This window comes from Colletes latitarsis, unplaced genomic scaffold, assembly GCF_051014445.1.
Source record: "Colletes latitarsis isolate SP2378_abdomen unplaced genomic scaffold, iyColLati1 scaffold0013, whole genome shotgun sequence".
Classification (NCBI taxonomy): domain Eukaryota; kingdom Metazoa; phylum Arthropoda; class Insecta; order Hymenoptera; family Colletidae; genus Colletes; species Colletes latitarsis.
In genome coordinates, this window is record NW_027488368.1 from 29,095,885 (window position 1) to 29,167,973 (window position 72,089).

The following is a 72,089-nucleotide window of genomic DNA, read 5'->3' on the forward strand; positions in this document are numbered from 1 at the left end:
CCGGGGTACCCGAGTCATACACACACCGTAAGCCTCCTGTTGGTCGTCACAACGACCCATTCACAATTCCCTATTGGTTTTGTGAATGGTACGTGACGGCAGGAGGAACGGGGGTCTTGGCTTAACCGCCTGGGCCACGAGTATGGCGACTCTATAAAATCGCCCTCCAATCCTAAGCTATGGTGCGCGGCGATGGGATGCATGGTTGGGGGAGAAGGCCCAATCCCAAGCGACCACCTCCGGGGAACCTGCCGAACCCCCGGAGTATATAGGCTTACCCGGGTAAGGCGGCTCTGCCCGGGCGGACCTTTTCTTCCGACCTGCTCGTGGGAATATTATGGAGTTCAATATTAAAACGGGGATGGGACGGGGTAAGTCAGAGGGGGAGGACGAAGGCGGTGTTGGGACTGGAGTGACGGCGCTCGCGCCGCCTCCAGCGCCTGGCCCGGCTTCGTGGAAGGTGGAGGAGGACGACGAGACTGCGTCAGTCTCGTCCTTCTCCTCCACCAGGAGCCTCATAGGCTCTAAGAGGAAGAGGGCGGGGCAGGCCGTCGTCGAGGTGGGCGGGGCGATGAGCCCGTCGGTGAGGCTGAGTTGCCTCAGGGACGAGGTGACCGAGGAGATATCGGAGAGGATCTCCTCGTCCCTGAGGCGGGTGGAGAAAGTCGCCGCTGCCTGCGCCTTTAAGGGGCAGAAAAGCGGTGGCGCGGAGGCCCTGAAGGCCGCGGCGGAGGAAATGAGGGAGGCGGCGCGGGAGCTCAGAGGGCGGAACGCCCGTCTGCAGCTCCTGTTGGAGGAGGAGCGACAGGGGAGGAGGAGGGCAGAGGCGCTGTGGAACAGCGCGGCCCTCCCTCCCATCCTCCCTCCTCCTCCACCGCCGCGTCCCTCGGCGGAGGTAAATAAGCGGAGTGCGGCGGCAGTGGTGCGGGGCACCGCGGGCCCCTCCACCCGCACTCCGCCCGTGAAGAAGTCCCCGTCCTCCTCAGAAGACGATCTTCTGAGGAGGATTGGGGACATGATTGATGGCAAGCTGGCCGCCTTCCGGGAGGAGCTCCTCGCCGGAAGAGCGGTCAGCAGGAAGGCGGTGCCTCCCCGACCTGTTCCGGTACAGTCGGGGAAGGCAAAGAAGGGCGGAGTGAAGGCTCCGCCCAGCGTTGCGGCACCAGGGCCCCGGGTCGCGACCCCCAAGGGGGGTGGTGTACCCGTGGTCGCGGTGGTCGCGTCCTCCACGGCACCCTCCCAAGGGGGGGTGGCGTGGAGTGAGGTGGTGGGGCGGAAGGCGAAGCGGGCGGCGAGGAAGGCCTCGCAACCGCGGCCTCCGCCTCCGCCGGCGGCGGCCAAGGTAAAGGCCGCGAAGGTCGGGAAGGCACGACCAGGTCGTCCCCCAAAAACGGCAGCGGTGACGCTGACCGTTGCGCAGGGGGGCGACCTGACCCTCGCGGAGGCGATGCGGCTCGCCAGGGAGAATATCTCCCTGGAAGAGCTGGGCATCGCCTCCGTGAGGGCGAAGAGGGCCGTGACCGGGGGTCTCTTGCTGGAGATCCCCGGTGAAGAAGGCGGCGCGAAGGCGGATCGTCTCGCCCAGAGGCTCCGGGAGCAGCTGGGCGAGCGAGGTGTCCGGGTCGCCCGGCCCACGAAGCGCACGGAGATGCGCGTTTGTGGGCTGGACGACTCGGTCAGCGCACAGGATGTGTCCCGTGCCCTTGCGAGGGCGGGGGACTGTCCTGTGGAGGACCTGCGGATCGGAGAGATCCGCAGGTCGCCCTCCGGTCTCGGGTCGGTGTGGGCCCGGTGCCCCCTCTCCGTCGCCCGTAAGGTGGCGGAATCCGGGAGGGTGTTGGTGGGGTGGGTTTCGGCGCGTGTGGAAATCCTCGCGCCGCGCCCGCTCCAGTGTCACCGCTGCCTCGAATTGGGGCACGTGAGGCAGTGGTGCACCTCGCCGGTGGACCGCAGCGGTCAGTGTTACCGCTGCGGTGCCAAAGAGCACCGTGCGAGCCAGTGCTCGGCGGCCCCCCACTGCCCGCTGTGTGCGGACATGGGGAGGCCAGCCGATCACAGGGTGGGGAGCAAGAAGTGCTCCCCCCCCTCCCGGAAGGAGAGGAAGAGGCGGGCTGCACCGGCTCCGGTGCCGAGGGCGGTGGCATCGTCCTCCATGGAGGTGGACGGTGCTACGGGGACGGACGGCCGGGAGGAGGCTGGCGCGGCCATTAATTAATGCCGCCCCGCCTCCTCCTCCAGGCCAACCTCAACCACTGCCGCGCGGCACAGGACTTGATGTCCCAAGTCCTCGCGGAGTGGGGGGTTGGCCTGGCGGTCGCCGCCGAGCCGTACCGCGTCCCTGATCACCCTCATTGGGTGGGCGACGCGGACGGCTTGGTGGCGACGGTATGGGGAGGGGGCGACGGGTCCCCACCGTTCTCCTTGTTGGAGCGCGGTCGGGGATTCGTCGCCGTGGACTGGGGGGGAGTCGCTGTGGTGGGGTGCTACATTTCGCCCCGTAGCGGTCACGCTGCGTTCGAGCTGTACTTGGCCGAGGTCGCGGCATGCGTGCAGCGCTACGCGGCCCGGCCGGTGCTGGTCCTGGGGGATTTTAATGCCAAGTCGGTGGCTTGGGGATCCCCCAGAACCTCCGTTCGCGGCGGGATCCTGGGCGATTGGGCGGCGGGGCTCGACCTCCGGGTATTGAACCGGGGGTCGGAGCACACATGCGTGCGGCGATATGGGGGGTCCATCGTGGATGTTGGATTCGCGACCCCCAACGCCGTGCGCATGGTGTCGGGCTGGCACGTGGTCGCGGGGGCAGAGACACTCTCCGATCACCGGTACATCCGGATGGAGGTCTCTGCCGCCGCGAGTGCATCCCGACACGGCCGCCTGCGTGGCACCCCACCACGCCGCTGGGCGCTTCGGCGCCTGGACAAGGACGCCCTGATGGCAGCTGCCCTCGCTGCAACTTGGCCGCAGGGAGCGGCCGAGTTGCTGAGCATAGAGGAGGGGGTCGCCCGGCTCGGAGCATTGGTCGCGGGTATTTGCGACGCGGCGATGCCTCGGGTCGGGCGGGCTACTCCTCGCCGGGCGGTGTACTGGTGGTCGGACGCGATCGCGGAGTTGCGAGTCGCGACTGTCCGCGCCCGACGCCAGTACACACGCGCGCGCCGTCGTCAACGTACAGGCGACGGCGTGGCGCGAGCGAGGGCAGCTGATGACCTGTATGGAGCATACCGCGTGGCGCGGGTTGCTCTGCAGGTCGCCATCAAACGGGCCAAGACCCGGGCATGGAAGGAGCTCCTCCAGACCCTTGATGACGATCCATGGGGGCGCCCATATAAGGTGGTGCTGAATAAGCTCCGCCCGTGGGCGCCCCCCGTCACCGAGGGTCTTGACCCCCGGCTGCTGGAGGACGTGGTCAATACACTTTTCCCAATTGGGGAGAGGGGACCGCGTCCTCCGGCGGCGGCGGCTGTCCCAGTGGAGTGGACGGCCGAGCTGGGGGTCACGCAGGAGGAGCTGGCAGCGGCCATCAGACGGCTCGGGGTTCGTAACACGGCCCCGGGTCCGGATGGTGTGCCCGGCCGGGTTTGGGTCTTGACCCAGGGCGTCCTTGGGGCCGACCTCAGGCGGTTGTTCGACCGCTGCCTGAGGGACGGGCGATTCCCCCCCAGTTGGAAGGTGGCGAGGATGGTCCTCCTCAGGAAGGAGGGTCGGCCCGCGGAGTCTCCCTCCGCATACCGGCCCATTTGTCTCCTCGACGAGGTGGGCAAGCTCTTCGAGCGGGTGATTGCTGCCCGCCTCGTCGAGCACCTGTCGCGGGGTGATCCCGGTCTGGCCGACTGCCAGTTCGGTTTCCGGGGGGGCCGATCGACTATCGACGCGATAGGTCGTGTGAGGGCCCTCTCGGGGGCGGCCGTCTCCCGGGGAGGGGTGGCATTGGCAATATCCTTGGATATTGCCAATGCCTTTAACACCCTCCCCTGGGAAGAGATAAGGAGGGGACTCGAATATCATCGGGTCCCCCCTTGTCTCAGGGCGGTCGTCGGGGATTATCTCCGCGGCAGGTGGATCGAGTATCCGGGCCGGGATGGTGATATGCGGAGGGAGGTGTACTGCGGTGTTCCGCAGGGGTCGGTCCTCGGGCCACTCCTGTGGAACATCGCGTACGACTCGGTGTTGCGGGCCGGCCTCCCCGACGGCGTCAGCACGGTGTGTTATGCGGATGACACACTGGTGCTGGCCGTCGGGTCGCACTGGGGGAGGGCCATGCGTCGCGCGGAGGAGGGGTCGCAACGCGTCGTCGACCGGATCAGGGGGATGGGGATGACGGTGGCGGTCCATAAGACCGAGGTGATTGCGTTTCATTCACCTCGGCAGGATCCGCCACCCCCTCTGATCCGGGTGGGTGGGGCTGACATCGAGGTGAAGCCCCAGATCAGGTATCTGGGGCTGATCCTCGATAGCCACTGGCGTTTCGAGGAGAATTTCCGCTGCCTGGTCCCCCGGTTGGAAAGGATGGTTGCGGCTCTGGGCCGGATCCTGCCCAACCTGGGGGGCCCGGCGGGCCGAGTTCGTCGGCTCTATGTGGCAATGGTCCAGTCGGTGGCCCTATACGGGGCCCCCGTCTGGGCGGACGACCTGGCTGCCTCCCGGCGCAGCATGACTATGCTGCGTCGGGTGCAGAGGCGCATGGCGCTCAGGGTCGTCCGCGGGTATCGGACCATGTCACATGAGGCGGCGACGGTTCTAGCGGGGATGCCGCCCATGGACCTGCTCGCGCGGTCGCACGCGGTGATGTACCGGCACCGCGTCGACCGTCGCGCGGGGGTGGGGGCGGTCCCGGGCGGGCAGGAACCTGCTTGGGGCGATTTGAAGCGCCAGGCCCGGCAGTCCGTGTTGCTCGCGTGGCAGCAGCGGCTCGCTTTGCCAACCGCGGGGCACCGGACTGTCGGGGCGGTTCGGCCACTCCTGAAGGAGTGGCTGGACAGAGGCCATGGCAGCCTCACCTACCGGATGGCACAGGTATTTTCCGGGCATGGCAGCTTCGGAAGATACCTGTGCCGGATAGGGAAGGAGCCGACGGCGCGTTGCTGCCACTGCGACGCTGAGCAGGACACGGCGGATCATACCCTGGAGGTATGCCCCGCGTGGGAGGGGGAGCGCCGTGTCCTGGTCGGCGTCGTCGGGCGAGATGTCTCGCTGCCGGGCGTGGTGCGCGCCATGCTCGGCAGCGAGGAGAAGTGGAGGGCCGTGGCCTCCTTCTGCGAGAACGTAATGTTGCAGAAGGAGGCCGCGGGGAGGGAGCGCGAGCTTCAGCGGCGCGCTGAAGCTCGCGCTCGTGCGGTGGCCCGAGGTCGTCGCCCGGTCGCGAGGCGTCGCGGGCGGCCGCCTCGGCGTGCCGGATGACCTAGGCTGGGAGGGGGGACCTGAGGGGACCTTCCTCCCGCCAGGAGGCGCCGGGTCGGACCGGTTGGGGGTAGGAGTGCCTCCCCCTACCGGTCCGACGCAAGGGGAGGCACCCTCGGCGGTCTGGTGCGGCCATGAACGCCCGGCCGCCGAGGGGTGGAAACGGGGTCGCGGGCGGTTGCGAGTTGGGGCTCGCAGCCGCCACTAAACGCGGCCCCGGGACGGATAGCGGCGGGATGGAGTGGCCCCGTCCCGCCGCTATGAGGCAGTGTGTCTACTGGGGGGACCGATTGTCCCCCCGGGGGATGGGCGCGAAAGCGCGGGCACGGTGAGGATACCGGAAGAATGCTTCGAGCGATTCCCGGTATCCTCCCAAAGCGTGCCGAAGGGTCACCGTGGGGTTTTTAGTGGGTAGGTCCCGCGCCTGTCGTTGTACGGGCGCGGGGAATCCCACACACCCCTCCCACCTCTCCCCAAGGAGGTGGGAGGGAGTCTTTCGAAGATTTTCCCCACGACAAAAAAAAAAAAAAAAAAAAAAAAAAAAAGATCCTGGGGTTTTTTCGTGTTTGAATCACGTAGTAATGTGGTAACACACTGAAGCAGTCAATTAAACCTGGTTTCGATCAATATTTCAGAGTATAACACAGGTTAGGTCTGGGTTAGGTCTGGGATTTGCGCGCATCTGGCTTATACTTTCGCCTTTTTCGCAAACTTGTTGGCCAGATCCTGGGTATTTTCCGTGTTTGAAACACGTAGTAATGTGGTAACACACTGAAGCAGTCAATTAAACCTGGTTTCGATCAATATTTCAGAGGATAACATCGGTTTGGTCTGGGTTAGGTCTGGGATATGCGCGCATCTGGCTTATACTTTCGCCTTTTTCGCAAACTTGTTGGCTAGATCCTGGGTTTTTTTCTGGTTTGAATAACGCAGTAATGTGGTACCACACTGAAGCAGTCAATTAAACCTGGTTTCGATCACTATTTTAGAGGATAACGCCGGTTAGGTCTGGGTTAGGTCTGGGAAATGCACGCATCTGGCTTATACTTTCGCCTTTTTCGCAAACTTGTTGGCCAGATCCTGGGTTTTTTTCTTGTTTGAATCACGTAGTAATGTGGTAATACACTGAAGCTATCAATTAAACCTGGTTTCGATCAATATTTTAGAGGATAACACCGGTTAGGTCTGGGTTAGGTATGGGTTATGCCCTCATCTGGCTCATGACTTTGCCTTCTTCGCATATTTGTTGGCCAGATCCTGGGTTTTTTTCGTGTTTGAATCACGCAGTGATGTGGTAATACACTGAAGCAGTCAATAAAACCTGGTTTCGATCAATATTTTAGAGGATAACACCGGTTAGGTCTGGGATAGGTCCGGGATATGCCCGCATCTGGCTCATGATTTTGCCTTCTTCGCATACTTGTTGGCCATATCCTGGGTTTTTTTAGTGTTTGAATCACGTAGTAATGTGGTAATACACTGAAGCAGTCAATAAAACCTGGTTTCGATCAATATTTTAGAGGATAACACCGGTTAGGTCTGGGATAGGTCCGGGATATGCCCGCATCTGGCTCATGATTTTGCCTTCTTCGCAAACTTGTTGGCCAGATCCTGGGTATTTTCCGTGTTTGAAACACGTAGTAATGTGGTAACACACTGAAGCAGTCAATAAAACCTGGTTTCGATCAATATTTTAGAGGATAACACCGGTTAGGCCTGGGTTAGGTCTGGGATATGCGCGCATCTGGCTTATACTTTCGCCTTTTTCGCAAACTTGTTGGCTAGATCCTGGGTTTTTTTCTGGTTTGAATAACGCAGTAATGTGGTACCACACTGAAGCAGTCAATTAAACCTGGTTTCGATCACTATTTTAGAGGATAACGCCGGTTAGGTCTGGGTTAGGTCTGGGAAATGCGCGCATCTGGCTTATACTTTCGCCTTTTTCGCAAACTTGTTGGCCAGATCCTGGGTTTTTTTCGTGTTTGAATCACGCAGTAATGTGGTAATACACTGAAGCAGTCAATAAAACCTGGTTTCGATCAATATTTTAGAGGATAACACCGGTTAGGTCTGGGATAGGTCCGGGATATGCCCGCATCTGGCTCATGATTTTGCCTTCTTCGCATACTTGTTGGCCAGATCCTGGGCTTTTTTCATGTTTGAATCACGTAGTAATGTGGTAATACACTGAAGCAGTCAATAAAACCTGGTTTCGATCAATATTTTAGAGGATAACACCGGTTAGGTCTGGGATAGGTCCGGGATATGCCCGCATCTGGCTCATGATTTTGCCTTCTTCGCATACTTGTTGGCCAGATCCTGGGGCTTTTTCGTGTTTGAATCACGTAGTAATGTGGTAACAAACTGAAGCAGTCAATTAAACCTGGTTTCGATCACTATTTTAGAGGATAACGGCGGTTAGGTCTGGGTTAGGTCTGGAAAATGCGCGCATCTGGCTTATACTTTCGCCTTTTTCGCAAACTTGTTGGCCAGATCCTGGGTTTTTTTCGTGTTTGAATCACGTAGTAATGTGGTAATACACTGAAGCTGTCAATCAAACCTGGTTTCGATCAATATTTCAGAGGATAACATCGGTTAGGTCTGGGTTAGGTCTGGGATATGCGCGCATCTGGCTTATACTTTCGCCTTTTTCGCAAACTTGTTGGCTAGATCCTGGGTTTTTTTCTGGTTTGAATAACGCAGTAATGTGGTACCACACTGAAGCAGTCAATTAAACCTGGTTTCGATCACTATTTTAGAGGATAACGCCGGTTAGGTCTGGGTTAGGTCTGGGAAATGCACGCATCTGGCTTATACTTTCGCCTTTTTCGCAAACTTGTTGGCCAGATCCTGGGTTTTTTTCGCGTTTGAATCACGTAGTAATGTGGTAATACACTGAAGCTATCAATTAAACCTGGTTTCGATCAATATTTTAGAGGATAACACCGGTTAGGTCTGGGTTAGGTATGGGTAATGCCCTCATCTGGCTCATGACTTTGCCTTCTTCGCATACTTGTTGGCCAGATCCTGGGTTTTTTTCGTGTTTGAATCACGCAGTAATGTGGTAATACACTGAAGCAGTCAATAAAACCTGGTTTCGATCAATATTTTAGAGGATAACACCGGTTAGGTCTGGGATAGGTCCGGGATATGCCCGCATCTGGCTCATGATTTTGCCTTCTTCGCATACTTGTTGGCCAGATCCTGGGTTTTTTTCGTGTTTGAATCACGTAGTAATGTGGCAATACACTGAAGCAGTCAATAAAACCTGGTTTCGATCAATATTTTAGAGGATAACACCGGTTAGGTCTGGGATAGGTCCGGGATATGCCCGCATCTGGCTCATGATTTTGCCTTCTTCGCATACTTGTTGGCCAGATCCTGGGGTTTTTTCGTGTTTGAATCACGTAGTAATGTGGTAACAAACTGAAGCAGTCAATAAAACCTGGTTTCGATCAATATTTTAGAGGATGACACCGGTTAGGTCTGGGTTAGGTCTGGGATATGCGCGCATCTGGCTTATACTTTCGCCTTTTTCGCAAACTTGCTGGCTAGATCCTGGGTTTTTTTCTGGTTTGAATAACGCAGTAATGTGGTAATACACTGAAGCAGTCAATTAAACCTGGTTTCGATCACTATTTTAGAGGATAACGCCGGTTAGGTCTGAGTTAGGTCTGGGAAATGCACGCATCTGGCTTATACTTTCGCCTTTTTCGCAAACTTGTTGGCCAGATCCTGGGTTTTTTTCGTGTTTGAATCACGTAGTAATGTGGTAATACACTGAAGCTATCAATTAAACCTGGTTTCGATCAATATTTTAGAGGATAACACCGGTTAGGTCTGGGTTGGGTATGGGTAATGCCCTCATCTGGCTCATGACTTTGCCTTCTTCGCATACTTGTTGGCCAGATCCTGGGTTTTTTTCGTGTTTGAATCACGCAGTAATGTGGTAATACACTGAAGCAGTCAATAAAACCTGGTTTCGATCAATATTTTAGAGGATAACACCGGTTAGGTCTGGGATAGGTCCGGGATATGCCCGCATCTGGCTCATGATTTTGCCTTCTTCGCATACTTGTTGGCCAGATCCTGGGTTTTTTTCGTGTTTGAATCACGTAGTAATGTGGCAATACACTGAAGCAGTCAATAAAACCTGGTTTCGATCAATATTTTAGAGGATAACACCGGTTAGGTCTGGGATAGGTCCGGGATATGCCCGCATCTGGCTCATGATTTTGCCTTCTTCGCATACTTGTTGGCCAGATCCTGGGGATTTTTCGTGTTTGAATCACGTAGTAATGTGGTAACAAACTGAAGCAGTCAATAAAACCTGGTTTCAATCAATATTTTAGAGGATGACACCGGTTAGGTCTGGGTTAGGTCTGGGAAATGCGCGCATCTGGCTTATACTTTCGCCTTTTTCGCAAACTTGTTGGCCAGATCCTGGGTTTTTTTCGTGTTTGAATCACGTAGTAATGTGGTAATACACTGAAGCTGTCAATTAAACCTGGTTTCGATCAATATTTTAGAGGATAACACCGGTTAGGTCTGGGTTAGGTATGGGTTATGCCCTCATCTGGCTCATGACTTTGCCTTCTTCGCATACTTGTTGGCCAGATCCTGGGTTTTTTTCGTGTTTGAATCACGCAGTAATGTGGTAATACACTGAAGCAGTCAATAAAACCTGGTTTCGATCAATATTTTAGGGGATAACACCGGTTAGGTCTGGGATAGGTCCGGGATATGCCCGCATCTGGCTCATGATTTTGCCTTCTTCGCATACTTGTTGGCCATATCCTGGGTTTTTTTCGTGTTTGAATCACGTAGTAATGTGGTAATACACTGAAGCAGTCAATAAAACCTGGTTTCGATCAATATTTTAGAGGATAACACCGGTTAGGTCTGGGATAGGTCCGGGATATGCCCGCATCTGGCTCATGATTTTGCCTTCTTCGCATACTTGTTGGCCAGATCCTGGGGTTTTTTCGTGTTTGAATCACGTAGTAATGTGGTAACAAACTGAAGCAGTCAATAAAACCTTGTTTCGATCAATATTTTAGAGGATAACACCGGTTAGGTCTGGGTTAGGTCTGGGATTTGCGCGCATCTGGCTTATACTTTCGCCTTTTTCGCAAACTTGTTGGCCAGATCCTGGGTTTTTTCCGTGTTTGAATCACGTAGTAATGTGGTAACACACTGAAGCAGTCAATAAAACCTGGTTTCGATCAATATTTTAGAGGATAACACCGGTTAGGTCTGGGTTAGGTCTGGGATTTGCGCGCATCTGGCTTATACTTTCGCCATTTTCGCATACTTGTTGGCCAGATCCTGGGTTTTTTCCGTGTTTGAATCACGTAGTAATGTGATAACACACTGAAGCAGTCAATTAAACCTGGTTTCGATCAATATTTTAGAGGATAACACCGGTTAGGTCTGGGATAGGTCCGGGAAATGCGCGCATGTGGCTTATACTTTCGCCTTCTTCGCATACTTGTTGGCCAGATCCTGGGGTTTTTTCGTGTTTGAATCACGTAGCAATGTGGTAACACACTGAAGCAGTCAATTAAACCTGGTTTCGATCAATATTTTAGAGGATAACACCGGTTAGGTCTGGGATAGGTCCGGGATATGCCCGCATCTGGCTCATGATTTTGCCTTCTTCGCATACTTGTTGGCCAGATCCTGGGTTTTTTTCGTGTTTGAATCACGTAGTAATGTGGTAATACACTGAAGCAGTCAATAAAACCTTGTTTCGATCAATATTTTAGAGGATAACACCGGTTAGGTCTGGGATAGGTCCGGGATATGCCCGCATCTGGCTCATGATTTTGTCTTCTTCGCTTACTTGTTGGCCAGATCCTGGGGTTTTTTCGTGTTTGAATCACGTAGTAATGTGGTAACAAACTAAAGCAGTCAATAAAACCTGGTTTCGATCAATATTTTAGAGGATAACACCGGTTAGGTCTGGGTTAGGTCTGGGATTTGCGCGCATCTGGCTTATACTTTCGCCTTTTTCGCATACTTGTTGGCCAGATCCTGGGTTTTTGCCGTGTTTGAATCACGTAGTAATGTGATAACACACTGAAGCAGTCAATTAAACCTGGTTTCGATCAATATTTTAGAGGATAACACCGGTTAGGTCTGGGATAGGTCCGGGAAATGCGCGCATCTGGCTTATACTTTCGCCTTCTTCGCATACTAGTTGGCCAGATCCTGGATTTTTTTCGTGTTTGAATCACGTAGTAATGTGGTAACACACTGAAACTGTCAATTAAACCTGGTTTTGATCAATATTTTAGAGGATAACACCGGTTAGGTCTGGGATAGGTCCGGGATATGCCCGCATCTGGCTCATGATTTTGCCTTCTTCGCATACTTGTTGGCCAGATCCTGGGGTTTTTTCGTGTTTGAATCACGTAGTAATGTGGTAACAAACTGAAGCAGTCAATAAAACCTGGTTTCGATCAATATTTTAGAGGATGACACCGGTTAGGTCTGGGTTAGGTCTGGGATTTGCGCGCATCTGGCTTATACTTTTTTTTTTTTTTTTTTTTTTTTTTGTCGTGGGGAAAATCTTCGAAAGACTCCCTCCCACCTCCTCGGGGAGAGGTGGGAGGGGTGTGTGGGATTCCCCGCGCCCGTACAACAACAGGCGCGGGACCTACCCACTAAAAATCCCACGGTGACCCTTCGGCACGCTTTGGGAGGATACCGGGAATCGCTCGAAGCATTCTTCCGGTATCCTCCCCGTGCCCACGCTTTCGCGCCCATCCCCCGGGGGGACAATCGGTCCCCCCAGTAGACACACTGCCTCATAGCGGCGGGACGGGGCCACTCCATCCCGCCGCTATCCGTCCCGGGGCCGCGTTTAGTGGCGGCTGCGAGCCCCAACTCGCAACCGCTCGCGACCCCGTTTCCACCCCTCGGCGGCCGGGCGTTCATGGCCGCACCAGACCGCCATCTGGCTTATACTTTCGCCTTTTTCGCAAACTTGTTGGCCAGATCCTGGGTATTTTCCGTGTTTGAAACACGTAGTAATGTGGTAACACACTGAAGCAGTCAATAAAACCTGGTTTCGATCAATATTTTAGAGGATAACACCGGTTAGGCCTGGGTTAGGTCTGGGATTTGCGCGCATCTGGCTTATACTTTCGCCTTTTTGGCAAACTTGTTGGCCAGATCCTGGGTATTTTCCGTGTTTGAAACACGTAGTAATGTGGTAACACACTGAAACAGTCAATTAAACCTGGTTTCGATCAATATTTTAGAGGATAACACCGGTAAGGTCTGGGATAGGTCCGGGATATGCCCGCATCTGGCTCATGATTTTGCCTTCTTCGCATACTTGTTGGCCAGATCCTGGGCTTTTTCGTGTTTGAATCACGTAGTAATGTGGTAATACACTGAAGCAGTCAATAAAACCTGGTTTCGATCAATATTTTAGAGGATAACACCGGTTAGGTCTGGGATAGGTCCGGGATATGCCCGCATCTGGCTCATGATTTTGCCTTCTTCGCATACTTGTTGGCCAGATCCTGGGGCTTTTTCGTGTTTGAATCACGTAGTAATGTGGTAATACACTGAAGCAGTCAATAAAACCTGGTTTCGATCAATATTTAAGAGGATAACGCCGGTTAGGTCTGGGTTAGGTCTGGGAAATGCGCGCATCTGGCTTATACTTTCGCCTTTTTCGCAAACTTGTTGGCCAGATCCTGGGTTTTTTTCGTGTTCGAATCACGTAGTAATGTGGTAATACACTGAAGCTGTCAATTAAACCTGGTTTCGATCATTATTTTAGAGGATAACATCGGTTAGGTCTGGGTTAGGTATGGGTTATGCCCGCATCTGGCTCATGATTTTGCCTTCTTCGCATACTTGTTGGCCAGATCCTGGGTTTTTTCCGTGTTTGAATCACGTAGTAATGTGGTAACACACTGAAGCAGTCAATAAAACCTGGTTTCGATCAATATTTTAGAGGATAACACCGGTTAGGTCTGGGTTATGTCTGGGATTTGCGCGCATCTGGCTTATACTTTCGCCTTTTTCGCATACTTGTTGGCCAGATCCTGGGTTTTTTCCGTGTTTGAATCACGTAGTAATGTGATAACACACTGAAGCAGTCAATTAAACCTGGTTTCGATTAATATTTTAGAGGATAACACCGGTTAGGTCTGGGATAGGTCCGGGAAATGCGCGCATCTGGCTTATACTTTCGCCTTCTTCGCATACTTGTTGGCCAGATCCTGGGGTTTTTTCGTGTTTGAATCACGTAGCAATGTGGTAACACACTGAAGCAGTCAATTAAACCTGGTTTCGATCAATATTTTAGAGGCTAACACCGGTTAGGTCTGGGATAGGTCCGAGATATGCCCGCATCTGGCTCATGATTTTGCCTTCTTCGCATACTTGTTGGCCAGATCCTGGGTTTTTTTCGTGTGTGAATCACGTAGTAATGTGGTAACACACTGAAACTGTCAATTAAACCTGGTTTTGATCAATATTTTAGAGGATAACACCGGTTAGGTCTGGGATAGGTCCGGGATATGCCCGCATCTGGCTCATGATTTTGCCTTCTTCGCATACTTGTCGGCCAGATCCTGGGGTTTTTTCGTGTTTGAATCACGTAGTAATGTGGTAACAAACTGAAGCAGTCAATAAAACCTGGTTTCGATCAATATTTTAGAGGATGACACCGGTTAGGTATGGGTTAGGTCTGGGATTTGCGCGCATCTGGCTTATACTTTCGCCTTTTTCGCAAACTTGTCGGCCAGATCCTGGGTATTTTCCGTGTTTAAAACACGTAGTAATGTGGTAACACACTGAAGCAGTCAATTAAACCTGGTTTCGATCAATATTTCAGAGTATAACACCGGTTAGGTCTGGGTTAGGTCTGGGATATGCGCGCATCTGGCTTATACTTTCGCCTTTTTCGCAAACTTGTTGGCCAGATCCTGGGTATTTTCCGTGTTTGAAACACGTAGTAATGTGGCTACACACTGAAGCAGTCAATTAAACCTGGTTTCGATCACTATTTCAGAGGATAACGCCGGTTAGGTCTGGGTTATGTCTGGGATTTGCGCGCATCTGGCTTATACTTTCGCCTTTTTCGCATACTTGTTGGCCAGATCCTGGGTTTTTTCCGTGTTTGAATCACGTAGTAGTGTGATAACACACTGAAGCAGTCAATTAAACTTGGTTTCGATTAATATTTTAGAGGATAACACCGGTTAGGTCTGGGATAGGTCCGGGAAATGCGCGCATCTGGCTTATACTTTCGCCTTCTTCGCATACTTGTTGGCCAGATCCTGGGGTTTTTTCGTGTTTGAATCACGTAGCAATGTGGTAACACACTGAAGCAGTCAATTAAACCTGGTTTCGATCAATATTTTAGAGGCTAACACCGGTTAGGTCTGGGATAGGTCCGTGATATGCCCGCATCTGGCTCATGATTTTGCCTTCTTCGCATACTTGTTGGCCAGATCCTGGGTTTTTTTCGTGTGTGAATCACGTAGTAATGTGGTAACACACTGAAACTGTCAATTAAACCTGGTTTTGATCAATATTTTAGAGGATAACACCGGTTACGTCTGGGATAGGTCCGGGATATGCCCGCATCTGGCTCATGATTTTGCCTTCTTCGCATACTTGTTGGCCAGATCCTGGGGTTTTTTCGTGTTTGAATCACGTAGTAATGTGGTAACAAACTGAAGCAGTCAATAAAACCTGGTTTCGATCAATATTTTAGAGGATGACACCGGTTAGGTCTGGGTTAGGTCTGGGATTTGCGCGCATCTGGATTATACTTTCGCCTTTTTCGCAAACTTGTCGGCCAGATCCTGGGTATTTTCCGTGTTTAAAACACGTAGTAATGTGGTAACACACTGAAGCAGTCAATTAAACCTGGTTTCGATCAATATTTCAGAGTATAACACCGGTTAGGTCTGGGTTAGGTCTGGGATATGCGCGCATCTGGCTTATACTTTCGCCTTTTTCGCAAACTTGTTGGCCAGATCCTGGGTATTTTCCGTGTTTGAAACACGTAGTAATGTGGCTACACACTGAAGCAGTCAATAAAACCAGGTTTCGATCAATATTTTAGAGGATAACACCGGTTAGGTCTGGGTTAGGTCTGGGAAATGCGCGCATCTGGCTTATACTTTCGCCTTTTTCGCAAACTTGTTGGCCAGATCCTGGGTTTTTTTCGTGTTTGAATCACGTAGTAATGTGGTAATACACTGAAGCTGTCAATTAAACCTGGTTTCGATCAATATTTTAGAGGATAACACCGGTTAGGTCTGGGTTAGGTATGGGTTATGCCCTCATCTGGCTCATGACTTTGCCTTCTTCGCATACTTCTTGGCCAGATCCTGGGCTTTTTTCGTGTTTGAATCACGCAGTAATGTGGTAATACACTGAAGCAGTCAATAAAACCAGGTTTCGATCAATATTTTAGAGGATAACACCGGTTAGGTCTGGGATAGGTCCGGGATATGCCCGCATCTGGCTCATGATTTTGCCTTCTTCGCATACTTGTTGGCCAGATCCTGGGTTTTTTTCGTGTTTGAATCACGTAGTAATGTGGCAATACACTGAAGCAGTCAATAAAACCTGGTTTCGATCAATATTTTAGAGGATAACACCGGTTAGGTCTGGGATAGGTCCGGGATATGCCCGCATCTGGCTCATGATTTTGACTTCTTCGCATACTTGTTGGCCAGATCCTGGGGTTTTTTCGTGTTTGAATCACGTAGTAATGTGGTAACAAACTGAAGCAGTCAATAAAACCTGGTTTCGATCAATATTTTAGAGGATAACACCGGTTAGGTCTGGGTTAGGTCTGGGATTTGCGCGCATCTGGCTTATACTTTCGCCTTTTTCGCAAACTTGTTGGCCAGATCCTGGGTTTTTTCCGTGTTTGAATCACGTAGTAATGTGGTAACACACTGAAGCAGTCAATAAAACCTGGTTTCGATCAATATTTTAGAGGATAACACCGGTTAGGTCTGGGTTAGGTCTGGGATTTGCGCGCATCTGGCTTATACTTTCGCCTTTTTCGCATACTTGTTAGCCAGATCCTGGGTTTTTTCCGTGTTTGAATCACGTAGTAATGTGGTAACACACTGAAGCAGTCAATAAAACCTGGTTTCGATCAATATTTTAGAGGATAACACCGGTTAGGTCTGGGTTAGGTCTGGGATTTGCGCGCATCTGGCTTATACTTTCGCCTTTTTCGCATACTTGTTAGCCAGATCCTGGGTTTTTTCCGTGTTTGAATCACGTAGTAATGTGATAAAAAACTGAAGCAGTCAATAAAACCTGGTTTCGATCAATATTTTAGAGGATAACACCGGTTAGGTCTGGGTTAGGTCTGGGATTTGCGCGCATCTGGCTTATACTTTCGCCTTTTTCGCAAACTTGTTGGCCAGATCCTGGGTTTTTTCCGTGTTTGAATCACGTAGTAATGTGGTAACACACTGAAGCAGTCAATAAAACCTGGTTTCGATCAATATTTTAGAGGATAACACCGGCTAGGTCTGGGTTAGGTCTGGGATTTGCGCGCATCTGGCTTATACTTTCGCCTTTTTCGCATACTTGTTGGCCAGATCCTGGGTTTTTGCCGTGTTTGAATCACGTAGTAATGTGATAACACACTGAAGCAGTCAATTAAACCTGGTTTCGATCAATATTTTTGAGGATAACACCGGTTAGGTCTGGGAGAGGTCCGGGAAATGCGCGCATCTGGCTTATACTTTCGCCTTCTTCGCATACTTGTTGGCCAGATCCTGGGGTTTTTTCGTGTTTGAATCACGTAGCAATGTGGTAACACACTGAAGCAGTCAATTAAACCTGGTTTCGATCAATATTTTAGAGGATAACACCGGTTAGGTCTGGGATAGGTCCGGGATATGCCCGCATCTGGCTCATGATTTTGCCTTCTTCGCATACTTGTTGGCCAGATCCTGGGGTTTTTTCGTGTTTGAATCACGTAGTAATGTGGTAACAAACTGAAGCAGTCAATAAAACCTGGTTTCGATCAATATTTTAGAGGATGACACCGGTTAGATCTGGGTTAGGTCAGGGATTTGCGCGCATCTGGCTTATACTTTCGCCTTTTTCGCAAACTTGTTGGCCAGATCCTGGGTTTTTTCCGTGTTTGAATCACGTAGTAATGTTGTACCACACTGAGGCAGTCAATTAAACCTGGATTCGGACAGTATTTTAGAGGATAACACCGGTTAGGTCTGGGTTAGGTCTGGGTTATGCCCGCATCTGGCTCATGATTTTGCCTTCTTCGCATACTTGTTGGCCAGATCCTGGGTTTTTTTCTGGTTTGAATAACGCAGTAATGTGGTACCACACTGAAGCAGTCAATTAAACCTGGTTTCGATCACTATTTTAGAGGATAACGCCGGTTAGGTCTGGGTTAGGTCTGGGAAATGCGCGCATCTGGATTATACTTTCGCCTTTTTCGCAAACTTGTTGGCCAGATCCTGGGTTTTTTTCGTGTTTGAATCACGTAGTAATGTGGTAATACACTGAAGCTGTCAATTAAACCTGGTTTCGATGAATATTTTAGAGGATACCACCGGTTAGGTCTGGGTTAGGTATGGGTTATGCCCGCATCTGGCTCATGATTTTGCCTTCTTCGCATACTTGTTGGCCAGATCCTGGGTTTTTTCCGTGTTTGAATCACGTAGTAATGTGGTAACACACTGAAGCGGTCAATAAAACCTGGTTTCGATCAATATTTTAGAGGATAACACCGGTTAGGTCTGGGTTATGTCTGGGATTTGCGCGCATCTGGCTTATACTTTCGCCTTTTTCGCATACTTGTTGGCCAGATCCTGGGGTTTTTTCGTGTTTGAATCACGTAGTAATGTGGTTACAAACTGAAGCAGTCAATAAAACCTGGTTTCGATCAATATTTTAGAGGATGACACCGGTTAGGTCTGGGTTAGGTCTGGGATTTGCGCGCATCTGGCTTATACTTTCGCCTTTTTCGCAAACTTGTTGGCCAGATCCTGGGTATTTTCCGTGTTTGAAACACGTAGTAATGTGGTAGCACACTGAAGCAGTCAATTAAACCTGGTTTCGATCAATATTTCAGAGGATAACACCGGTTAGGGCTGGGTTAGGTCTGGGATATGCGCGCCTCTGGCTTATACTTTCGCCTTTTTCGCAAACTTGTTGGCCAGATCCTGGGTATTTTCCGTGTTTGAAACACGTAGTAATGTGGTAACACACTGAAGCAGTCAATTAAACCTGGTTTCGATCAATATTTTAGAGGATAACGCCGGTTAGGTCTGGGTTAGGTCTGGGAAATGCGCGCATCTGGCTTATACTTTCGCCTTTTTCGCAAACTTGTTGGCCAGATCCTGGGTTTTTTTCGTGTTTGAATCACGTAGTAATGTGGTAACACATTGAAGCAGTCAATTAAACCTGGTTTCGATCAATATTTTAGAGGATAACACCGGTTAGGTCTGGGATAGGTCCGGGATATGCCCGCATCTGGCACATGATTTTGCCTTCTTCGCATACTTGTTGGCCAGATCCTGGGGTTTTTATGTGTTTGAATCACGTAGTAATGTGGTAACACACTGAAGCAGTCAATTAAACCTGGTTTCGATCAATATTTTAGAGGATAACACCGGTTAGGTCTGGGTTAGGTCTGGGATTTGCGCGCATCTGGCTTATACTTTCGCCTTTTTCGCAAACTTGTTGGCCAGATCCTGGGTATTCTCCGTGTTTGAAACACGTAGTAATGTGGTAACACACTGAAGCAGTCAATTAAACCTGGTTTCGATCAATATTTTAGAGGATAACACCGGTTAGGTCTGGGTTAGGTCTGGGTTATGCCCGCATCTGGCTCATGATTTTGCCTTCTTCGCATACTTGTTGGCCAGATCCTGGGTTTTTTCCGTGTTTGAATCACGTAGTAATGTGGTAACACACTGAAGCAGTCAATTAAACCTGGTTTCGATCAATATTTTAGAGGATAACGCCGGTTAGGTCTGGGTTAGGTCTGGGAAATGCGCGCATCTGGCTTATACTTTCGCCTTTTTCGCAAACTTGTTGGCCAGATCCTGGGTTTTTTTCGTGTTTGAATCACGTAGTAATGTGGTAACACATTGAAGCAGTCAATTAAACCTGGTTTCGATCAATATTTTAGAGGATAACACCGGTTAGGTCTGGGTTAGGTCTGGGTTATGCCCGCATCTGGCTCATGATTTTGCCTTCTTCGCATACTTGTTGGCCAGATCCTGGGTTTTTTCCGTGTTTGAATCACGTAGTAATGTGGTAACACACTGAAGCAGTCAATTAAACCTGGTTTCGATCAATATTTTAGAGGATAACACCGGTTAGGTCTGGGTTAGGTCTGGGATTTGCGCGCATCTGGCTTATACTTTCGCCTTTTTCGCAAACTTGTTGGCCAGATCCTGGGTATTTTCCGTGTTTGAAACACGTAGTAATGTGGTAGCACACTGAAGCAGTCAATTAAACCTGGTTTCGATCAATATTTCAGAGGATAACACCGGTTAGGGCTGGGTTAGGTCTGGGATATGCGCGCCTCTGGCTTATACTTTCGCCTTTTTCGCAAACTTGTTGGCCAGATCCTGGGTATTTTCCGTGTTTGAAACACGTAGTAATGTGGTAACACACTGAAGCAGTCAATTAAACCTGGTTTCGATCAATATTTTAGAGGATAACGCCGGTTAGGTCTGGGTTAGGTCTGGGAAATGCGCGCATCTGGCTTATACTTTCGCCTTTTTCGCAAACTTGTTGGCCAGATCCTGGGTTTTTTTCGTGTTTGAATCACGTAGTAATGTGGTAACACACTGAAGCAGTCAATTAAACCTGGTTTCGATCAATATTTTAGAGGATAACACCGGTTAGGTCTGGGTTAGGTCTGGGTTATGCCCGCATCTGGCTCATGATTTTGCCTTCTTCGCATACTTGTTGGCCAGATCCTGGGTTTTTTCCGTATTTGAATCACGTAGTAACGTGGTAACACACTGAAGCAGTCAATTAAACCTGGTTTCGATCAATATTTCAGAGGATAACACCGGTTAGGTCTGGGTTAGGTCCGGGATATGCCCGCATCTGGCTCATGATTATGCCTTCTTCGCATACTTGTTGGCCAGATCCTGGGTTTTTTTCGTGTTTGAATCACGTAGTAATGTGGTACCACACTGAGGCAGTCAATTAAACCTGGTTTCGATCAATATTTCAGAGGATAACGCCGGTTAGGTCTGGGTTAGGTCTGGGAAATGCGCGCATCTGGCTTATACTTTCGCCTTCTTCGCATACTTGTTGGCCAGATCCTGGGTTTTTTCCGTGTTTGAATCACGTAGTAATGTGGTACCACACTGAGGCAGTCAATTAAACCTGGTTTCGATCAATATTTTAGAGGATAACACCGGTTAGGTCTGGGTTAGGTCTGGGTTATGCCCGCATCTGGCTCATGATTTTGCCTTCTTCGCATACTTGTTGGCCAGATCCTGGGTTTTTTTCGTCTTTGAATCATGTAGTAATGTGGTACCACACTGAGGCAGTCAATTAAACCTGGTTTCGATCAATATTTCAGAGGATAACTCCGATTAGGTCTGGGTTAGGTCTGGGATATGCGCGCATCTGGCTCATGATTATGCCTTCTTCGCATACTTGTTGGCCAGATCCTGGGTTTTTTTCGTGTTTGAATCACGTAGTAATGTGGTACCACACTGAGGCAGTCAATTAAACCTGGTTTCGATCAATATTTCAGAGGATAACGCCGGTTAGGTCTGGGTTAGGTCTGGGAAATGCGCGCATCTGGCTTATACTTTCGCCTTCTTCGCAGACTTGTTGGCCAGATCCTGGGTTTTTTCCGTGTTTGAATCACGTAGTAATGTGGTACCACACTGAGGCAGTCAATTAAACCTGGTTTCGATCAATATTTTAGAGGATAACACCGGTTAGGTCTGGGTTAGGCCTGGGTTATGCCCGCATCTGGCTCATGATTTTGCCTTCTTCGCATACTTGTTGGCCAGATCCTGGGTTTTTTTCGTCTTTGAATCATGTAGTAATGTGGTACCACAGTGAGGCAGTCAATTAAACCTGGTTTCGATCAATATTTCAGAGGATAACGCCGGTTAGGTCTGGGTTAGGTCTGGGTTATGCCCGCATCTGGCTCATGATTTTGCCTTCTTCGCATACTTGTTGGCCAGATCCTGGGTTTTTTCCGTGATTGAATCACGTAGTAATGTGGTAACACACTGAAGCAGTCAATTAAACCTGGTTTCGATCAATATTTTAGAGGATAACGCCGGTTAGGTCTGGGTTAGGTCTGGGAAATGCGCGGATCTGGCTTATACTTTCGCCTTTTTCGCAAACTTGTTGGCCAGATCCTGGGTTTTTTTCGTGTTTGAATCACGTAGTAATGTGGTAACACACTGAAGCAGTCAATTAAACCTGGTTTCGATCAATATTTTAGAGGATAACACCGGTTAGGTCTGGGTTAGGTCTGGGTTATGCCCGCATCTGGCTCATGATTTTGCCTTCTTCGCATACTTGTTGGCCAGATCCTGGGTTTTTTCCGTATTTGAATCACGTAGTAACGTGGTAACACACTGAAGCAGTCAATTAAACCTGGTTTCGATCAATATTTCAGAGGATAACACCGGTTAGGTCTGGGTTAGGTCCGGGATATGCCCGCATCTGGCTCATGATTATGCCTTCTTCGCATACTTGTTGGCCAGATCCTGGGTTTTTTTCGTGTTTGAATCACGTAGTAATGTGGTACCACACTGAGGCAGTCAATTAAACCTGGTTTCGATCAATATTTCAGAGGATAACGCCGGTTAGGTCTGGGTTAGGTCTGGGAAATGCGCGCATCTGGCTTATACTTTCGCCTTCTTCGCATACTTGTTGGCCAGATCCTGGGTTTTTTCCGTGTTTGAATCACGTAGTAATGTGGTACCACACTGAGGCAGTCAATTAAACCTGGTTTCGATCAATACTTCAGAGGATAACGCCGGTTAGGTCTGGGTTAGGTCTGGGATATGCGCGCATCTGGCTTATACTTTCGCCTTTTTCGCAAACTTGTTGGCCAGATCCTGGGTATTTTCCGTGTTTCAAACACGTAGTAATGTGGTAACACACTGAAGCAGTCAATTAAACCTGGTTTCGACCAATATTTCAGAGGATAACACCGGTTAGGTCTGGGTAAGGTCTGGGATATGCGCGCATCTGGCTTATACTTTCGCCTTCTTCGCATACTTGTTGGCCAGATCCTGGGTTTTTTTCGTGTTTGAATCACGTAGTAATGTGGTACCACACTGAGGCAGTCAATTAAACCTGGTTTCGATCAATATTTTAGAGGATAACGCCGGTTAGGTCTGGGTTAGGTCTGGGAAATGCGCGCATCTGGCTTATACTTTCGCCTTCTTCGCGTACTTGTTGGCCAGATCCTGGGTTTTTTCCGTGTTTGAATCACGTAGTAATGTGGTACCACACTGAGGCAGTCAATTAAACCTGGTTTCGATCAATATTTTAGAGGATAACACCGGTTAGGTCTGGGTTAGGTCTGGGATATGCGCGCATCTGGCTTATACTTTCGCCTTTTTCGCAAACTTGTTGGACAGATCCTGGGTTTTTTCGTGTTTGAATCACGTAGTAATGTGGTAACACACTGAAGCAGTCAATTAAACCTGGTTTCGACGAATATTTTAGAGGATAATACCGGTTAGGTCTGGGTTAGGTCCGGGATATGCCCGCATCTGGCTCATGATTATGCCTTCTTCGCATACTTGTTGGCCAGATCCTGGGTTTTCTTCGTGTTTCAATCACGTAGTAATGTGGTAACACACTGAGGCAGTCTATTAAACCTGGATTTGGACAGTATTTTAGAGGATAACACCGGTTAGGTCTGGGTTAGGTCCGGGATATGCCCGCATCTGGCTCATGATTTTGCCTTCTTCGCATACTTGTTGGCCAGATCCTGGGTTTTTTCCGTGTTTGAATCACGTAGTAATGTGGTACCACACTGAGGCAGTCAATTAAACCTGGTTTCGATCAATATTTTAGAGGATAACACCGGTTAGGTCTGGGTAAGGTCTGGGATATGCGCGCATCTGGCTTATACTTTCGCCTTCTTCGCATACTTGTTGGCCAGATCCTGGGTATTTTCCGTGTTTGAAACACGTAGTAATGTGGTAGCACACTGAAGCAGTCAATTAAACCTGGTTTCGATCAATATTTCAGAGGATAACACCGGTTAGGGCTGGGTTAGGTCTGGGATATGCGCGCATCTGGCTTATACTTTCGCCTTTTTCGCAAACTTGTTGGCCAGATCCTGGGTATTTTCCGTGTTTGAAACACGTAGTAATGTGGTAACACACTGAAGCAGTCAATTAAACCTGGTTTCGATCAATATTTTAGAGGATAACGCCGGTTAGGTCTGGGTTAGGTCTGGGAAATGCGCGCATCTGGCTTATACTTTCGCCTTTTTCGCAAACTTGTTGGCCAGATCCTGGGTTTTTTTCGTGTTTGAATCACGTAGTAATGTGGTAACACACTGAAGCAGTCAATTAAACCTGGTTTCGATCAATATTTTAGAGGATAACACCGGTTAGGTCTGGGTTAGGTCTGGGTTATGCCCGCATCTGGCTCATGATTTTGCCTTCTTCGCATACTTGTTGGCCAGATCCTGGGTTTTTTCCGTGTTTGAATCGCGTAGTAATGTGGTAACACACTGAAGCAGTCAATTAAACCTGGTTTCGATCAATATTTCAGAGGATAACGCCGGTTAGGTCTGGGTTAGGTCTGGGAAATGCGCGCATCTGGCTTATACTTTCGCCTTCTTCGCATACTTGTTGGCCAGATCCTGGGTTTTTTCCGTGTTTGAATCACGTAGTAATGTGGTACCACACTGAGGCAGTCAATTAAACCTGGTTTCGACGAATATTTTAGAGGATAACACCGGTTAGGTCTGGGTTAGGTCTGGGTTATGCCCGCATCTGGCTCATGATTTTGCCTTCTTCGCATACTTGTTGGCCAGATCCTGGGTTTTTTCGTGTTTGAATCAGGTAGTAATGTGGTAACACACTGAAGCAGTCAATTAAACCTGGTTTCGATCAATATTTCAGAGGATAACGCCGGTTAGGTCTGGGTTAGGTCTGGGAAATGCGCGCATCTGGCTTATACTTTCGCCTTCTTCGCATACTTGTTGGCCAGATCCTGGGTTTTTTCCGTGTTTGAATCACGTAGTAATGTGGTACCACACTGAGGCAGTCAATTAAACCTGGTTTCGATCAATATTTTAGAGGATAACACCGGTTAGGTCTGGGTAAGGTCTGGGATATGCGCGCATCTGGCTTATACTTTCGCCTTCTTCGCATACTGGTTGGCCAGATCCTGGGTTTTTTTCGTGTTTGAATCACGTAGTAATGTGGTACCACACTGAGGCAGTCAATTAAACCTGGTTTCGATCAATATTTTAGAGGATAACGCCGGTTAGGTCTGGGTTAGGTCTGGGAAATGCGCGCATCTGGCTTATACTTTCGCCTTCTTCGCGTACTTGTTGGCCAGATCCTTGGTTTTTTCCGTGTTTGAATCACGTAGTAATGTGGTACCACACTGAGGCAGTCAATTAAACCTGGTTTCGATCAATATTTTAGAGGATAACACCGGTTAGGTCTGGGTTAGGTCTGGGATATGCGCGCATCTGGCTTATACTTTCGCCTTTTTCGCAAACTTGTTGGACAGATCCTGGGTTTTTTCGTGTTTGAATCACGTAGTAATGTGGTAACACACTGAAGCAGTCAATTAAACCTGGTTTCGACGAATATTTTAGAGGATAATACCGGTTAGGTCTGGGTTAGGTCCGGGATATGCCCGCATCTGGCTCATGATTTTGCCTTCTTCGCATACTTGTTGGCCAGATCCTGGGTTTTCTTCGTGTTTCAATCACGTAGTAATGTGGTAACACACTGAGGCAGTCTATTAAACCTGGATTTGGACAGTATTTTAGAGGATAACACCGGTTAGGTCTGGGTTAGGTCTGGGTTATGCCCGCATCTGGCTCATGATTTTGCCTTCTTCGCATACTTGTTGGCCAGATCCTGGGTTTTTTCCGTGTTTGAATCACGTAGTAATGTGGTAACACACTGAGGCAGTCTATTAAACCTGGATTTGGACAGTATTTTAGAGGATAACACCGGTTAGGTCTGGGTTACGTCCGGGATATGCCCGCATCTGGCTCATGATTTTGCCTTCTTCGCATACTTGTTGGCCAGATCCTGGGTTTTCTTCGTGTTTCAATCACGTAGTAATGTGGTAACACACTGAAGCAGTCAATTAAACCTGGTTTCGATCAATATTTCAGAGGATAACGCCGGTTAGGTCTGGGTTAGGTCTGGGAAATGCGCGCATCTGGCTTATACTTTCGCCTTCTTCGCATACTTGTTGGCCAGATCCTGGGTTTTTTCCGTGTTTGAATCACGTAGTAATGTGGTACCACACTGAGGCAGTCAATTAAACCTGGTTTCGACGAATATTTTAGAGGATAACACCGGTGAGGTCTGGGTTAGGTCTGGGTTATGCCCGCATCTGGCTCATGATTTTGCCTTCTTCGCATACTTGTTGGCCAGATCCTGGGTTTTTTTCGTGTTTGAATCAGGTAGTAATGTGGTAACACACTGAAGCAGTCAATTAAACCTGGTTTCGATCAATATTTCAGAGGATAACACCGGTTAGGTCTGGGTTAGGTCTGGGAAATGCGCGCATCTGGCTTATACTTTCGCCTTTTTCGCAAACTTGTTGGCCAGATCCTGGGTTTTTTTCGTGTTTGAATCACGTAGTAATGTGGTAACACACTGAAGCAGTCAATTAAACCTGGTTTCGATCAATATTTTAGAGGATAACACCGGTTAGGTCTGGGTTAGGTCTGGGTTATGCCCGCATGTGGCTCATGATTTTGCCTTCTTCGCATACTTGTTGGCCAGATCCTGGGTTTTTTTCGTGTTTGAATCACGTAGTAATGTGGTAATACACTGAAGCAGTCAATTAAACCTGGTTTCGATCAATATTTTAGAGGATAACACCGATTAGGTCTGGGTTAGGTCTGGGATTTGCGCGCATCTGGCTTATACTTTCGCCTTTTTCGCAAACTTGTTGGCCAGATCCTGGGTTTTTTCCGTGTTTGAATCACGTAGTAATGTTGTACCACACTGAGGCAGTCAATTAAACCTGGATTCGGACAGTATTTTAGAGGATAACACCGGTTAGGTCTGGGTTAGGTCTGGGTTATGCCCGCATCTGGCTCATGATTTTGCCTTCTTCGCATACTTGTTGGCCAGATCCTGGGTTTTCTTCGTGTTTCAATCACGTAGTAATGTGGTAACACACTGAGGCAATCTATTAAACCTGGATTTGGACAGTATTTTAGAGGATAACACCGGTTAGGTCTGGGTTAGGTCTGGGTTATGCCCGCATCTGGCTCATGATTTTGCCTTCTTCGCATACTTGTTGGCCAGATCCTGGGTTTTTTCCGTGTTTGAATCACGTAGTAATGTGGTAACACACTGAGGCAGTCTATTAAACCTGGATTTGGACAGTATTTTAGAGGATAACACCGGTTAGGTCTGGGTTACGTCCGGGATATGCCCGCATCTGGCTCATGATTTTGCCTTCTTCGCATACTTGTTGGCCAGATCCTGGGTTTTCTTCGTGTTTCAATCACGTAGTAATGTGGTAACACACTGAAGCAGTCAATTAAACCTGGTTTCGATCAATATTTCAGAGGATAACGCCGGTTAGGTCTGGGTTAGGTCTGGGAAATGCGCGCATCTGGCTTATACTTTCGCCTTCTTCGCATACTTGTTGGCCAGATCCTGGGTTTTTTCCGTGTTTGAATCACGTAGTAATGTGGTACCACACTGAGGCAGTCAATTAAACCTGGTTTCGACGAATATTTTAGAGGATAACACCGGTGAGGTCTGGGTTAGGTCTGGGTTATGCCCGCATCTGGCTCATGATTTTGCCTTCTTCGCATACTTGTTGGCCAGATCCTGGGTTTTTTTCGTGTTTGAATCAGGTAGTAATGTGGTAACACACTGAAGCAGTCAATTAAACCTGGTTTCGATCAATATTTCAGAGGATAACACCGGTTAGGTCTGGGTTAGGTCTGGGAAATGCGCGCATCTGGCTTATACTTTCGCCTTTTTCGCAAACTTGTTGGCCAGATCCTGGGTTTTTTTCGTGTTTGAATCACGTAGTAATGTGGTAACACACTGAAGCAGTCAATTAAACCTGGTTTCGATCAATATTTTAGAGGATAACACCGGTTAGGTCTGGGTTAGGTCTGGGTTATGCCCGCATGTGGCTCATGATTTTGCCTTCTTCGCATACTTGTTGGCCAGATCCTGGGTTTTTTTCGTGTTTGAATCACGTAGTAATGTGGTAATACACTGAAGCAGTCAATTAAACCTGGTTTCGATCAATATTTTAGAGGATAACACCGGTTAGGTCTGGGTTAGGTCTGGGATTTGCGCGCATCTGGCTTATACTTTCGCCTTTTTCGCAAACTTGTTGGCCAGATCCTGGGTTTTTTCCGTGTTTGAATCACGTAGTAATGTTGTACCACACTGAGGCAGTCAATTAAACCTGGATTCGGACAGTATTTTAGAGGATAACACCGGTTAGGTCTGGGTTAGGTCTGGGTTATGCCCGCATCTGGCTCATGATTTTGCCTTCTTCGCATACTTGTTGGCCAGATCCTGGGTTTTTTTCGTGTTTTTGAATCACGTAGTAATGTGGTAACACACTGAAGCAGTCAATTAAACCTGGTTTCGACGAATATTTTAGAGGATAACACCGGTTAGGTCTGGGTTAGGTCTGGGTTATGCCCGCATCTGGCTCATGATTTTGCCTTCTTCGCATACGTGTTGGCCACGTGTTGACGATAAAACTGTAAGATATAGGATGAATTAAGTTCCATGTCCCTAAAATTTTCCAAATCATAGATTTAAAAATGATTTAGATATTTAGATGATTTTAGTGTGGGTATTTATACAAGTATGTAAATCTCTATTTATGCATAACATGTTACCCCTAAATGGGCAAGTTAATGAATTATATACATGTTAATTGTATAATAATAACCCTTTGTTCCTCATAAAAATTCATAACTGAATTGCTATCATTCTAAAAAAATCCATCCCAAAATATATTGTCAAAACTAGTAATAAATTATTTGAACAAGGTGATAACAGATTTGAAATATTTAATAAAATTTAAATACCAGTAGTATTAATAAAAGATAATATTAATACTATTTTGACACTGCTATTTGATTTTAATATTAATTATAGATACTTTGATTATTGATTTATTAAAACATAAAGTTAATGAAGTCCCAGTAGATTATAAATATTTTAAAGAGCATGAATTAGCATAGAATTTCATAAAAAATTTGATGAGTGATAGAAGTAACTTGAATAATCTGAATTTTGTAGCTTTTACTATATCTTTGGATATGGAATCACAGATTCATTTTATTAATAAAAATATGTGGGAAGAATATTAAGATAGATGGATAGATATTGGTAAAAGTATTCTTCTTGTCCTTATATAGGAAATCTTTAATATTACAAATAAACTCTTTCTGTAAAATCTTGAACTTATCATTATAATTTATAGAATTAAAGTCAACGCATCTAATAATGAAAGTGAACTGAAGTATTTTATAGACTTGTCAAGAACGTTTTTTGGTATATTCCTAGCAAACGACCCGTTCAACGATCGGGATGAGTTATACGTAATTCGATTCGTCTAATTCAGTATATTATTTCATTAGTATATGCATTTCATTATCTGCGGAAATTCGGTATTTTTACAAAGTAACTAAGTATTTTAAATATATTCTGACAGGTTCACAGGTGGAAACAAGTGACTGTCGTTACCTGTGTTCAAAATGCCAGCTAGTCAAATGCTAATTTGTTAACAATAACATTTATTGAATGAAATTTCTGCTATTTCTGCAAATATCTCATTGAATAAATCACCATCTTTCTATTATATATACATTTACTAAATACATAATGGCTCAGGTATCCAATGAAGTTACTCTTATTGAAAATATAAAATATTGATAGTATTATATGTTAGAAAAAAGTGGTTTATTCGCTCTCGGGCAGTCAAACCGATCGGACGTGTTGACAATCGCTCGCGAGTTTCTGTGTGTATAATTCAGTCTACTGAGCCGTGTCGGTGCGCGGATCTCCACACAACAACGTCAGTGCTATCGGTGAGTCTTCTAAATACAGAAGACCCGCCATGGAAGCCATGGAATTCGGCAATACAACGAATCACATTCAAACCAATACAACAGTTCAGCCTACAAAATCGTACGCATCAGCCACGGTAAGCAGCGTTTTTCCAACCAAGGAACAGGCAGTAATAATCGACGTCATAGACGGAGTTACTATCAAAGAATATGCACAAGCTGTAGCAAAAATCACTGGACCCAACTCCATACGATTTATCTCCCGCATATCGAACAATAGAATCTGTGTTTTCCTCGATAGTAAAACAACAACAAAAGACCTCGTCACCAATTTCAAATCACTGCCCATCAACAATACATTCACCCCAATCAGACCCTTAATAAATCCATCACAACGAATTATTCTGTCCAATGTTTCTCCTACCATACCACATGACTACATCGAAAAAGTACTAACAAACCAGAACATCAAACTGACTTCGAAACTATCCTTCCTTAGAGCGGGACTACAAGACCCCGGTCTCTCCCACATAATGAGCTTCAGGAGACAAATTTATATAAACCCAGACGATATCCACAAACTCCCCGAATCGTTCCTAATCACGTACGACGACACACAATACAGAATTTTTGTTTCCACCGACAAAGTTACCTGTTTTTTGTGCAAACAAGAAGGTCACATCGCAAACCAATGCAATTTTCAAACCGTGACACCAACACCAAACCCAACAGGCAACAAGGAAATGAGAAATAATCTAACACTAAACGAAATGGAATCAACGACAAGCTTCAACAACTCACAGTATAACAGAGATCTCACAAACGAAAACCCAACCACAACCGAAACCAACGAGACAGGGAAAGATCCCAATGGTAATATTCCAGCCAACCCCCCTACGGCTAACTCCAGCGCAGACAACAACCCAATACTTGCCATTGTGAACTCTCAAGTTCAAATAAAAAAAAGACCACTATCAGACACCTCAGAAGAAGACCAACAGCCAACAAACAAGCCCATCTCAACACCCGCAAAACCATGTGCTAATGACTCTAATTCAAACGAAAAACCTGCTTCCACCACTATAAAAAAGAAACCTAAACGTAGCCAATCACTATCAAGAATTATCGAACAAATTGACGACATCCTAAAACCAGCAAAAATAGCTCTGGACGACCCCTCTAACCATTTTATCCTTAACTATTCCCAATTGAAAAGTTTCCTGGAAAATGCTATCGGCACAGAAAACCCAAACATTATCGCGATCGACTACACTTCTGACGTGAAAGCATTAGTACACATGCTTCTCCTAATCTACCCCCTAATACAAGACCAAAGAATGAAAAACAGACTACACCGATTAATTAAAAAACTAGAAACAGAAGTCGCAACAACAATCTCACTACAAACCATCCTCTCGAAAGAGGGGAACCCATCCTCCCTAGATCCAAAACCCCTATAAACCCAAGTTACCAACCAGGTTTTTCATGCCACTACAAATTATCCAATGGAACTTGAATGGTTTCTACAGCCGACTCGAGCACCTCCAACTACTAGTCGAAGAATTTCAGCCACAAATAATCTGTCTACAAGAAACCAACTTCAAAAATCACAATTCAGGTAAAATCAAAAACTATAAAACCTATTTCAAAAATCGCAACACTGCACACGCAAGCGGAGGAGTCGCCATCTTTGTCAGAAATAACATCCACAGTCAAGAAATAACAGTGACATCCAATCTAGAAGTTATCATCACTAAAGTAACATGCCCTAAAGATCTGTACATATGCAATATATACCTACCGAACAGTCAACACTTAGATGAATCCGAACTCACCCAACTAATAAACCAAATTCCAAAACCCTTCATTATACTTGGCGACTTTAATAGCCACAATACCCTCTGGGGATCACATAAAACCGATTCGCGAGGAAATTCCATTGAAAAAATAATAAACTCAACAAATCTCTGCTTACTAAACACTAACGAACCCACTCACTTCTGTTCGGCATCCGGTCGGTTCAGTGCAATTGACCTATCCCTATGCAGTCCAACAATCACTCAAGACATTACATGGAACACAGTACAAGACCTATACGACAGCGACCACTTCCCTATTAAGGTGACATGCAAACTAAACCGAATCACTGAAACAAATAAAGCCCCCAGATGGAAATTCCAGAAAGCTGACTGGGATATGTTTCGAAAAGTCATATCGGACTCATCCTCCCTGCTCATAGAAATAAATCCAACAAACCTAAACCCAGCACTCGAACACCTCTCAGAAGTCATCATCGCAGCAGCCAGTGCAGCCATCTCGAAGACAAAAAACAAAACCAACGCCAACGCCAAATATAATCCATGGTGGAATGAAAAATGCTCACAAGCTGTGAAAGACTGCAAACACGCTTTCAACCGGTACAAAAAACAAAAAACCGCAGAAAACCTTATCAACTTCAAAAAATACCATGCCATATCCCGTAAGATCACAAAGGACAGCAAAAGACGATCATGGATAAACTATACCTCAACTCTTAATGCACATACTCCTCCATCAGCAATTTGGAAAAAGATAAGAGCTATCAAAGGTTCTAACCAACATTCCTCAATACCAGCCTTAAATAAGGAAGACAACTCTATCTCCACCGACCCAAACGAAATATCCGAAATCCTGGTGACGACATTCCAGAAAAACTCCAGTGACTGCAACCATTCAAAACAGTTCCAGAACTACAAACAGAAAACCGATTCTAACGCGTCGAAGTCTCCAATCATAGACCAAGAATCACCCTACTCCTCCAACCTAAATTCACCTATCCAATTTGATGAACTGCTATACTTCCTAAACAAATGCTCGAATACCAGTCCCGGACCCGATGGAATACCCAACATCTTCCTTACCCATCTCCCGCAAGAGGCGCTCAACTACATGCTAGCAATATTCAACTGCATTTGGTCCCACAACATCTTCCCAACCAAATGGAGAGAAGCTGTCGTCATCCCAGTCCTGAAACCAGGCAAAACTCCAACAGACCCCAACAGTTATCGACCGATTGCTTTAACAAACACAATGTGTAAATTAATGGAAAAAATTATAAACTACAGACTCCGATGGTACTTAGAATCAAGACATCTCATAGCTAAACAACAAAGTGGCTTCCGACTATTTCACTCCACACACGACCACCTAATAAATCTGGAAACGAATGTATGCGACGCGTTTGCTAACAACCAATATGTAACAGCCGTTTGCTTAGATATAGAAAAAGCATACGACATGGTCTGGAGGAACCGAATCCTAAGAATTCTCCAGAATTTCGGCCTTTATGGAAACATCCTTAATTTTATCAGCAACTTCTTATCTATAAGAACTATCCAAGTTAGAGCCAACAACGTCCTATCCACCACAAAAATTCTAGAAAACGGAGTACCTCAAGGCTCCGTCTTAAGTGTTTCGCTATTCCTAATCGCTATAAACGACATACTGGACAACATACCAATTCCGGTTAAAGGACTTTTATTTGCCGACGACTTAACCCTATTATGCAAAGGAAGGAACCTCCATACCATCCAGATCCAACTACAAGAAGCACTAGATAAATTGCAGAAATGGTCACTTTCGACAGGGTTCAAATTTTCTTCCACCAAGTCAAAAACAATTACCTTCAGCAGAAAGAAACAATACTCGAACATAAAACTAACTCTCGATAATCTGACAATCAAGGAAACATCTTCTATCAAAATATTAGGATTAACATTTGACTCTCAGCTAACATGGACGCCTCATATTAACAAACTCAAAACTGATTGCTACCATCGACTTAACATACTTAGAACAATAGCTGCTAAAAACTGGGGAGCTGACCTCAAAACCTTACTCCTAACGTATAAGACAATAGTGAGATCAAAAATGGACTATGGATCAATCATATACAACTCAGCCAACAACAACATATTAAAGAAATTAGACCCTGTACACAACAATGCTCTCAGAATAACTGTGGGCGCCTTCCGCTCTAGCCCGATCAACGGCATCCTCAATGAAGTTTCAGAACCTCCACTACAAATCAGAAGAAAATACCTAAGTACTAAATTTGCAGTAAGAATTGCCGCCCACCCACAGAACCCAGTCTTCCATAACGCATTCAGAAATAACAACCTAAATCACTTGCATCAAAGGAAAAGAACACCCCATCCACTTTGCTACAGAATCAGTAATTATCTGAAGGAGCTCGGCATGGAAATCCAGCTCTCATCGATCAGATCTATCCCCAGCATTCCTCCGTGGACTTTTCCAAGAATTAACACTAACACCTCTCTACTAAAATACAGCCAAAAGAAATCTGATCCAATCATGCTAAAGGCTATGTTTCAAGAACTAGAAGCAGGACTCGCAAACCACGTACACATATACACAGATGGGTCCAAGACACCAATCGGATCCGGATACGCAATTGTCAGAAACCAGTTAATCGAAAAAGTTAAACTCCACCACAAAACACCCATCTTTCTATGCGAACTTCAAGCAATCAAACACGCCATCAAATCAACCTTAACCGACCATAATACAAATTTTGCAATCTTCTGCGACTCCACAAGCGCCATCTCAGCATTACAGAAGCTATGGACAAGCGATCCTGTCACTCAAGAATGCCAAGAAGCCTACACCAGATCAAGCCAAAAGAACAACTCAATAACCATAATATGGATTCCTTCCCATATTGGCATAACTGGCAACGAAAAAGCGGACCGCGCAGCCAAAGAAGCAGCCAACTCAACACCCAACCACCACGACAACAGCACACATCTGGAAACGTTACTCTCCACTCTTAAAGACAAAATTAAAGATAGTTGGAACAAAGAGTGGAGTGCATTAGCAAAACCCCGTACAAAATTAATAAAAAACAATTTTTTCGAAAAATCCATTACCTGGAAATTACCCAGACCAGATCAAGTGATAGTATCTCGTATCATCATAGGCCACACTAAACTGACTCATCAACATCTTCTCCACAAGGCAGACCCACCAATATGCGAAACGTGCAAAGACCTCCTTACAATAGAACATATCATCATCCACTGCAGAAAATATATTCCAATCAGGCAACGGCACAACATTAAACCAACCTTAAAGGACAATCTGAAGGACAACACATCGGCCCAAAATTTACTACAGTACCTCAAAATGACTAAATTGTACAACAAACTTTAATAATGTATTATCCGAGTCGCTAATAACCCTTAGCGGTTGATGCGACTTTAAACAACAAATAAAAAAAAAAATAAAAAAAAAAAAAAAAAAAGTGGTTTCTTCAATTTAATTCATGTAAGCATCAGTAATGAGATCTTGAAAATTGACGCTGTGATTAATTTTCAAATGGCCTCTGTGCCATTATTTCTACAACAAAATGTTGATTCATCAGTCTCTATCTACTCTACCCTTCCACAATTGCTGCGCAGTATTTTTATTTAATGTTAGTTATATAATATCACGACATTGCTCATAATTATATGTTAGCATATATGGTAATTTTAAAACAATATCTGTAACTGAGTATGTTTTTAGAAAACCACGTTCTTTGCTTTTCAAATATCTTTATATAATGCAATGGCTTTTAAAAAATAAGGGTATAAACATCTCACCGTAAACCGTAAATAGTTTACATTTTAAAGATCCAGAAACAGGCGCTCATACGAATAAAACAGAAACTACGTGGAAGCATAGTAAACACTTTTTGCCTGAATATTGTCGGTTAGTATTTGCAGTTCCACACGTTTTTTAATATGTTTTTCTAACATATAATACAAAATAATAAATATTATATTTTCTATTTTCAGCAAAAAAGATAATTTCATTGGGTACTTAAGCCATTACGTGTTTTATAAACCTTCCAAGCAAGGAAAGGATGATTTATTTAATCAGTTCTTAAAAGAAATTTCAGAAATTTCATTTGATGATGATCGATTCTGTAAAAAATCAAAATATACCAGACTTAGATGATAATGAAATTTAATAATAAAAACAAGTTAAACCAACGTACTGCGTACAATAGTAATTTACTATATATTGTAAACACTGTCAGCGACGGGGAGACATTTTTTACTGTTGCTGCATGTACTGTCTACATACCTGGTTTTAATACTGTCCACCTGACCGACTCGTGGAAGTTCTATGCCTAAAAAAATGATTTTTATGCATCATACAAATTCTTCTACAAATTCCCATTTGACAATGTAGAATAGATCCAATTAGATAAATTATTTATAATTTTTAAAATGAACATAGCAACGATGGTCACTAGTTTCTATCTGTGAACCTGTCAAAAAATCTACTTGACCTTACTTTTTTACTGTAACTTTTTATAATAACTGTTAAAATACTGTTTATATTATTTATTATAATGAATCTTGTTACAAAACAAACACACTTATTTTCCATTGTGAAAAGAAAACTTAAAAACTAAAAGAACATTCCTCTACATGTGCTTCTTTCACACACACACACACACCACACTACCCCTCTTATCTGAAACGGTAAACTCCTAAACACTAAAGAAACTAACGAATTTTAAGTCATATTTCTAACACGCCTTCTTGACTTAAAATTTATCAAAACAACAACAAAAATTTTGCCTTTCCTAACGATTTAGTCAGTACATCTGCAATTTGATCGTCCGTAGTCACACTTATTAGTCCCTTTTTTCATAATCATAAACAAAATGATAACTTATATCTATATGCTTGGAATTTTTTGAAAATTTTCCATTTTTTGATAAGGCTATCGCTCCAATATTGTCTTCATATATTTTTACTGGATTGTCATTCTTCACGTCAAAAACAGATAAAATGCCCTTAATTGGAATGATTTCTTCTACACAATCAGCAAGAGCGTAGTATTCAGCATGCGTTGAGGCTCTGGAGACAATTTTTTGTTTTTGCGATTTCCATAGTACTACATTTCCAAAAACTCGTATGATTATCCCTGTAGTCGATTTTCTGTCCGTAGTGTCTGCAGCCCAATCAGCGTCAACAAATGCATCCATTATTTCCTGAGTAGTTGAGTTATAAACAAGATTTATGGAACGAGTGTGATACAAGTATTTTAGAACACGTGTGCTGTCATAGCTATTTTGGAATCGACTTAGGTAATTGACCGCAAATGAAATGTCTGGGCGAGTACCATTTGCAATATACAATAATGCTCCAATTAAATTCCTATATTTCAGTTCTTCATCCACTATATCAGCAGGTTCAATTTTTCGATTCATTTCCATAGGTGTATCGAACCTTTTACTATTTATTATTCCGTACTTATGACTAAGATTTTCAATATATTTTTCTTGATTCAAGTATATTTCCTCTTTACTTTGGTTACGTTGTACTTCAATTCCCAAGTATTGCTTTATTTGTCCCAAGTCTTTCATGCGAAATCGTTTATTAAGCATGATCTTAACTTCATCTATAGCCATTTCATTTATACCACTGATTAATATATCATCCACATATAAAATAATATATATTTTTGTGTCGTTTATCTCTCCAGTATACAGACAGTAATCATAATCAGATCTTTTAAAATGCAAGCTTATCATGTAATTATGAAAACAATCATACCAGTCACGTGGACTTTCTCTCAATCCATAAAGCGCCTTCTTAAGTAAACAAACCTTATCTGACTGTATATTACTACCATCAGGAGGGTAGATGTAAACTTCAGACTTGATATTTCCGTTTAAAAAAGCTGTTTGAACATCCATTTGTTCTATTTTTAAATTTTTAACACATGCAATTGACAGCAACACCTTTAGCGTGCTCATTCTTGCAACCGGTGAATAAACTTCTTCATCGCTTTGGTACAACTGTTGGAAATGCGACTTTGGCGACAATGCGCGCTTTGCATACTCCATCTGTCTTAATTCTATATATCCACTTTACTTCAATTATTTTCTTATTTATTGGAACGTTGACCAAATCCCATGTGTCGTTTTCTTTTAAACCATCAAGTTCTTGTTTCATAGCCGCTTTCCATTTTCTTGACTCTTCGCAGTTCAATGGTTCTTGGTAGTTTTCAGGTATCAAAGCATTGCAATAGTTTGTATATACGACATGATCATCAAATTTCACAACATTTCACACATTATGTTACGCTTGGGGCGTGTATCTTATTTAACTTCCTCAGTTTTGCTGCATTGATAATCGTCAGTTTTATTTTCTTTTATTTTCAAAACTCTTTCTTCTTCTTCTTCTTCTTCTTTTGGCGTTTCCCCTTCGTATTTTTCTTCGTTATCAGTATTTCTATAAATGGTATATCTTGCACGTGACGACTTACAACTATTTTGTCATTAACCAATATCTGTATACCCTATTAATATTAATTCCTTTTTCGGCCTTTGGATTTAGCTTTGAATATCTGCATGCCTCGGGAATTCGTACAAAAGCAGTGCTTCCATATAAGTGTAAGTTTGAAACATCAGCCCTTTTATTAAAAAATATTTCATATGGTGTTTTTCTTATTCTTGTGTTTGCTAATAGGCGATTTCCAATGTAGGCAGCCGTGTAAATACATTCTGGCCAATAAAACTTGTCGACATTTGCCTCTGACAGCAAGCAGCGTGCACGATCCATTATCGTTCTGTTGTGCCTTTCGGCGACTCCGTTCAATTCGTGTGTGTATGCTGGTCCTGGTTTCAAATAAATACCTTCTCGTTTCGCTAATTCATCAAAGTTTTTGTTAAGATATGATTCTCTTCCATTGTCACATCGAATTTCTTTAATACTTTTTCCAGTTTGATTTTTTACTAATTTCCTAATATACCTAATGAAGCAATAAAAAACATCACTTTTTTGTTTTATGCAATACACAACAGCAATTTTACTGAAATCATCTATAAAAGACACAAAGTATTTCTCACCATTATGACCTGTCTGAGTTATTGGACCATGGACATCTGTATGGACTATTTGTAACAAATCATTTGCTCTTGTACGTTTGTTTTTAAATTTCAAATTTGTCATTTTATTCTCCGGACAAACTTCGCATTTTATAAATTCGTTTTCGAGTTTCACCGGTGTTCCATTTAGCAGCTGAGCTTCACACAAATATTTTAAATCTCTAAAATTTGTGTGACAAAGTATATATCTATGCCATTTTTCTATATTTGAAATTCCCATTGAACTAGTGTACGTACTTGTTTTCTTATTCTCAAGTCTGGCAACTTCTCCATTTAATTCAAAGAGTTTATTTCTTTTAACAGCAATAGCAATGAGTTTTTCTTTCGAATTACAAATTTTATTGTAATTCATTGTCTTTCTCAAACATTATTTTTAATTGTTTTGATTTACAAATACAAGAGACACTTAGTAAGTTTTGTTTCATTTCTGGTACATAGTATATACATTTTTAATCTTTATTTCCTCCGACTTATCATTAATGTTAATCATTACATTACCAATTTTTCCAGATATTAGTTTAAAACCATCACCAACTTTAATATCAACCGGGTTTTGTAGATTTTTGGATTCATAAAAGTACTCATCTGTGTTTATTATGTGATCTGAGCAACCACTATCTAGTAGCCATTTAATATTTCTACTTCTTCTATTTTGCTACTTTTCATTACTTCAACCTTGAATGAATTGTAATTTCTACTGTCATCTAGACTCGAATTTCCAGCCACTTTTCTATCGTGTCTATTTTGTATATGTTTGAAAAGGTTGCATTTTGTAATAATTATTAAAGTTTTCTGGGCAGTAACGTTGGATGTGCCCTGACTTATTACACTTGTAACGTACCGCTTCAGTAGTCGTTGCACTGCTATGCTGATTATCCTTTGAATTGAGATACTTGTTCTGATTGCGTTGTACGTGTCGAAACCTATGACCTCTAGGATTTTTAGTTAAATTTGAACTAAACGTGCGAGTGTAATTTCTGCTGTACTCAAAGTAGTAACTTTTACCGTTTCTCTTTTGATACTCTAACAGTAATTTAGATTTTACATACTCGACTGTTTTCTCCTTCGTTGGCAGTGCATCAATAATATCAACAATACGTGAGAAGTTAACGTTAATAACAGATAATTCAATTTATCCTCTTCATTCACAGTCTCACCAGTATTTTTGAGCCTATTTATATGCGTTTCAAATTCGTTAAAGAAGTCACTTGGATTTTCACCTTCTTTCATTTTTAATTCTAACAATCTTCTTTTACACAATAGCTTTACTGCACTGTTTTTAACTAGATAAATTTCGTCAAGCTTTGCAATCATATTTTTCGCAGTCGTTTCTGATATTATTAATTCTAACTGAGTGTTTGAAATACTGTTTACGATGTAACTTTTTGCTTTAATTTCCTTTTTTATTCCAATCTTCGACTCTTATTTCAGCCGGTCTTTCATCATGTAGAATAACCTCGTTACAGTCTTTCATTTCTAAAAATAAATTTAGCCTGAATTTCCAGTTCCATAAAATATTTGTAACATGAAATCGTCCTTTCTTTCACTTGCCATGCTTCAAACTTAGGTTATCTTCCTTTCACAACTAAATTTCTTTTCTTTACTGTTAACGAACAAACCACGGACTTCTGCTACCATGTTAAAATACTGTTTATATTATTTATTATAATGAATCTTGTTACAAAACAAACACACTTATTTTCCATTGTGAAAAGAAAACTTAAAAACTAAAAGAACATTTCTCGACGTGTGCTTCTTTCACACACACACACACACTCCTAAACACTAAAGAAACTAACGAATTTTAAGTCATATTTCTAACAATAACAGTAACAGTTTATAAAAGAATAACGAATTTCCACAGATGCATAGAAATGCATATCAATAATGTACTGAATTAGGCGAATCGAATAATGTATAACTCACCCCGATCCGTGAACGGGCCTAGCGTTTGCTAGGAATGTTCCATAACTTTTCAACAAAGTCTAAAATTTTTCCCAAGGGTTTTTGAATACCTATACACTGTATAGATATCCTGTTTCCTTCAACCGAACGACACGTGTCCCTAAAAAATATATTTATAAAGTAAGTCGGTCAAGTAGGAAGAATATTCAGATATTTAAGAATATGAATATATTGGTAAAAATATCCATTCCTCTTACCTTTATGTCCTGTGTATTGGATAATATAGATTTACATACTTTTACCGCTGAATTCGAAATTCTGAACTAAACATAGGTACAGGACTCGTAAAAACCGTTTTTTATTCTTTTTATAGTTTTATCTGTTTTCCAAAAAACAACCAATTAAATTAAGTTGCAAGAATGCAAAAGCGATAAAACTTACAGAGGCTTTAATAGAAAATTATAAAACAAAATGTTTACTTAAGACTTTACCTTTTGTAAAAACCGGCGATATTGACTGTGTGTGTGTGTGTGTAAATCGTCGTACGTTCGTGCCCGGTGCAGTAAAACACGTGCATCGATCTAGGTTACGTACGTTCCTCACGTGCCACTTTCTCAATCTATACTTTTACATAAAAATTACTTAGAAAATCACTCCTACTCCTCATTTGGACAGAATTTTTACTTTTATGATTTTAGCGAAAAGTCGTTTTCCTGCTCGGGGAACACATATGTACAGGGTGTTCGGCCACCCCTGGGAAAAATTTTAATGGGGGATTCTAGATGCCAAAATACGAAAATACAGACGAAAATCAAGAATACCAATTTGTTGATAGAGGCTACGTTGAAAAGTTATTAACAATTAAACTCAAAAATTTCAAATCGTTCTGGAAAAATTGTTATCGGTTGCGGGGGTCAATTGCAATCATTTTTGGTGAATACACATACCTCCGAAATCTTACCCACTTTCGAGATAAAAATTCGAGAATGTGTGAAATTTTTTCGATGGAAAAGAAAAATTTCAAATCGTTTTGGAAAAATTGTTATCGGTTGCGGGGGTTACTTACAACCATTTTGGGTGAATCGTCATACCCCCCTAATCATGCGCATTTTCGAGAAAGAAATTCAGTACGGGCGGAACTTTAAACGTTAATAACTTTTTAATAAAGCCTCCATTAACAAATTGGTATTCTTGATTTTCGTCTTACTTTGGTCTCTAGAATCCCCTGGGAGAAATTGTAATGGGAGATTCTAGAGGTTAAAGTAGGATGAAAATCAAGAATACCAATTTGTTGATGGAGTAATACGATACTAAACAAGTTATTGACGTTTAAAGTTCCGCTCTTACTTTCGAATTTTTTTCTCGAAAATGCGCAGGATTTCGTATGTGGTATGTCTATTCACCGAAAATAATTGTAATTGACCCCCGAAACCGAAAGTAATTTTTTCAGAACGATTTGAAATTTTCTTTTTCTTTCGTCGAAAAATTTAGGCACTGTCTGTCGATTTTTCTTAAAAATTCCTTTCTGATTTTTATTCAGTTTGTAAAATAGTTGTTTAATAATACTCTTTGTGTAGGTACCCATGAGCTCTACTCGCGAAAAAAAACGTTTCATTGGAATATATTCACTATTCACTATATCAGTAGGAGTTGCGGGGGCTGTTTGAAAATTTGACCAGTTATATGGGATTTTTCTCACTTTACGGGGTCAAGGAACAACTTTTCCAACATCTCTACATATTCTCCATTAAAATATGCGTTGTGTTGCTGTTTGAAACATTAAAATCGTTCAATCCGGCTGTCGACCAAAAAAAAAAAATGCTTGTAACTGACCCCTGCAACGAAAACTAATTCTTCCAAGACGATTCGAAATTCTTTTTTACTTGAATTTTTTTTGTCGAAACTGAGTAGGATTTCGGGGGTACGATTCTAACTGACCTCCGCGACCAAAAATAATTTTTTCAGAACGATTTGAAATTTTTTTATTTAATGTTATTAATAACTACTTTTTAACGAAACCTCAGTCGAAAAATTGATATTCTTAATTTTCGTCTTATTTTGGCTTCTAGAATCTCCCATTAAAATTTTTCCCAGGGGTGGCCAAACACCCTGTATATATTAAATCAATATTAATGAAATTACACCTTGACCGAATTCATTTCAATCCCCCCACACTAATACATATATTGTGTGTAGCCCATAAATGGTTGAGAATGGAGTCACCTTTCCTATACTGGTATTATTAGATGGTCGCAGGTCCTGCATAAATTTCAATTTACATAATTTTTGTTTTGAGTAAACTCATTTTACTTTTTTGTATATTACCTAATGCAACTCATATTTTCCAGCCATGCGATGTAGGAATATTTAGACGATTAAAAGTTGCATGGCGAAAGGTAGTACAGGAACATAGACAAAGTACGTAGGTAGACTAAACCCATTACGAAGGTGAATTTCGCACCAATATATATATCATACCATATATAAATTCCATGAAGAAGGAAATGCTTTTAAAGCTTGTGGTGGCCTATGACCGTTTAACTCAAATACAATTTACTAGACAAAACGTATTTCAGAAAGAAGAAAATAAATTAGAATTCATGTCGCCAGATGAAACTGACATCAATGACAGCAATATAGGTAGTTTTACATAGCATTCAAGAGCATATTCCAGATGATCTGAGAGGGGAACAATTTTCTTTTCTATATAGAAAATATTAAAATACAATCGGGACACAACTAAGACACAACACAAGACACAACTCGCAGAGAGAAAGCACTGCTGATGTTCAACGCAGTGCAGTTCATAGTAACAGTAAAACCAATACCAGTGTAGAAGACTAATTTAACAACGTTTCGCTAGAAGAAACTAATATATGATATACTGATCATTAATTAACTTTAATATTTCATGACAATGATGCTTTTACTTTTTTCTAATGGGAATTGTTTTGTTTCCGATGGTACTGAAATCAAACTACATTAATTCTACAACGTTACTTTACTTATTTTCTCGTAAAGACAAAGATTCTTCAGAATCTATTCTGGATAAACATTATCAACATTATCAAAAAATTGAAAAAACAACAAAGAAAAGAAAAGAAAAGAAAAGAAATATAGAAAGGTGTGTGCAATCAAAGTTACATCAAAGACATGGAAATAGACTCAGCTTGAAAAAATAGAAGCAATTGATAACCAGGAAAAAGAAAAACAAAGAATGAAAGAAGAACGATTAGAAAAGAAAAAAACAAGCCGAGAAATTAAAAGAAGAAAAGCTATTGAAAAAAGAAAGAAAAACAGAAAAATGAAAAGGAAAAGGAGAAAGAAAAGCAAGACGAAGAGAAGGAGAAATGTAAAACTCAAACTAAAAATAAAAATAAAGTTAAGAACGTGAAAAGAAAATAATAAATAATATTATTGTGTTGTTTTTACAGGGTGAATGTAGTAACTGAACCAGGTGGTTATGACTATGCAACATTTTTATTAGCATCTTTTTCAAACTCCACTTGGAACAACACTGTACGTATGTATGTATGGGATTATCAGGAACCGTGTTTGTTCGTTAATCGGCACACTCGTATTTATTTCGTTAAACACAGTCACACCTACTACGTACTTTTCTTCAATCTTTCTCTCTTCCGTGCTGTCTTTTCTCGCTTTCTGGGTTATTCACCCATCAGCTGTTCGGCCGTACGCTCGCCGCGTGTTGACGGCTTTTTCGGCGGTAACCGTCTTCGCTCGTGCAAGCTCGTGGAAAGCGAACGATTCGCTGTTCGACCAAAAATTCGTGCGCGATTTAATAATTTTCAACTGCACGGTTCCCTACATACAGGGTGTTCGGCCATCCATGGGAAAAATTTTAATGGGGGATTCTAGAGGTCAAAATAAGACGAAAATCAAGAATACCAATTTGTTGATGGAGGCACTGTTAAAAAATTATTAATGTTTAAAGTTCCGCTCGTACTGAATTTTTTTCTCGAAAATGCGCAAGATTACGGGGGTATGTCTATACATAAAAAATGATTGTCACCGACCCTCGCAACTGAAAATAATTTTTCACAGAACGATTTGAAATCTTTCTTTTTCATCGAAAAATATAGGCACCCGATTAGATTTTCGGTAAGGAATTTTTTTCTCGAAAGTGCGTAGGATTTCGGGGGTATGTGTAATGACCAAAAATGATTGTAATTGACCCCTGTAACCGAAAATAATTTTTTTAGAACGATTTGAAAAATTTGTTTTTCGCCGAAAAATATCAACACATACTCGAATTTTCTTCTCGAAACTGAGTAGGATTTCGAATATATGTCTATTCACTATAAATGCTTGTAACTGACCTCCGCCGCCGAAAATAATTTTTCTGGAACGATTTGAAATTTTTGAATCAAATTGTTAATAACTTTTTAACGAAGCCTCCATCAACAAATTGGTATTCTTGATTTTCGTCTTAGTTTGGCCTCTAGAATATCCTATTAAAATGTTTCTCAGGGCTGGCCGAACACCCTCTATACTACTATGTTTACTAGATCCTGGGTTTTTTTCGGGTTTGAATCACGTAGTAATGTGGTACCACACAGAAACAGTCCATTAAACCCGGATTCGGACAGTATTTTGGAGAATAACACTGGTTAGGCTTGGGTTTCGTCTGGGTTATGTCCGCACCTGGCTCATGATTTTGCCATCTTCGCATACTTGTTGGCCAGATCCTGGGGTTTTTTCGTATTTGAATCACGTAGTAATGTGGTAATACACTGAAGCAGTCAATTAAACCTGGTTTCGATCAATATTTTAGAAGATAACACCGGTAAGGTCTGGGTTAGGTCTGGGATATGCGCGCATCTGGCTTATACTTTCGCCTTTTTCGCAAACTTTTTGGCCAGATCCTGGGTTTTTTCCGTGTTTGAATCACGTAGTAATGTGGTACCACACTGTGGTAGTCAATTAAACCTGGTTTCGATCAATATTTCAGAGGATAACACCGGTTAGGTCTGGGTTAGGTCCGGGAAATGCACGCATCTGGCTCATGATTTCGCCATTTTCGCAAACTTGTTGGCCAGATCCTGGGTTTTTTCCGTGTTTGAATCACGTAGTAATGTGGTAATACACTGGAGCAGTCAATTAAACCTGGTTTCGATCAATATTTTAGAGGATAACACCGGTAAGGTCTGGGTTAGGTCTGGGTTATGCCCGCATCTGGCTCATGATTTTGCCTTCTTCGCATACTTGTTGGCCAGATCCTGGGGTTTTTCCGTGTTTGAATCACGTAGTAATGTGGTAACACACTGAAGCAGTCAATTAATCCTGGTTTCGACCAATATTTTAGAGGATAACACCGGTTAGGTCTAGGTTAGGTCTGGGTTATGCCCGCATCTGGCTCATGATTTTGCCTTCTTTGCATACTTGTTGGCCAGATCCTGGGTTTTTTCCGTGTTTGAATCACGCAGTAATGTGGTACCACACTGAAGCAGAAAATTAAACCTGGTTTCGATCAATATTTTAGAGGATAACGCCGGTTAGGTCTGGGTTAGGTCTGGGTTATGCCCGCATCTGGCTTATACTTTCGCCTTTTTCGCAAACTTGCTGACCAGATCCTGGGTTTTTTCCGTGTTTGAATCACGTAGTAATGTGGTAATACACTGGAGCAGTCAATTAAACCTGGTTTCGATCAATATTTTAGAGGATAACACCGGTAAGGTCTGGGTTAGGTCTGGGTTATGCCCGCATCTGGCTCATGATTTTGCCTTCTTCGCCTACTTGTTGGCTAGATTCTAGGATTTTTCCTTTTTGAATCACGTAGTAATGTGGTAACACACTGAAGCAGTCAATTAAACCTCGTTTCGCTCAGTATTTTAGAGGATAACACCGGTTAGGTCTGGCTTAGGTCTGGGTTATACCCGCATCTGGCTCATGATTTTGCCTTCTTCGCATACTTGTTGGCCAGATCCTAGGTTTTTTTCGTGTTTGAATCACGTAGTAATGTGGTAACACACTGAAGCAGTCAATTAAACCTGGTATCGATCAATATTTTAGAGGATAACACCGGTTAGGTCTGGGTTAGGTCTGGGTTATGCCCGCATCTGGCTCATGATTTTGCCTTCTTCGCATACTTGTTGGCCAGATCCTGGGTTTTTTTCGTGTTTGAATCACGCAGTAATGTGGTACCACACTGAAGCAGAAAATTAAACCTGGTTTCGATCAATATTTTAGAGGATAACGCCGGTTAGGTCTGGGTTAGGTCTGGGTTATGCCCGCATCTGGCTTATACTTTCGCCTTTTTCGCAAACTTGCTGACCAGATCCTGGGTTTTTTCCGTGTTTGAATCACGTAGTAATGTTGTACCACACTGAGGCAGTCAATTAAACCTGGTTTCGATCAATATTTTAGAGGATAAAACCCGTTAGGTCTGGGTTAGGTCCGGGATAAGCCCAAATCTGCCTCATGATTTTGCCTTCTTCGCATACTTGTTGGCCAGATCCTGGGTTTTTTTCGTGGTTGAATCACGTAGTAATGTGGTAACACACTGAAGCAGTCAATTAAACCAGGTTTCGATCAATATTTTAGACGATAACACCGGTTAGGTCTGGGTTAGGTCTGGGATATGCGCGCATCTGGCTTATAGTTTCGCCTTTTTCGCAAACTTGTTGGCCAGATCCTGGGTTTTTTCCGTGTTTGAATCACGTAGTAATGTGGTAACACACTGAAGCAGTCAATTAAACCTGGTTTCGATCAATATTTTAGAGGATGACACCGGTTAGGTCTGGGTTAGGTCTGGGTTATGCCCGCATCTGGCTCATGATTTTGCCTTCTTCGCATACTTGTTGGCCAGATCCTGGATTTTTTTCGTGTTTGAATCACGTAGTAATGTGGTAACACCCTGAAGGAGTCAATTGAACCAGGGTTCGATCATTATTTTAGAGGATAACACCGGTTAGGTCTGGGTTAGGTCTGGGATATGCGCGCATCTGGCTTATACTTTCGCCTTTTTCGCAAACTTTTTGGCCAGATCCTGGGTTTTTTCCGTGTTTGAATCACGTAGTAATGTGGTACCACACTGTGGTAGTCAATTAAACCTGGTTTCGATCAATATTTCAGAGGATAACACCGGTTAGGTCTGGGTTAGGTCCGGGAAATGCACGCATCTGGCTCATGATGTCGCCATTTTCGCATACTTGTTGGCCAGATCCTGGGTTTTTTCCGTGTTTGATTCACGTAGTAATGTTGTACCACACTGAGGCAGTCAATTAAACCTGGATTCGGACAGTATTTTAGAGGATAACACCGGTTAGGTCTGGGTTAGGTCTGGGTTATGCCCGCATCTGGCTCATGATTTTGCCTTCTTCGCATACTTGTTGGCCAGATCCTGGGGTTTTTCCGTGTTTGAATCACGTAGTAATGTGGTAACACACTGAAGCAGTCAATTAATCCTGGTTTCGACCAATATTTTAGAGGATAACACCGGTTAGGTCTAGGTTAGGTCTGGGTTATGCCCGCATCTGGCTCATGATTTTGCCTTCTTTGCATACTTGTTGGCCAGATCCTGGGTTTTTTCCGTGTTTGATTCACGCAGTAATGTGGTACCACACTGAAGCAGAAAATTAAACCTGGTTTCGATCAATATTTTAGAGGATAACGCCGGTTAGGTCTGGGTTAGGTCTGGGTTATGCCCGCATCTGGCTTATACTTTCGCCTTTTTCGCAAACTTGCTGACCAGATCCTGGGTTTTTTCCGTGTTTGAATCACGTAGTAATGTGGTAATACACTGGAGCAGTCAATTAAACCTGGTTTCGATCAATATTTTAGAGGATAACACCGGTAAGGTCTGGGTTAGGTCTGGGTTATGCCCGCATCTGGCTCATGATTTTGCCTTCTTCGCCTACTTGTTGGCTAGATCCTAGGATTTTTCCTTTTTGAATCACGTAGTAATGTGGTAACACACTGAAGCAGTCAATTAAACCTCGTTTCGCTCAGTATTTTAGAGGATAACACCGGTTAGGTCTGGCTTAGGTCTGGGTTATACCCGCATCTGGCTCATGATTTTGCCTTCTTCGCATACTTGTTGGCCAGATACTGGGTTTTTTTCGTGTTTGAATCACGTAGGAATGTGGTAACACACTGAAGCAGTTAATTAAACCTCGTTTCGCTCAGTATTTTAGAGGATAACACCGGTTAGGTCTGGCTTAGGTCTGGGTTATACCCGCATCTGGCTCATGATTTTGCCTTCTTCGCATACTTGTTGGCCAGATCCTGGGTGTTTTCCGTGTTTGAATCACGTAGTAATGTGGTAACACACTGAAGCAGTCAATTAAACCAGGTTTCGATCAATATTTTAGAGGATAACACCGGTTAGGTCTTGGTTAGGTCTGGGATATGCGCGCATCTGGCTTATACTTTCGCCTTTTTCGCAAACTTGTTGGCCAGATCCTGGGTTTTTCCCATGTTTGAATCACGTAGTAATGTGGTAATACACTGAAGCAGTCAATTAAACCTGGTTTCGATCAATATTTTAGAGGATAACACCGGTTAGGTCTGGGTTAGGTCTGGGTTATGCCCGCATCTGCCTCATGATTTTGCGTTCTTCGCATACTTGTTGGCCAGATCCTGGGTTTTTTTCGTGTTTGAATCACGTAGTAATGTGGTAACACACTGAAGCAGTCAATTAGACCAGGTTTCGATCAATATTTTAGAGGATAACACCGGTTAGGTCTGGGTTAGGTCTGGGATATGCGCGCATCTGGCTTATACTTTCGCCTTTTGCGCAAACTTGTTGGCCAGATCCTGGGTTTTTTCCGTGTTTGAATCACGTAGTAATGTTGTACCACACTGAGGCAGTCAATTAAACCTGGTTTCGATCAATATTTCAGAGGATAACACCGGTTAGGTCTGGGTTAGGTCCGGGAAATGCACGCATCTGGCACATGATTTCGCCTTCTTCGCATACTTGTTGGCCAGATCCTGGGGTTTTTTCGTGTTTGAATCACGTAGTAATGTGGTAATTCACTGAAGCAGTCAATTAAACCTGGTTTCGATCAATATTTTAGAGGATAACACCGGTTAGGTCTGGGTTAGGTTTGGGTGATGCCCGCATCTGGCTCATGATTTTGCATTCTTCGCATACTGGTTGGCCAGATCCTAGGTTTTTTTCGTGTTTGAATCACGTAGTAATGTGGTAACACACTGAAGCAGTCAATTAAACCTGGTATCGATCAATATTTTAGAGGATAACACCGGTTAGGTCTGGGTTAGGTCTGGGTTATGCCCGCATCTGGCTCATGATTTTGCCTTCTTCGCATACTTGTTGGCCAGATCCTGGGTTTTTTTCGTGTTTGAATCACGCAGTAATGTGGTACCACACTGAAGCAGAAAATTAAACCTGGTTTCGATCAATATTTTAGAGGATAACGCCGGTTAGGTCTGGGTTAGGTCTGGGTTATGCCCGCATCTGGCTTATACTTTCGCCTTTTTCGCAAACTTGCTGACCAGATCCTGGGTTTTTTCCGTGTTTGAATCACGTAGTAATGTTGTACCACACTGAGGCAGTCAATTAAACCTGGTTTCGATCAATATTTTAGAGGATAAAACCCGTTAGGTCTGGGTTAGGTCCGGGATAAGCCCAAATCTGCCTCATGATTTTGCCTTCTTCGCATACTTGTTGGCCAGATCCTGGGTTTTTTTCGTGGTTGAATCACGTAGTAATGTGGTAACACACTGAAGCAGTCAATTAAACCAGGTTTCGATCAATATTTTAGACGATAACACCGGTTAGGTCTGGGTTAGGTCTGGGATATGCGCGCATCTGGCTTATAGTTTCGCCTTTTTCGCAAACTTGTTGGCCAGATCCTGGGTTTTTTCCGTGTTTGAATCACGTAGTAATGTGGTAACACACTGAAGCAGTCAATTAAACCTGGTTTCGATCAATATTTTAGAGGATAACACCGGTTAGGTCTGGGTTAGGTCTGGGTTATGCCCGCATCTGCCTCATGATTTTGCCTTCTTCGCATACTTGTTGGCCAGATCCTGGGTTTTTTTCGTGTTTGAATCACGTAGTAATGTGGTAACACACTGAAGCAGTCAATTAAACCTGGTTTCGATCAATATTTTACAGGATAACACCGGTTAGGTCTGGGTTAGGTCTGGGATATGCGCGCATCTGGCTTATACTTTCGCCTTTTTCGCAAACTTGTTGGCCAGATCCTGGGTTTTTTCCGTGTTTGAATCACGTAGTAATGTTGTACCACACTGAGGCAGTCAATTAAACCTGGTTTCGATCAATATTTCAGAGGATAACACCGGTTAGGTCTGGGTTAGGTCCAGGAAATGCACGCATCTGGCTCATGATTTCGCCTTTTTCGCATACTTGTTGGCCAGATCCTGGGTTTTTTTCGTGTTTGAATCACGTAGTAATGTGGTAACACAATGAAGCAGTCAATTAACCCTGGTTTCGATCAATATTTTAGAGGATAACACCGGTTAGGTCTGGGTTAGGCCTGGGTTATGCCCGCATCTGGCTCATGATTTTGCCTTCTTCGCATACTTGTTGGCCAGATCCTGGGTTTTTTTCGTGTTTGAATCACGTAGTAATGTGGTAACACACGGAAGCAGTCAATTGAACCTGGTTTCGATCAATATTTCACAGGATAACACCGGTTAGGTCTGGGTTAGGTCCGAGAAATGCACGCATCTGGCTCATGATTTCGCCTTTTTCGCAAACTTGTTGGCCAGATCCTGGGTTTTTTCCGTGTTTGAATCACGTAGTAATGTGGTAATTCACTGAAGCAGTCAATTAAACCTGGTTTCGATCAATATTTTAGAGGATAACACAGGTTAGGTCTGGGTTAGGTCTGGGTTATGCCCGCATCTGCCTCATGATTTTGCCTTCTTCGCATACTTGTTGGCCAGATCCTGGGTTTTTTCCGTGTTTGAAACACGTAGTAATGTGGTACCACACTGAGGCAGTCATTTAAACCTGCTTTCGATCAATATTTCACAGGATAACACCGGTTAGGTCTGGGTTAGGTCTGGGTTATGCCCGCATCTGCCTCATGATTTTGCCTTCTTCGCATACTTGTTGGCCAGATCCTGGGTTTTTTTCGTGTTTGAATCACGTAGTAATGTGGTACCACACTGAGGCAGTCAATTAAACCTGGTTTCGATCAATATTTTAGAGGATAACACCGGTTAGGTCTGGGTTAGGTCTGGGATATGCGCGCATCTGGCTTACACTTTCGCCATTTTCGCAAACTTGTTGGCCAGATCCTGGGGTTTTTCTGTGTTTGAGTCACGTAGTAATGTGGTACCACACTGAGGCAGTCAATTAAACCTGGTTTCGATCAATATTTTAGAGGATAACACCGGTTAGGTCTGGGTTAGGTCTGGGATATGCGCGCATCTGGCTTATACTTTCGCCTTTTTCGCAAACTTGTTGGCAAGCTCCTGGGTTTTTACCGTGTTTGAAACACGTAGTAATGTGGTAATACACTGAAGCAGTCAATTAAACCTGGTTTCGATCAATATTTTAGAGGATAACACCGGTTAGGTCTGGGTTAGGTCCGGGAAATGCACGCATCTGGCTTATGATTTCGCCTTTTTCGCAAACTTGTTGACCAGATCCTGGGTTTTTTCTGTGTTTAAATCACGTAGTAAGGTGGTACCACACTGAAGCAGTCGATTAAACCAGGTTTCGATCAATATTTTAGAGGATAACACCGGTTAGGTCTGGGTTAGGTCTGGGATATGCGCGCATCTGGCTTATACTATCGCCTTTTTCGCAAACTTGTTGGCCAGATCCTGGATTTTTTCCGTGTTTGAATCACGTAGTAATGTGGTAATACACTGAAGCAGTCAATTAAACCTGGTTTCGATCAATATTTTAGAGGATAACACCGGTTAGGTCTGGGTTAGGTCTGGGTTATGCCCGCATCTGCCTCACGATTTTGCCTTCTTCGCATACTTGTTGGCCAGATCCTGGGTTTTTTTCGCGTTTGAATCACGTAGTAATGTGGTAACACACTGAAGCAGTCAATTAAACCTGGTTTCGATCAATATTTTACAGGATAACACCGGTTAGGTCTGGGTTAGGTCTGGGATATGCGCGCATCTGGCTTATACTTTCGCCTTTTTCGCAAACTTGTTGGCCAGATCCTGGGTTTTTTCCGTGTTTGAATCACGTAGTAATGTTGTACCACACTGAGGCAGTCAATTAAACCTGGTTTCAATCAATATTTCAGAGGAAAACACCGGTTAGGTCTGGGTTAGATCCGGGAAATGCACGCATCTGGCTCATGATTTCGCCTTTTTCGCATACTTGTTGGCCAGATCCTTGGTTTTTTTCGTGTTTGAATCACGTAGTAATGTGGTAACACAATGAAGCAGTCAATTAACCCTGGTTTCGATCAATATTTTAGGGGATAACACCGGTTAGGTCTGGGTTAGGCCTGGGTTATGCCCGCATCTGCCTTATGATTTTGCCTTCTTCGCATACTTGTTGGCCAGATCCTGGGTTTTTTTCGTGTTTGAATCACGTTGTAATGTGGTAACACACGGAAGCTGTCAATTAAACATGGTTTCGATCAATATTTTAGAGGATAACACCGGTTAGGTCTGGGTTAGGTCTGGGATATGCGCGCATCTGGCTTATACTTTCGCCTTTTTCGCAAACTTGTTGGCCAGATCCTGGGTTTTTCCCGTGTTTGAATCACGTAGTAATGTGATAATACACTGAAGCAGTCAATTAAACCTGGTTTCGATGAATATTTTAGAGGATAACACCGGTTAGGTCTGGGTTAGGTCTGGGTTATGCCCGCATCTGGCTCATGATTTTGCCTTCTTCGCATGCTTCTTGACCAGATCCTGGGTTTTTTTCGTGTTTGAATCACGTAGAAATGTGGTAACACATTGAAGCAGTCAATTAACCCTGGTTTCGATCCATATTTTGGAGGATAACACCGGTTAGGTCTGGGTTAGGTCTGGGATATGCGCGTATCTGGCTTATACTTTCGCCTTTATCGCAACTTGTTGGCCAGATCCTGGGTTTTTTTCGAGTTTGAATCACGTAGTAATGTGGTACCACACCGAGGTAGTCAATTAAACCTGGTTTCGATCAATATTTTAGAGAATAACACCGGTTAGGTCTGGGTTAGGTCTGGGATATGCGCGCGTCTGGCTTACAATTTCGCCATTTTCGCAAACTTGTTGGCCAGATCCTGGGTTTTTTCCGTGTTTGAATCACGTAGTAATGTTGAACCACACTGAGGCAGTCAATCAAACCTGCTTTCGATCAATATTTTAGAGGATAGCACCGGTTAGGTCAGGGTTAGGTCTGGGTTATGCCCGCATCTGGCTTATACTTTCGCCTTTTTCGCAAACTTGTTGGCTAGATCCTGGGTTTTTTTCGGGTTTGAATCACGTGGTAATGTGGTACGACACAGAAACAATCCATTAAACCTGGATTGGGACAGTATTTTAGAGGATAACACCGGTTAGGTCTGGGATATGCGCGCATCTGGCTTATACTTTCGCCTTTTTCGCAAACTTGTTGGCTAGATCCTGGGTTTTTTTCGGGTTTGAATAACGCAGTAATGTGGTACCACACTGAAGCAGTCAATTAAACCTGGTTTCGATCAATATTTTAGAGGATAACGCCGGTTAGGTCTGGGTTAGGTCTGGGTGATGCCCGCATCTGGCTTATACTTTCGCCTTTTTCGCAAACTTGCTGACCAGATCCTGGGTTTTTTCCGTGTCTGAATCACGTAGTAATGTTGTACCACACTGAGGCAGTCAATAAAACCTGGTTTCGATCAATATTTTAGAGGATAACACCGGTTAGGTCTGGGTTAGGTCCGGGATAAGCCCGAATCTGGCTCATGATTTTGCCTTCTTCGCATACTTGTTGGCCAGATCCTGGGTGTTTTCCGTGTTTGAATCACGTAGTAATGTGGTAACACACTGAAGCAGTCAATTAAACCAGGTTTCGATCAATATTTTAGAGGATAACACCGGTTAGGTCTGGGTTAGGTCTGGGATATGCGCGCATCTGGCTTATACTTTCGCCTTTTTCGCAAACTTGTTGGCCAGATCCTGGGTTTTTCCCATGTTTGAATCACGTAGTAATGTGGTAATACACTGAAGCAGTCAATTAAACCTGGTTTCGATCAATATTTTAGAGGATAAAACCCGTTAGGTCTGGGTTAGGTCCGGGATAAGCCCGAATCTGCCTCATGATTTTGCCTTCTTCGCATACTTGTTGGCCAGATCCTGGGTTTTTTTCGTGGTTGAATCACGTAGTAATGTGGTAACACACTGAAGCAGTCAATTAAACCAGGTTTCGATCAATATTTTAGACGATAACACCGGTTAGGTCTGGGTTAGGTCTGGGATATGCGCGCATCTGGCTTATAGTTTCGCCTTTTTCGCAAACTTGTTGGCCAGATCCTGGGTTTTTTCCGTGTTTGAATCACGTAGTAATGTGGTAACACACTGAAGCAGTCAATTAAACCTGGTTTCGATCAATATTTTAGAGGATAACACCGGTTAGGTCTGGGTTAGGTCTGGGTTATGCCCGCATCTGCCTCATGATTTTGCCTTCTTCGCATACTTGTTGGCCAGATCCTGGGTTTTTTTCGTGTTTGAATCACGTAGTAATGTGGTAACACACTGAAGCAGTCAATTAAACCTGGTTTCGATCAATATTTTACAGGATAACACCGGTTAGGTCTGGGTTAGGTCTGGGATATGCGCGCATCTGGCTTATACTTTCGCCTTTTTCGCAAACTTGTTGGCCAGATCCTGGGTTTTTTCCGTGTTTGAATCACGTAGTAATGTTGTACCACACTGAGGCAGTCAATTAAACCTGGTTTCGATCAATATTTCAGAGGATAACACCGGTTAGGTCTGGGTTAGGTCCAGGAAATGCACGCATCTGGCTCATGATTTCGCCTTTTTCGCATACTTGTTGGCCAGATCCTGGGTTTTTTTCGTGTTTGAATCACGTAGTAATGTGGTAACACAATGAAGCAGTCAATTAACCCTGGTTTCGATCAATATTTTAGAGGATGACACCGGTTAGGTCTGGGTTAGGCCTGGGTTATGCCCGCATCTGGCTCATGATTTTGCCTTCTTCGCATACTTGTTGGCCAGATCCTGGGTTTTTTTCGTGTTTGAATCACGTAGTAATGTGGTAACACACGGAAGCAGTCAATTGAACCTGGTTTCGATCAATATTTTAGAGGATAACACCGGTTAGGTCTGGGTTAGGTCTGGGATATGCGCGCATCTGGCTTATACATTCGCCTTTTTCGCAAATTTGTTGGCCAGATCCTGGGGTTTTCCCGTGTTTGAATCACGTAGTAATGTGATAATACACTGAAGCAGTCAATTAAACCTGGTTTCGATCAATATTTTAGAGGACAACACCGGTTAGGTCTGGGTTAGGTCTGGGTTATGCCGGCATCTGCCTCATGATTTTGCCTTCTTCGCAAACTTGTTGACCAGATCCTGGGTTTTTTCCGTGTTTGAATCACGTAGTAATGTGGTAATACACTGAAGCAGTCAATTAAACCTGGTTTCGATCAATATTTTAGAGGATAACACCGGTTAGGTCTGGGTTAGGTCTGGGATTTGCGCGCATCTGGCTTATACTTTCGCCTTTTTCGCAAACTTGATGGCCAGATCCTGAGTTTTTTCCGAGTTTGAATCACGTAGTAATGTGGTAACACACTGAAGCAGTCAATTAAACCAGGTTTCGATCAATATTTTAGAGGATAACACCGGTTAGGTCTGGGTTAGGTCTGGGATATGCGCGCATCTGGCTTATACTTTCGCCTTTTTCGCAAACTTGTTGGCCAGATCCTGGGTTTTTCCCATGTTTGAATCACGTAGTAATGTGGTAATACACTGAAGCAGTCAATTAAACCTGGTTTCGATCAATATTTTAGAGGATAAAACCCGTTAGGTCTGGGTTAGGTCCGGGATAAGCCCGAATCTGCCTCATGATTTTGCCTTCTTCGCATACTTGTTGGCCAGATCCTGGGTTTTTTTCGTGGTTGAATCACGTAGTAATGTGGTAACACACTGAAGCAGTCAATTAAACCAGGTTTCGATCAATATTTTAGACGATAACACCGGTTAGGTCTGGGTTAGGTCTGGGATATGCGCGCATCTGGCTTATAGTTTCGCCTTTTTCGCAAACTTGTTGGCCAGATCCTGGGTTTTTTCCGTGTTTGAATCACGTAGTAATGTGGTAACACACTGAAGCAGTCAATTAAACCTGGTTTCGATCAATATTTTAGAGGATAACACCGGTTAGGTCTGGGTTAGGTCTGGGTTATGCCCGCATCTGCCTCATGATTTTGCCTTCTTCGCATACTTGTTGGCCAGATCCTGGGTTTTTTTCGTGTTTGAATCACGTAGTAATGTGGTAACACACTGAAGCAGTCAATTAAACCTGGTTTCGATCAATATTTTACAGGATAACACCGGTTAGGTCTGGGTTAGGTCTGGGATATGCGCGCATCTGGCTTATACTTTCGCCTTTTTCGCAAACTTGTTGGCCAGATCCTGGGTTTTTTCCGTGTTTGAATCACGTAGTAATGTTGTACCACACTGAGGCAGTCAATTAAACCTGGTTTCGATCAATATTTCAGAGGATAACACCGGTTAGGTCTGGGTTAGGTCCAGGAAATGCACGCATCTGGCTCATGATTTCGCCTTTTTCGCATACTTGTTGGCCAGATCCTGGGTTTTTTTCGTGTTTGAATCACGTAGTAATGTGGTAACACAATGAAGCAGTCAATTAACCCTGGTTTCGATCAATATTTTAGAGGATGACACCGGTTAGGTCTGGGTTAGGCCTGGGTTATGCCCGCATCTGGCTCATGATTTTGCCTTCTTCGCATACTTGTTGGCCAGATCCTGGGTTTTTTTCGTGTTTGAATCACGTAGTAATGTGGTAACACACGGAAGCAGTCAATTGAACCTGGTTTCGATCAATATTTTAGAGGATAACACCGGTTAGGTCTGGGTTAGGTCTGGGATATGCGCGCATCTGGCTTATACATTCGCCTTTTTCGCAAATTTGTTGGCCAGATCCTGGGGTTTTCCCGTGTTTGAATCACGTAGTAATGTGATAATACACTGAAGCAGTCAATTAAACCTGGTTTCGATCAATATTTTAGAGGACAACACCGGTTAGGTCTGGGTTAGGTCTGGGTTATGCCGGCATCTGCCTCATGATTTTGCCTTCTTCGCAAACTTGTTGACCAGATCCTGGGTTTTTTCCGTGTTTGAATCACGTAGTAATGTGGTAATACACTGAAGCAGTCAATTAAACCTGGTTTCGATCAATATTTTAGAGGATAACACCGGTTAGGTCTGGGTTAGGTCTGGGATTTGCGCGCATCTGGCTTATACTTTCGCCTTTTTCGCAAACTTGATGGCCAGATCCTGAGTTTTTTCCGAGTTTGAATCACGTAGTAATGTGGTAACACACTGAAGCAGTCAATAAAACCTGGTTTCGATCAATATTTTAGAGGATAACACCGGTTAGGTCTGGGTTAGGTCTGGGATTTGCGCGCATCTGGCTTATACTTTCGCCTTTTTCGCATACTTGTTGGCCAGATCCTGGGTTTTTTCCGTGTTTGAATCACGTAGTAATGTGATAACACACTGAAGCAGTCAATTAAACCTGGTTACGATCAATATTTTAGAGGATAACACCGGTTAGGTCTGGGTTAGGTCTGGGATATGCGCGCATCTGGCTTATACTTTCGCCTTTTTCGCAAACTTGTTGGCAAGCTCCTGGGTTTTTACCGTGTTTGAAACACGTAGTAATGTGGTAATACACTGAAGCAGTCAATTAAACCTGGTTTCGATCAATATTTTAGAGGATAACACCGGTTAGGTCTGGGTTAGGTCCGGGAAATGCACGCATCTGGCTTATGATTTCGCCTTTTTCGCAAACTTGTTGACCAGATCCTGGGTTTTTTCTGTGTTTAAATCACGTAGTAAGGTGGTACCACACTGAAGCAGTCGATTAAACCAGGTTTCGATCAATATTTTAGAGGATAACACCGGTTAGGTCTGGGTTAGGTCTGGGATATGCGCGCATCTGGCTTATACTATCGCCTTTTTCGCAAACTTGTTGGCCAGATCCTGGGTTTTTTCCGTGTTTGAATCACGTAGTAATGTGGTAATACACTGAAGCAGTCAATTAAACCTGGTTTCGATCAATATTTTAGAGGATAACACCGGTTAGGTCTGGGTTAGGTCTGGGTTATGCCCGCATCTGCCTCACGATTTTGCCTTCTTCGCATACTTGTTGGCCAGATCCTGGGTTTTTTTCGCGTTTGAATCACGTAGTAATGTGGTAACACACTGAAGCAGTCAATTAAACCTGGTTTCGATCAATATTTTACAGGATAACACCGGTTAGGTCTGGGTTAGGTCTGGGATATGCGCGCATCTGGCTTATACTTTCGCCTTTTTCGCAAACTTGTTGGCCAGATCCTGGGTTTTTTCCGTGTTTGAATCACGTAGTAATGTTGTACCACACTGAGGCAGTCAATTAAACCTGGTTTCAATCAATATTTCAGAGGAAAACACCGGTTAGGTCTGGGTTAGGTCCGGGAAATGCACGCATCTGGCTCATGATTTCGCCTTTTTCGCATACTTGTTGGCCAGATCCTGGGTTTTTTTCGTGTTTGAATCACGTAGTAATGTGGTAACACAATGAAGCAGTCAATTAACCCTGGTTTCGATCAATATTTTTGGGGATAACACCGGTTAGGTCTGGGTTAGGCCTGGGTTATGCCCGCATCTGCCTTATGATTTTGCCTTCTTCGCATACTTGTTGGCCAGATCCTGGGTTTTTTTCGTGTTTGAATCACGTTGTAATGTGGTAACACACGGAAGCAGTCAATTAAACATGGTTTCGATCAATATTTTAGAGGATAACACCGGTTAGGTCTGGGTTAGGTCTGGGATATGCGCGCATCTGGCTTATACTTTCGACTTTTTCGCAAACTTGTTGGCCAGATCCTGGGTTTTTCCCGTGTTTGAATCACGTAGTAATGTGATAATATACTGAAGCAGTCAATTAAACCTGGTTTCGATGAATATTTTAGAGGATAACACCGGTTAGGTCTGGGTTAGGTCTGGTTTATGCCCGCATCTGCCTCATGATTTTGCCTTCTTCGCAAACTTGTTGACCAGATCCTGGGTTTTTTCCGTGTTTGAATCACGTAGTAATGTGGTAATACACTGAAGCAGTCAATTAAACCTGGTTTCGATGAATATTTTAGAGGATAACACCGGTTAGGTCTGGGTTAGGTCTGGGTTATGCCCGCATCTGGCTCATGATTTTGCCTTCTTCGCATGCTTGTTGGCCAGATCCTGGGTTTTTTTCGTGTTTGAATCACGTAGAAATGTGGTAACACATTGAAGCAGTCAATTAACCCTGGTTTCGATCCATATTTTGGAGGATAACACCGGTTAGGTCTGGGTTAGGTCTGGGATATGCGCGTATCTGGCTTATACTTTCGCCTTTATCGCAACTTGTTGGCCAGATCCTGGGTTTTTTCCGTGTTTGAATCACGTAGTAATGTGGTACCACACTGAGGCAGTCAATTAAACCTGGTTTCGAACAATATTTCAGAGGATAACACCGGTTAGGTCTGGGTTAGTTCCGGGATATGCCCGCATCTGGCTCATGATTTTGCCTTCTTCGCATACTTGTTGGCCAGATCCTAGGTTTTTTTCGAGTTTGAATCACGTAGTAATGTGGTACCACACCGAGGTAGTCAATTAAACCTGGTTTCGATCAATATTTTAGAGAATAACACCGGTTAGGTCTGGGTTAGGTCTGGGATATGCGCGCGTCTGGCTTACAATTTCGCCATTTTCGCAAACTTGTTGGCCAGATCCTGGGTTTTTTCCGTGTTTGAATCACGTAGTAATGTTGAACCACACTGGGGCAGTCAATCAAACCTGCTTTCGATCAATATTTTAGAGGATAGCACCGGTTAGGTCAGGGTTAGGTCTGGGTTATGCCCGCATCTGGCTTATACTTTCGCCTTTTTCGCAAACTTGTTGGCTAGATCCTGGGTTTTTTTCGGGTTTGAATCACGTGGTAATGTGGTACGACACAGAAACAATCCATTAAACCTGGATTGGGACAGTATTTTAGAGGATAACACCGGTTAGGTCTGGGATATGCGCGCATCTGGCTTATACTTTCGCCTTTTTCGCAAACTTGTTGGCTAGATCCTGGGTTTTTTTCGGGTTTGAATAACGCAGTAATGTGGTACCACACTGAAGCAGTCAATTAAACCTGGTTTCGATCAATATTTTAGAGGATAACGCCGGTTAGGTCTGGGTTAGGTCTGGGTTATGCCCGCATCTGGCTTATACTTTCGCCTTTTTCGCAAACTTGCTGACCAGATCCTGGGTTTTTTCCGTGTTTGAATCACGTAGTAATGTTGTACCACACTGAGGCAGTCAATAAAACCTGGTTTCGATCAATATTTTAGAGGATAACACCGGTTAGGTCTGGGTTAGGTCCGGGATAAGCCCGAATCTGGCTCATGATTTTGCCTTCTTCGCATACTTGTTGGCCAGATCCTGGGTGTTTTCCGTGTTTGAATCACGTAGTAATGTGGTAACACACTGAAGCAGTCAATTAAACCAGGTTTCGATCAATATTTTAGAGGATAACACCGGTTAGGTCTGGGTTAGGTCTGGGATATGCGCGCATCTGGCTTATACTTTCGCCTTTTTCGCAAACTTGTTGGCCAGATCCTGGGTTTTTCCCATGTTTGAATCACGTAGTAATGTGGTAATACACTGAAGCACTCAATTAAACCTGGTTTCGATCAATATTTCAGAGGATAACACCGGTTAGGTCTGGGTTTGGTCCGGGAAATGCACGCATCTGGCTCATGATTTCGCCTTCTTCGCATACTTGTTGGCCAGATCCTGGGTTTTTTTCGTGTTTGAATCACGTAGTAATGTGGTAATTCACTGAAGCAGTCAATTAAACCTGGTTTCGATCAATATTTTAGAGGATAACACCGGTTAGGTCTGGGTTAGGTCTGGGTTATGCCCGCATCTGGCTCATGATTTTGCCTTCTTCGCATACTTGTTGGCCAGATCCTGGGTTTTTTTCGTGTTTGAATCACGTAGTAATGTGGTAACACACTGAAGCAGTCAATTAAACCTGGTATCGATCAATATTTTAGAGGATAACACCGGTTAGGTCTGGGTTAGGTCTGGGTTATGCCCGCATCTGGCTCATGATTTTGCCTTCTTCGCATACTTGTTGGCCAGATCCTGGGTTTTTTTCGTGTTTGAATCACGTAGTAATGTGGTAACACACTGAAGCAGTCAATTAAACCTGGTTTCGATCAATATTTTAGAGGATAACACCGGTTAGGTCTGGGTTAGGTCTGGGTTATGCCCGCATCTGGCTCATGATTTTGCCTTCTTCGCATACTTGTTGGCCAGATCCTGGGTTTTTTTCGTGTTTGAATCACGTAGTAATGTGGTAACACATTGAAGCAGTCAATTAACCCTGGTTTCGATCCATATTTTGGAGGATAACACCGGTTAGGTCTGGGTTAGGTCTGGGATATGCGCGCATCTGGCATATACTTTCGCCTTTATCGCAACTTGCTGGCCAGATCCTGGGTTTTTTCCGTGTTTGAATCACGTAGTAATGTGGTACCACACTGAGGCAGTCAATTAAACCTGGTTTCGAACAATATTTCAGAGGATAACACCGGTTAGGTCTGGGTTAGTTCCGGGATATGCCCGCATCTGGTTCATGATTTTGCCTTCTTCGCATACTTGTTGGCCAGATCCTAGGTTTTTTTCGAGTTTGAATCACGTAGTAATGTGGTACCACACTGAGGCAGTCAATTAAACCTGGTTTCGAACAATATTTCAGAGGATAACACCGGTTAGGTCTGGGTTAGTTCCGGGATATGCCCGCATCTGGCTCATGATTTTGCCTTCTTCGCTTACTTGTTGGCCAGATCCTAGGTTTTTTTCGAGTTTGAATCACGTAGTAATGTGGTACCACACCGAGGTAGTCAATTAAACCTGGTTTCGATCAATATTTTAGAGAATAACACCGGTTAGGTCTGGGTTAGGTCTGGGATATGCGCGCGTCTGGCTTACAATTTCGCCATTTTCGCAAACTTGTTGGCCAGATCCTGGGTTTTTTCCGTGTTTGAATCACGTAGTAATGTTGAACCACACTGAGGCAGTCAATCAAACCTGCTTTCGATCAATATTTTAGAGGATAGCACCGGTTAGGTCAGGGTTAGGTCTGGGTTATGCCCGCATCTGGCTTATACTTTCGCCTTTTTCGCAAACTTGTTGGCTAGATCCTGGGTTTTTTTCGGGTTTGAATCACGTGGTAATGTGGTACGACACAGAAACAAACCATTAAACCTGGATTGGGACAGTATTTTAGAGGATAACACCGGTTAGGTCTGGGATATGCGCGCATCTGGCTTATACTTTCGCCTTTTTCGCAAACTTGTTGGCTAGATCCTGGGTTTTTTTCGGGTTTGAATAACGCAGTAATGTGGTACCACACTGAAGCAGTCAATTAAACCTGGTTTCGATCAATATTTTAGAGGATAACGCCGGTTAGGTCTGGGTTAGGTCTGGGTTATGCCCGCATCTGGCTTATACTTTCGCCTTTTTCGCAAACTTGCTGACCAGATCCTGGGTTTTTTCCGTGTTTGAATCACGTAGTAATGTTGTACCACACTGAGGCAGTCAATAAAACCTGGTTTCGATCAATATTTTAGAGGATAACACCGGTTAGGTCTGGGTTAGGTCCGGGATAAGCCCGAATCTGGCTCATGATTTTGCCTTCTTCGCATACTTGTTGGCCAGATCCTGGGTGTTTTCCGTGTTTGAATCACGTAGTAATGTGGTAACACACTGAAGCAGTCAATTAAACCAGGTTTCGATCAATATTTTAGAGGATAACACCGGTTAGGTCTGGGTTAGGTCTGGGATATGCGCGCATCTGGCTTATACTTTCGCATTTTTCGCAAACTTGTTGGCCAGATCCTGGGTTTTTCCCATGTTTGAATCACGTAGTAATGTGGTAATACACTGAAGCAGTCAATTAAACCTGGTTTCGATCAATATTTTAGAGGATAACACCGGTTAGGTCTGGGTTAGGTCTGGGTTATGCCCGCATCTGCCTCATGATTTTGCCTTCTTCGCATACTTGTTGGCCAGATCCTGGGTTTTTTTCGTGTTTGAAGCACGTAGTAATGTGGTAACACACTGAAGCAGTCAATTAGACCAGGTTTCGATCAATATTTTAGAGGATAACACCGGTTAGGTCTGGGTTAGGTCTGGGATATGCGCGCATCTGGCTTATACTTTCGCCTTTTTCGCAAACTTGTTGGCCAGATCCTGGGTTTTTTCCGTGTTTGAATCACGTAGTAATGTTGTTCCACACTGAGGCAGTCAATTAAACCTGGTTTCGATCAATATTTCAGAGGATAACACCGGCTAGGTCTGGGTTTGGTCCGGGAAATGCACGCATCTGGGTTATGATTTCGCCTTCTTCGCATACTTGTTGGCCAGATCCTGGGTTTTTTTCGTGTTTGAATCACGTAGTAATGTGGTAATTCACTGAAGCAGTCAATTAAACCTGGTTTCGATCAACATTTTAGAGGATAACACCGGTTAGGTCTGCGTTAGGTTTGGGTTATGCCCGCATCTGGCTCATGATTTTGCCTTCTTCGCATACTTGTTGGCCAGATCCTGGGTTTTTTTCGTGTTTGAATCACGTAGTAATGTGGTAACACACTGAAGCAGTCAATTAAACCTGGTATCGATCAATATTTTAGAGGATAACACCGGTTAGGTCTGGGTTAGGTCTGGGTTATGCCCGCATCTGGCTCATGATTTTGCCTTCTTCGCCTACTTGTTGGCCAGATCCTGGGTTTTTTTCGTGTTTGAATCACGTAGTAATGTGGTAACACACTGAAGCAGTCAATTAAACCTGGTTTCGATCAATATTTTAGAGGATAACACCGGTTAGGTCTGGGTTAGGTCCGGGAAATGCACGCATCTGGCTCATGATTTCGCCTTTTTCGCATACTTGTTGGCCAGATCCTGGGTTTTTTTCGTGTTTGAATCACGTAGTAATGTGGTAACACAATGAAGCAGTCAATTAACCCTGGTTTCGATCAATATTTTAGGGGATAACACCGGTTAGGTCTGGGTTAGGCCTGGGTTATGCCCGCATCTGCCTCATGATTTTGCCTTCTTCGCATACTTGTTGGCCAGATCCTGGGTTTTTTTTGTGTTTGAATCACGTTGTAATGTGGTAACACACGGAAGCAGTCAATTAAACATGGTTTCGATCAATATTTTAGAGGATAACACCGGTTAGGTCTGGGTTAGGTCTGGGATATGCGCGCATCTGGCTTATACTTTCGCCCTTTTCGCAAACTTGTTGGCCAGATCCTGGGTTTTTCCCGTGTTTGAATCACGTAGTAATGTGATAATACACTGAAGCAGTCAATTAAACCTGGTTTCGATGAATATTTTAGAGGATAACACCGGTTAGGTCTGGGTTAGGTCTGGGTTATGCCCGCATCTGCCTCATGATTTTGCCTTCTTCGCAAACTTGTTGACCAGATCCTGGGTTTTTTCCGTGTTTGAATCACGTAGTAATGTGGTAATACACTGAAGCAGTCAAGTAAACATGGTTTCGATCAATATTTTAGAGGATAACACCGGTTAGGTCTGGGTTAGGTCCGGGAAATGCACGCATCTGGCTTATGATTTCGCCTTTTTCGCAAACTTGTTGACCAGATCCTGGGTTTTTTCTGTGTTTGAATCACGTAGTAATGTGGTACCACACTGAGGCAGTCAATTAAACCTGGTTTCGATCAATATTTTAGAGGATAACACCGGTTAGGTCTGGGTTAGGTCTGGGATATGCGCGCATCTGGCTTACACTTTCGCCATTTTCGCAAACTTGTTGGCCAGATCCTGGGTTTTTTCTGTGTTTGAATCACGTAGTAATGTGGTACCACACTGAGGCAGTCAATTAAACCTGGTTTCGATCAATATTTTAGAGGATAACACCGGTTAGGTCTGGGTTAGGTCTGGGATATGCGCGCATCTGGCTGATACTTTCGCCTTTTTCGCAAACTTGTTGGCAAGCTCCTGGGTTTTTTCCGTGTTTGAAACACGTAGTAATGTGGTAATACACTGAAACAGTCAATTAAACCTGGTTTCGATCAATATTTTAGAGGATAACACCGGTTAGGTCTGGGTTAGGTCCGGGAAATGCACGCATCTGGGTTATGATTTCGCCTTTTTCGCAAACTTGATGACCAGATCCTGGGTTTTTTCTGTGTTTGAATCACGTAGTAATGTGGTACCACACTGAGGCAGTCAATTAAACCTGGTTTCGATCAATATTTTAGAGGATAACACCGGTTAGGTCTGGGTTAGGTCTGGGATATGCGCGCATCTGTCTTACACTTTCGCCATTTTCGCAAACTTGTTGGCCAGATCCTGGGTTTTTTCCGTGTTTGAATCACGTAGTAATGTTGTACCACACTGAGGCAGTCAATCAAACCTGGTTTCGATCAATATTTTAGAGGATAGCACCGGTTAGGTCTGGGTTAGGTCTGGGCTATGCCCGCATCTGGCTTATACTTTCGCCTTTTTCGCAAACTTGTTGGCTAGATTCTGGGTTTTTTTCGGGTTTGAATCATGTGGAAATGTGGTACGACACAGAAACAATCCATTAAACCTGGATTCGGACAGTATTTTAGAGGATAACACCGGTTAGGTCTGGGTTAGGTCTGGGATATGCGCGCATCTGGCTTATACTTTCGCCTTTTTCGCAAACTTGTTGGCCAGATCCTGGGTTTTTCCCGTGTTTGAATCACGTAGTAATGTGATAATACACTGAAGCAGTCAATTAAACCTGGTTTCGATCAATATTTTAGAGGATAACACCGGTTAGGTCTGGGTTAGGTCTGGGTTATGCCCGCATCTGCCTCATGATTTTGCCTTCTTCGCAAACTTGTTGACCAGATCCTGGGTTTTTTCCGTGTTTGAATCACGTAGTAATGTGGTAATACACTGAAGCAGTCAATTAAACCTTGTTTCGATCAATATTTCAGAGGATAACAGCGGTTAGGTCTGGGTTAGGTCCAGGAAATGCACGCATCTGGCTCATGATTTCGCCTTTATCGCAACTTGTTGGCCAGATCCTGGGTTTTTTCCGTGTTTGAATCACGTAGTAATGTGGTACCACACTGAGGCAGTCAATTAAACCTGGTTTCGAACAATATTTCAGAGGATAACACCGGCTAGGTCTGGGTTAGGTCCGGGATATGCCAGCATCTGCCTCATGATTTTGCCTTCTTCGCATACTTGTTGGCCAGATCCTGGGTTTTTTTCGTGGTTGAATCACGTAGTAATGTGGTAACACACTGAAGCAGTCAATTAAACCAGGTTTCGATCAATATTTTACAGGATAACACCGGTTAGGTCTGGGTTAGGTCTGGGATATGCGCGCATCTGGCTTATACTTTCGCCTTTTTCGCAAAATTGTTGGCCAGATCCTGGGTTTTTTCCGTGTTTGAAACACGTAGTAATGTGGTACCACACTGAGGCAGTCATCTAAACCTGCTTTCGATCAATATTTCACAGGATAACACCGGTTAGGTCTGGGTTAGGTCCGGGACATGCCCGCATCTGGCTCATGATTTTGCCTTCTTCGCATACTTGTTGGCCAGATCCTAGGTTTTTTTCGAGTTTGAATCACGTAGTAATGTGGTACCACACCGAGGTAGTCAATTAAACCTGGTTTCGATCAATATTTTAGAGGATAACACCGGTTAGGTCTGGGTTAGGTCTGGGATATGCGCGCGTCTGGCTTACAATTTCGCCATTTTCGCAAACTTGTTAGCCAGATCCTGGGTTTTTTCCGTGTTTGAATCACGTAGTAATGTTGTACCACACTGAGGCAGTCAATCAAACCTGGTTTCGATCAATATTTTAGAGGATAGCACCGGTTAGGTCTGGGTTAGGTCTGGGTTATGCCCGCATCTGGCTTATACTTTCGCCTTTTTCGCAAACTTGTTGGCTAGATCCTGGGTTCTTTCGGGTTTGAATCACGTGGTAATGTGGTACGACACAGAAACAATCCATTAAACCTGGATTGGGACAGTATTTTAGAGGATAACACCGGTTAGGTCTGGGATATGCGCGCATCTGGCTTATACTTTCGCCTTTTTCGCATACTTGTTGGCCAGATCCAGGGTTTTTTCCGTGTTTGAATCACGTAGTAATGTGGTAATACACTGAAGCAGTCAATTAAACCTGGTTTCGATCAATATTTTAGAGGATAACACCGGTTAGGTCTGGGTTAGGTCCGGGAAATGCACGCATCTGGCTCATGATTTCGCCTTTTTCGCATACTTGTTGGCCAGATCCTGGGTTTTTTTCGTGTTTGAATCACGTAGTAATGTGGTAACACAATGAAGCAGTCAATTAATCCTGGTTTCGATCAATATTTTAGGGGATAACACCGGTTAGGTCTGGGTTAGGCCTGGGTTATGCCCGCATCTGCCTCATGATTTTGCCTTCTTCGCATACTTGTTGGCCAGATCCTGGGTTTTTTTTGTGTTTGAATCACGTTGTAATGTGGTAACACACGGAAGCAGTCAATTAAACATGGTTTCGATCAATATTTTAGAGGATAACACCGGTTAGGTCTGGGTTAGGTCTGGGATATGCGCGCATCTGGCTTATACTTTCGCCCTTTTCGCAAACTTGTTGGCCAGATCCTGGGTTTTTCCCGTGTTTGAATCACGTAGTAATGTGATAATACACTGAAGCAGTCAATTAAACCTGGTTTCGATGAATATTTTAGAGGATAACACCGGTTAGGTCTGGGTTAGGTCTGGGTTATGCCCGCATCTGCCTCATGATTTTGCCTTCTTCGCAAACTTGTTGACCAGATCCTGGGTTTTTTCCGTGTTTGAATCACGTAGTAATGTGGTAATACACTGAAGCAGTCAAGTAAACATGGTTTCGATCAATATTTTAGAGGATAACACCGGTTAGGTCTGGGTTAGGTCCGGGAAATGCACGCATCTGGCTTATGATTTCGCCTTTTTCGCAAACTTGTTGACCAGATCCTGGGTTTTTTCTGTGTTTGAATCACGTAGTAATGTGGTAACACACTGAAGCAGTCAATTAAACCTGGTTTCGATCAATATTTTAGAGGATAACACCGGTTAGGTCTGGGTTAGGTCTGGGTTATGCCCGCATCTGCCTCATGATTTTGCCTTCTTCGCATACTTGTTGGCCAGATCCTGGGTTTTTTTCGTGTTTGAATCACGTAGTAATGTGGTAACACACGGAAGCAGTCAATTAAACCTGGTTTCGATCAATATTTTAGAGGATAACACCGGTTAGGTCTGGGTTAGGTCTGGGATATGCGCGCATCTGGCTTATACATTCGCCTTTTTAGCAAACTTGTTGGCCAGATCCTGGGTTTTTCCCGTGTTTGAATCACGTAGTAATGTGATAATACACTGAAGCAGTCAATTAAACCTGGTTTCGATCAATATTTTGGAGTATAACACCGGTTAGGTCTGGGTTAGGTCTGGGTTATGCCCGCATCTGCCTCATGATTTTGCCTTCTTCGCAAACTTGTTGACCAGATCCTGGGTTTTTTCCGTGTTTGAATCACGTAGTAATGTGGTAATACCCTGAAGCAGTCAATTAAACCTGGTTTCGATCAATATTTTAGAGGATAACACCGGTTAGGTCTGGGTTAGGTCCGGGAAATGCACGCATCTGGCTTATGATTTCGCCTTTTTCGCAAACTTGTTGACCAGATCCTGGGTTTTTTCTGTGTTTGAATCACGTAGTAATGTGGTACCACACTGAGGCAGTCAATTAAACCTGGTTTCGATCAATATTTTAGAGGATAACACCGGTTAGGTCTGGGTTAGGTCTGGGATATGCGCGCATCTGGCTTACACTTTCGCCATTTTCGCAAACTTGTTGGCCAGATCCTGGGGTTTTTCTGTGTTTGAATCACGTAGTAATGTGGTACCACACTGAGGCAGTCAATTAAACCTGGTTTCGATCAATATTTTAGAGGATAACACCGGTTAGGTCTGGGTTAGGTCTGGGATATGCGCGCATCTGGCTTATACTTTCGCCTTTTTCGCAAACTTGTTGGCAAGCTCCTGGGTTTTTACCGTGTTTGAAACACGTAGTAATGTGGTAATACACTGAAGCAGTCAATTAAACCTGGTTTCGATCAATATTTTAGAGGATAACACCGGTTAGGTCTGGGTTAGGTCCGGGAAATGCACGCATCTGGCTTATGATTTCGCCTTTTTCGCAAACTTGTTGGCCAGATCCTGGGTTTTTTCCGTGTTTGAATCACGTAGTAATGTGGTAACACACTGAAGCAGTCAATTAAACCTGGTTTCGATCAATATTTTAGAGGATAACACCGGTTAGGTCTGGGTTAGGTCTGGGATATGCGCGCATCTGGCTTATACATTCGCCTTTTTCGCAAACTTGTTGGCCAGATCCTGGGTTTTTCCCGTGTTTGAATCACGTAGTAATGTGATAATACACTGAAGCAGTCAATTAAACCTGGTTTCGATCAATATTTTAGAGGATAACGCCGGTTAGGTCTGGGTTAGGTCTGGGTTATGCCCGCATCTGGCTTATACTTTCTCCTTTTTCGCAAACTTGCTGACCAGATCCTGGGTTTCTTCCGTGTTTGAATCACGTAGTAATGTTGTACCACACTGAGGCAGTCAATTAAACCTGGTTTCGATCAATATTTTAGAGGATAAAACCCGTTAGGTCTGGGTTAGGTCCGGGATAAGCCCGAATCTGCCTCATGATTTTGCCTTCATCGCATACTTGTTGGCCAGATCCTGGGTTTTTTTCGTGGTTGAATCACGTAGTAATGTGGTGACACACTGAAGCAGTCAATTAAAACAGGTGTCGATCAATATTTTAGAGGATAACACCGGTTAGGTCTGGGTTAGGTCTGGGATATGCGCGCATCTTGCTTATACTTTCGCCTTTTTCGCAAACTTGTTGGCCAGATCCTGGGTTTTTTCCGTGTTTGAATCACGTAGTAATGTGGTAGCACACTGAAGCAGTCAATTAAACCTGGTTTCGATCAATATTTTAGAGGATAACACCGGTTAGGTCTGGGTTAGGTCAGGGTTATGCCCGCATCTGCCTCATGATTTTGCCTTCTTCGCATACTTGTTGGCCAGATCCTGGGTTTTTTTCGTGTTTGAATCACGTAGTAATGTGGTAACACACTGAAGCAGTCAATTAAACCTGGTTTCGATCAATATTTTACAGGATAACACCGGTTAGGTCTGGGTTAGGTCTGGGAAATGCACGCATCTGGCTTATGATTTCGCCTTTTTCGCAAACTTGTTGACCAGATCCTGGGTTTTTTCTGTGTTTGAATCACGTAGTAATGTGGTACCACACTGAGGCAGTCAATTAAACCTGGTTTCGATCAATATTTTAGAGGATAACACCGGTTAGGTCTGGGTTAGGTCTGGGATATGCGCGCATCTGGCTTACACTTTCGCCATTTTCGCAAACTTGTTGGCCAGATCCTGGGGTTTTTCTGTGTTTGAATCACGTAGTAATGTGGTACCACACTGAGGCAGTCAATTAAACCTGGTTTCGATCAATATTTTAGAGGATAACACCGGTTAGGTCTGGGTTAGGTCTGGGATATGCGCGCATCTGGCTTATACTTTCGCCTTTTTCGCAAACTTGTTGGCAAGCTCCTGGGTTTTTACCGTGTTTGAAACACGTAGTAATGTGGTAATACACTGAAGCAGTCAATTAAACCTGGTTTCGATCAATATTTTAGAGGATAACACCGGTTAGGTCTGGGTTAGGTCCGGGAAATGCACGCATCTGGCTTATGATTTCGCCTTTTTCGCAAACTTGTTGGCCAGATCCTGGGGTTTTTCTGTGTTTGAATCACGTAGTAATGTGGTACCACACTGAGGCAGTCAATTAAACCAGGTTTCGATCAATATTTTAGAGGATAACACCGGTTAGGTCTGGGTTAGGTCTGGGATATGCGCGCATCTGGCTTATACTTTCGCCTTTTTCGCAAACTTGTTGGCCAGATCCTGGGTTTTTTCCGTGTTTGAGTCACGTAGTAATGTTGTACCACACTGAGGCAGTCAATTAAACCTGGTTTCGATCAATATTTCAGAGGATAACAGCGGTTAGGTCTGGGTTAGGTCCGGGAAATGCACGCATCTGGCTCATGATTTCGCCTTTTTCGCAAACATGTTGGCCAGATCCTGGGTTTTTTCCGTGTTTGAATCACGTAGTAATGTGGTAATTCACTGAAGCAGTCAATTAAACCTGGTTTTGATCAATATTTTAGAGGATAACACCGGTTAGGTCTGGGTTAGGTTTGGGTTATGCCCGCATCTGGCTCATGATTTTGCCTTCTTCGCATACTTGTTGGCCAGATCCTGGGATTTTTTCGTG

General features: G+C 43.9%; 1 protein-coding gene across 1 annotated transcript; it reads left to right on the plus strand.

The window, feature by feature from the left end:
• Positions 1-31,855: 31,855 nt before the first annotated feature.
• Positions 31,856-34,870, plus strand: LOC143350690 (uncharacterized). The gene has a single exon (XM_076782716.1). It carries the CDS (start codon positions 31,856-31,858, stop codon positions 34,868-34,870), a length of 3,015 nt encoding a protein of 1,004 aa, XP_076638831.1.
• Positions 34,871-72,089: the final 37,219 nt, after the last annotated feature.

Bases quoted from the DNA above. Each gene is read 5' to 3' on its own strand.
- LOC143350690 (XM_076782716.1), top strand. From the start codon at position 31,856: ATGTTTCGAAAAGTCATATCGGACTCATCCTCCCTGCTCATAGAAATA.